At 36.9% G+C, this 64,684-nt stretch overlaps 7 protein-coding genes across 8 annotated transcripts; 3 read left to right on the top strand and 4 right to left on the bottom strand.

Annotated features, from left to right (window-relative positions):
• Positions 1-3,707: 3,707 nt before the first annotated feature.
• Positions 3,708-4,688, bottom strand: hamp (hepcidin antimicrobial peptide). The gene is made up of 3 exons (XM_005808557.3): positions 4,416-4,688; positions 4,238-4,315; positions 3,708-4,074 (listed from the first exon to the last, which is right to left on the bottom strand). The coding sequence occupies exons 1-3, from the start codon at positions 4,500-4,502 to the stop codon at positions 3,970-3,972; spliced, it is 270 nt and encodes an 89-aa protein (XP_005808614.1). The 5' UTR covers positions 4,503-4,688; the 3' UTR covers positions 3,708-3,969.
• Positions 4,689-14,435: 9,747 nt separating this feature from the next.
• Positions 14,436-34,452, bottom strand: LOC102230736 (upstream stimulatory factor 2). Of its 2 annotated transcripts, XM_014472338.2 has the most exons (11): positions 34,236-34,452; positions 33,735-33,775; positions 32,100-32,206; positions 29,435-29,554; positions 27,083-27,236; positions 24,418-24,505; positions 22,445-22,483; positions 20,063-20,121; positions 19,635-19,729; positions 19,408-19,536; positions 14,436-16,609 (listed from the first exon to the last, which is right to left on the bottom strand). In XM_014472338.2, the coding sequence occupies exons 1-11, from the start codon at positions 34,268-34,270 to the stop codon at positions 16,520-16,522; spliced, it is 957 nt and encodes a 318-aa protein (XP_014327824.1). In that variant the 5' UTR covers positions 34,271-34,452; the 3' UTR covers positions 14,436-16,519. The 2 variants fall into 2 exon arrangements, with proteins under 2 accessions (XP_014327824.1, XP_023186762.1); XM_023330994.1 differs by lacking the exon at positions 22,445-22,483.
• A 1,158-nt stretch (positions 34,453-35,610) lies between these two features.
• On the top strand, positions 35,611-40,817 carry etfb (electron transfer flavoprotein beta subunit). Its single transcript, XM_005808559.2, has 7 exons — positions 35,611-35,742; positions 37,227-37,385; positions 38,526-38,684; positions 38,792-38,854; positions 39,457-39,615; positions 39,961-40,168; positions 40,253-40,817. Exons 1-6 carry the CDS (start codon positions 35,689-35,691, stop codon positions 40,129-40,131), a joined length of 765 nt encoding a protein of 254 aa, XP_005808616.1. The 5' UTR covers positions 35,611-35,688; the 3' UTR covers positions 40,132-40,168; positions 40,253-40,817.
• Positions 40,818-40,893: 76 nt separating this feature from the next.
• vsig10l (V-set and immunoglobulin domain containing 10 like) lies at positions 40,894-48,288 on the top strand. The gene is made up of 12 exons (XM_023329560.1): positions 40,894-42,526; positions 42,723-43,052; positions 43,641-43,913; positions 44,001-44,267; positions 44,444-44,686; positions 44,807-45,088; positions 46,008-46,100; positions 46,486-46,710; positions 46,794-46,913; positions 47,281-47,312; positions 47,907-47,993; positions 48,078-48,288. The coding sequence occupies exons 1-12, from the start codon at positions 42,454-42,456 to the stop codon at positions 48,150-48,152; spliced, it is 2,100 nt and encodes a 699-aa protein (XP_023185328.1). The 5' UTR covers positions 40,894-42,453; the 3' UTR covers positions 48,153-48,288.
• Positions 48,289-50,419: 2,131 nt separating this feature from the next.
• On the top strand, positions 50,420-55,234 carry LOC102231259 (lens fiber membrane intrinsic protein-like). The gene is made up of 5 exons (XM_005808560.3): positions 50,420-50,638; positions 52,628-52,840; positions 53,840-53,989; positions 54,192-54,326; positions 54,974-55,234. Exons 2-5 carry the CDS (start codon positions 52,663-52,665, stop codon positions 55,033-55,035), a joined length of 525 nt encoding a protein of 174 aa, XP_005808617.2. The 5' UTR covers positions 50,420-50,638; positions 52,628-52,662; the 3' UTR covers positions 55,036-55,234.
• Positions 55,235-56,430: 1,196 nt separating this feature from the next.
• Positions 56,431-57,571, bottom strand: LOC111608186 (free fatty acid receptor 2-like). Its single transcript, XM_023331470.1, has one exon. The coding sequence runs from the start codon at positions 57,554-57,556 to the stop codon at positions 56,654-56,656; it is 903 nt and encodes a 300-aa protein (XP_023187238.1). The 5' UTR covers positions 57,557-57,571; the 3' UTR covers positions 56,431-56,653.
• Positions 57,572-59,305: 1,734 nt separating this feature from the next.
• Positions 59,306-61,305, bottom strand: LOC111608162 (free fatty acid receptor 2-like). Its single transcript, XM_023331366.1, has 2 exons — positions 61,153-61,305; positions 59,306-60,749 (listed from the first exon to the last, which is right to left on the bottom strand). Exon 2 carries the CDS (start codon positions 60,740-60,742, stop codon positions 59,831-59,833), a length of 912 nt encoding a protein of 303 aa, XP_023187134.1. The 5' UTR covers positions 60,743-60,749; positions 61,153-61,305; the 3' UTR covers positions 59,306-59,830.
• Positions 61,306-64,684: the final 3,379 nt, after the last annotated feature.

Here is a 64,684-nt window from a genome sequence, read left to right as displayed (position 1 = left end):
TACAGTTACTCCTGTGTAAAACAAAATATCACTATTATTTTCCCATTTTGTTGAAATTTATTCAAATAAAATATACCCTTACAACAATTCATCTTCTGTATTCTATATATGTCACATAGAGACTTAGAGAAGACATAGAGCAGGCATGTCCAAAGTCCGGCCCGAGGGCCAATTACGGCCCGCGGTCAGATTTCATACGGCCCGCAGCTTCGGTCTTATAATGTATTATTTATGGCCCGCCTCCACTGTCAAACAGAATAAATAAATCATAAAACTTGAAACTGTAATTCCTCCTTTCACCAAATGGTGGCAGCACCACTTTAATACTATCAGTCTCTGCCTCCGTGCAGCGAACCGCTCTCCACTCATTTCTGCCATGGCCACTGCAAAGAAAACGAGGAAAGTTTACAGTGAGGGCTGCCGCTTTCAAGAGAGATGGGAATTATAATACTTCTTCACTGAAAATCAAGCCAATTGTGCTTGTCTAATTTGTAATGAGACGGTTGCCTTGTTTAAGGATTTCAACGTAAAGAGACACTACCAGACTAAACATGCTAACACATACAACAAGCTAACAGGAAGTGACCGTGCTGAAAAACTGAAGCAGCTCCAAGCTGGACTGGCATCACAACAGCGATTCTTCGCGCGGGCCTGTGAGTCAAAAGAAAATACCACCAAAGCAAGCTACGAAGTGGCCATGTTAATTGCTAAACATGGCAAACCTTTTACTGGAGGTACATTTATCAAAACTGTGTTATGAAAATGGTGGAGAACATTTTGCCCTGAGAAGAAGCAAGAATTTGAGAAAAATGTTTGCCCGGCAGTAACAGTGTGGCACTGAGAGTTGAGGACATGAAACTGAGTGTTTTGAACGGTAACGTCTGTCACTATCAGCAGTGAAGAGCGAATCGAACATTTATGCACCTGGATTTATGGCACTTATTTTTATTAAACTCTTGAGTAAGATTTGGTTATTACTGTTGATGTTATGAACCTGTAGATGTGACAAACTATTACTTTCTGAAAGATATTGTAAATGACGAGCAAAATTCACTTGTTTTAAGATTTAATAATAATAGACAACTTTGCATTACTTATTACTCCTGTTTAAAATGTTCTTGAGGCAAAGATATTTTTAAACTCATGTAAATTTAAGGTATTTCATACAGTTTGTTAAATGTTATCTGACTCTCCAGATATGAATGAAAGGCAGAATTTGGGTTTTTAGAGTTATTCTCATCTGCCTGAGTGGCTTATATTTGGTTATTTTGTCATTTGAAAAATAAAGATAATTGTGACAATGAAAATTGTTTTATAACGGTGTGTATTTGCATGAAACTTTTGTAGTTAAAAAATGTCCAAACAAACTATTGGCCCCCGGGCATCTTCACTTTATCAAATCTGGCCCTCATTGCAAAAAGTTTGGACACCCCTGACATAGAGTAATAAGAATATTTAGTTTCCTCAAGTATGACAATTTATGCTTTTCTGTGTTTTTATTCACATTAGTTCTCCACGAGAGTTTACTTAAATTTTATATGAGTTGTGTTGGAGATCACTGCATTTTCAGATATTATGGCAACAAAAACACATTGAGGCAGTTTGGGCTGGATTGGTGGACCGGAATGACAACCATCATGGCTGCTTTGTTTCCAGTATAACTCTGGAATAGTCCACAAGAATATGAATAGGTGTTTGATGCAGACGAAGCTGCCTTGTCGGTACAGAGTTCTGATACTAAACCAGCGTAGCCACACTTTCTCGTCAAACAACAGTGACTGAACTCATAAATGCTCTTTTAAAAGAATAGTCAAATATTCCCATAAACGCATCATTCAATTCTGTAAACGGGCTTCTCAGAAGAATTTAAGCTGTTGCAGCTGCAACTGGAGGACCAATAACACTTTAAAGCCCATTAAAAAGAGATTAAAAGGGGCGTGCTGTGGTGGCGTAGGGGATAGCGCGACCCACGTTTGGAGGCCTTGAGTCCTCGTTGCGGGTTCGATTCCCGGACCCGGCGACATTTGCCGCATGTCTTCCCTCCTTTCCTGCCAGACTATTTTCATATAAGGGACACTAGAGCCCACAAAAGACCCCCTGGAGGGGAGAGAAAAAAACCCAAAACATTAAAGGCAACTAACCCAAAACGTTTGCCTATAACAGTGTATAAGACTGAAGCCCTTGCAACTGATATCTTACACCATCTTCAGAGAAAATGCATAGTGCTTACTAAAGTCAACAGATGTCCTTGAAACTCACTTCCTGTCACATGGAATAAGAGTCACGTGTCGACTCCTGTTATTTAGAGCTATTCTAGCTGTCTAGTCTCAGTCCTTGAGACAAAGATATCAAAGAGTGTGTTCTTTTGATATCTGTTATCCTGGTGTTCATTGTGTTAGAATAATAGTTTTACCTTCCACAAATTTAAAAAAATATTTTGCACTTTTTTGAAAACCTGCATTGAAGTAAATTTTTTTATATATATTACTGTTTTATATTAAACAGTTTTTGTTATCTATTTATTAGAGGACATGCTCTGCTTGTCATTTACTTTAATGCTGTGTTATTATATTGCTTCTAGTTTTCTGTACTAAAGATTTTCAAAGAGTGTTCTTTGTAGACAGTTGTTGACTACTCACTAATACTAATGGTCAAAATGACAAAACAATTAAATACGTTTTTGATGTGCTTAGAAAAATAGCTGTTATAAAAATTAGAAAGAAAAAAACCCTCATGTGCATGAGAATTAATTACAAACAGGAAACAGAATGTTTTCTTCACTACTTATTCTTTTCAAAGAAGATCAGACAGCCCAATTGAGTAAATCTTTATTTATATCACCAATTTCTGGCTCAAAGCAACATAATGGTCTTTTCATACCAAACGATTCTAACACTGTAAAAAAGTCCGAAAAGGAAAGATACAAAATGTGTGCCTCACACCAAAACTGGAACAGAGTTCAGTCATTCAGTCATGGAGAGGAAGGAAGGACGGCTTTTTGTGGGAATCTCTTTCATACGACCCTTTCCAGGATGTTGGCTAACTACTTCCCAGCCATCAGAATGTATAAATACATCGTCTGTGCATTAGAACAGTCAATAAAGAAACCATAAACATCAAGGCATGTGAGCACAGCAGACTGATCAAAGAGGTCCCAGCAATACGCTTCAAGCTGAAATTGAAAGGTGTTGAAGCCCCAAGGTGTGAATGGCCCTGATATCAGATAAAAGCTAGGCAGGAGATCCAGTGATCAATGCCTTCTCTCTCTTTCGAAAGCTACATACATTAAATTCCCCTCATACTGTTTCTGTTTTAAAGCTCTTTTAAGAGAGTCTTTGCTCAAACATGTCACGTCCAATGTCTGACAACAGACTTTTTTTCCTGGTCTTTGGTTTGACATGATCATAGTTACAAAGACTTAGATAGCATTGAAGATGTGCAGACTCTCATAGATGTATCTCAGATTAAAATAAATTTTACGGTTGCAAAACAGTGTGCTTTATAATCATGTGACGTGTGTGTGTGAGCTGTCTTCAAGCTTCCAACTCTAATTACATCTGTTCACTTGTGTACCTATGACAACTCTCTTTTTATAGCTTTTGGTTTCTCCAGCACTTTGGAGATGTCAGACTGACATTATTTATTTAAAGCGCATTTATCAAAGATATGTTTCTGTTGCTTGACTCAATATAAATGACATAAAACTCTTTTATCAGCTGATTCAGATGTATTTTATTCAACACAAACAATAATTTTCAGTAAGGAAAAGATCAATATGTGTGAGAAATGTGTCTTCTTTAAAAAGTTAAAAAGTTGAAGTATACAAAATAAATAGAAAAAAAAATACTTTGTCTGTGCTGCTCCAGGAATAATTTTGCTTAAAAAACGTAGTTTGTAAAATGCAATGAAAGGAGGGGTCTTGAAAAATAAAACAATAAATTAGAAAGTGGTGGTCGTCACACATGACCCTCAGAACCTGCAGCAGAAACCGCAGCCTTTGTTCTTGCAGCAGTTGCAGCAGTAGCGACACAAGGAAAGGTGACTCTGGCGCTTTTCCCTGACATGTTTTGGCATCTGTGTGAAAGACAAGAGACATGAACAAAGTGTCACCAACAGCACTTCCTCCTCCATCTGTGTTTGAAAGAGGACAAGGCTGCTCTGTGGGGAAAACAGCATCCACTTAAACTTTAATTTGCTCGTGGTAATTGGCTTAATTCATTCAGTCAATTGAACATACCATCCACGATTCCATTGACACCTCTTGATGTGCCTCAACTGGAGTGTCATTGCCCCCTGCCTCCTCCAGCTCTCCAACCTGTTAATGAATTATGCACATTTAAGAGTCACATCTATTCTTCCTGACAAAACATTTGGAGCTGACAAGTAAGAGAGGTGAGTTTGAGTTGAATTCTTACCCCAGTGAACGGGACGGCAGAGCTCTGCACAACGCAAATAAAGGCGAGCACGAGTGTCACTGCAACTGCAATGCTGAATGCCTTCATTTTGGGTGAGGTTATAAATCCTTTGAAGATTAGAGCTGATGGGTCTTCTTTCACATGGGTGTCAGGCCAGCGCAGAGCACCACTGCGTCCTGAATTATTGCTTTGCTTCAGAGACAGATGCCGATTCTCAACTGGATTTCTTCAGATCTTTGGCCGATCTTATCAGCTCTTCTCGCATCTGCGAGTTGAATATGCAGAGAGCGTAGGTATTTATACACTCATGGCCCCGGTGTTGCCTCATCTCCGCTGGAGGCCCTGCCCATTCCTGGCAGCTGTTACCTAACTCCACTGGGGAAGTTTTGACCTCCTCATTCCTCTTCATCCTTCTGCACTTCTGCAATACTAGGGGGGATTTCTCCAAGCTATCTCTTTTTTTAATGTCTGTCTTTTCTCTGTCTGAGACAGCGTGTAATTCCACACTTGAACAATACTTTTTTTTTACAATGATACACATATATGTGCAATATGTATTCAGTAACAGAGGCTATTGATAGAGAAGATCTTACCGAAGCAGTGGAGATTTCCCAGCAAAAGGCTGACACTGCACAGGTCATTCTATTGCATGGATGACTGAGCCGTGCTCATTTCGACCCGGGATATCCGTCATGCCAGTGAACCAGCCGCTATGGAATATCCATAGCTCACTCTAAAGGATGTAATTACAACCTCTCAAATGGACTAATTAGCCCTGATTTTCGACATGTTCAGTTTTTGCATAATGTGTGGGAACCTGTAGTTGAACCAAATTAAATCCTTTCGAGAGCAGTGACTGGTAGTCAGGATTAAAAAGCTCCGTTTGGGAGTCAAGGTGTTTTAATATGTATTAGTTAAAGATGAGGAAAGTAATACAATTACGCATATTCTGTTCAAGCAGCAGAAAATTAGGATTGTTTGAGCTGTTTTACTGTAAAATTTTAATGCCAGTGCATTTTAAAAAATCACATCAGTGTTTTGTTTTGTTTTTTTTAACTGAGACCAGATTTCAAAGCTAAAGGCTCCAGACATAAAAGATGAGTCCTTGTAAAAGCTTCACAGAATCAAAATTTTGCCTTTGGCATTATTAACACCTATACCACATTTAAAACAAGTAGTTTTCATTTCTGAATATTTTTATTAATATTCCGCACTGTTAATCAAAAACGAATAAGGATCACAAAAAAGTCCATAAATCCCAAAGAAATGCCAGGACATACCAATCAAAACTTTGTTGTGATTTTGAGGTAAAATATCCATGTGGGAAAAAAGTGTCTGTATTCTTGTTTATTATGTAGTTAAAAATTGATACAGAGCTAATTAAAAAAAATTCTAAAAGGTGTTTTCAGATTGGCTATTCAAAAGCTATTTAAATTTTCTGATTTTTTTTCATATATATATTATAGAAATGATAATGTAGAAGAAGCAGTAAAGAACATAGTAGAACTGATGGTACACATTCCTGCTTCCTTGAAGACAAAGGAAGCAAGGATAGATTAAAATATTGCCTTATCAGGGAAAATATTGATAAAATAATCGTCATCTGCAGCCCTGCAGGAGAGGCCTGTTTAATAACCATGGAATCGTGATAATAATAGCCAACGTTCTGAATTCATCACAATTATTTTGACTCATATTTGAAAGGCAGTGACAAACAACTAGAGATTAATTGACCTTTCAGGGAAAGAAATCTCCTCCCCATCAACATCAGGTTGTGAATTAATGCAAAATCAATGCAGCTAAAAATGATAACGGTAAAATACGAATGTGCAAACTGATAAACGGTGGGCCGTGCTTGCTGATAATAATCAGAGACCATTTGAATTCTCATTATATCTTCAAAGTCTTTTCCAAACCGCCTCTGCCGACTCAATTAAGGAACAACATGTTGCAGGATTTCTGCGCCAGCCTGTCTCGTTTGCTGATAACCCTGCTGGCCCATGAGCTTGCTTTGGGTGACCACATCGTCAGTGTCAACAAATACAATCAGGGATGGCTCCATGTCTGTTGGAATCTGTCCATCATTTTGCAGCATTCAGTGAGAATCAACATGTCACCACTGTCAGAGATTTATATTGTTTCTGTGGAACAGAGAGGGTTCTGCTTCACTGTTTACACTTAAGCATAACGTCCACTTATGTGAAACATTTAAATGACATGATTCATAGTGCATGACTGAACTCATGTGATGTGATTGTGACCCTTTTTAACCGCAGCAAGGCAAAAAAATATATATGTATATCAAGGGAGTCTTAAGTGTGGTAAACTAGAAAAAGCAAGAAATGGATATACTATTAACTTTCACAGGAAAGTCCAGCTTCTCTGATGAGGCTATCTTCAGCGACCTGCTGGCCAAACACAACCAGGCACCAGAATGGCAGACAGATTCACCTCAGCAGGCGCCACTCCGCCTTTTCTCTCCCGATCGAGGGCATTGCCCCCGTCTGTCCTTGCTTCATCTACGTCCTCTATTCATGTCCCTGTCCGCCGCCCCTCCTCTATGTACCAGCCACTGTTACACATGTTTATCTTTACAGCACATAAACACATCACTAACACCTGAATCCCAGAACAAACAAAACACGTTATTTTCCCCACATGCAATTGTGATGTTTTTTCCCCCCAGCAACATTAAAGAAGTAATGACGCATTCTAAACCCAGGGGGCAGCATAGAGTTCACGAGTTTGCTAATCATAGCTGGAATTTCCCCACATGTAGTTGAACAAATGTTGCAGTGTCTTGACAGGAATTTCCAAAATACAACAGAGCGTGAAGAATGGGAAGAGAATCCTTCAGAACGTATAGCTGCATAAAAATATCTACATAGGAAGTAAAAGGATATCATAAACTCAGATACATGTGAAATATGCATTCAAATCAAAAGCAGGCTTAAAGATTATGAGCTGAGTGTGATTTTATAAAACTTTAAGTTAGTTCTCGCTTTCTTTTACATTTTTACATTTGATTATAAAGTTTAAATCCATCAATGGTTTGATGACTAATAAAAAAGGTATTTATGTCTCTCTTTTTCTTTCTTCTTTCCTTCCTTTTTTCAAGCTTGAAAGTACATCATAATTGCAGACTGCTGCCAATAAAAGTCTGAATGACTTTTTCAAGATCTTTCAGCCTCATGAACAACCACAGCATGACATTATGTTAGAGTGGCGAGACCGCTGCTATTCTACTCAACCTCTGGATGTATGATTTAACACTAGAATCCCTGTCTAATGCAGCCTTTTAGTGTGTTAAAATGTAAAATGCTTTACTTATATATTTTTTTATTATTCCGGTCAGCTGTCATTTTATTCAAACTAGGCAGATGAATCTTATAATTTACTTCTTATAGAGCAGTTAAAGCATTTTGATTATACTGGTTCGTGCAGAGGGTGGTACTTAAGAGTTTTAAGCCCCAAGGTAAATCATAAAAATATAAAAACATTAGAAATTGAGGGGTTTTTTATCAGTAAGTATTCTAAAATTACAAACAACTTTCAAGCACCTTACGGTAAGTCTTTAAAGAAAAAGAAAAGCTTGTCTGGTATGTTTTTTAAGGCATTTGTCTTCATTTTCTCTAATTTTCCTTGTGTCTCAGACATTATATATATATATATATATATATATATATATATATATATATATATATATATATATATATATATATATATATATATATATATATATATATATATATATATATATATATATATTTGAAATTGAGAAATATGAAAAAGTTGAAAACATAAAAGTACCCAAAGGGTGACAATGTCATGCCAGGAATACTAAACTCAGGCATTACAACATGAACAGAAACAATAGTTTGGAGAACGCATAAACTAAAACCTAACCCAGGGATTCAAAATCAGTTTATGTTTTACTCATTAATGGTTTGACAGCACAACAGTAACAAAGTTGCTGCAATATGATTCAAAAGTCACTGTTGGTCTCAGTGCTCAAACTATATATCTGTCTAGGGTTAGATTTTCTACAGCAGCCAGCTCAAGTTAATGCTACACATCAGGTGTGGAAGAGAAGTAAAAATATACAGATACAGTCAAATGGCTTCAGCAGACAAGTAGTCACTGCTGCAGCTAATAATCAAGAATAACATGAAACAGAAATACTCATACACAGTGGTTAATAGATTGAAAAAAGAAAGAAAGAAAACATGATAAAACAAACAAACAAAAAAACATTTTATTACCTGGGGAACTAAAAACAATCTCATCAGTTGTCTTTACGGTTTGTCTGACCTTTTTTTTTTTCTATAATTTGCATTTAACTATATTTTCTGCATAGAATATATTTGGATAATGAAGATGACTCACTCCATCTGTTTCTGTGTTTCCAGTAAGGAGATACCATTCTTATACCATATTCCTGTTAGATAGGTTTTTTTGTCAAGAAAACAATTGCAGTTACCGATAGCACATCATCTATATATAGTAGTTCGGCTACCATTTTGTAGCAGAGGCCCTTTAAGTGTTTTCCTTTTCTTTACTTGCTGAAGAGGGCTTTTTGTAGATCATTATAGACACTAAATTAAGATATGCTCGTTTGCTCAAAATCAGAATTTAAGCTGAGATTTCTGCAACCGCTGTGGAGATCATGAGTTCCGATACACTTTGGCTCCATGACATTTTCAATTTTTATCCCTTTGATATCAGATCAAAAGGGTGAGATATGAATCGTATGTTCTTAAGCTTCAAATTGGAGTCAAACATGTCTTTTAACATGTGCTAACAGTTTTCTCTGCCATTTTGATCAGGGCTCAAGATCAAACACAAGTCTCTGGTGGATCAGTAAAAAAAATGAAACAGCTCTCTATCCTACTCGCAAGTTCTAACACAGCTGAAAAAAAAAATAGCTTTGGAAAAAAGTTAGAACAAGTCTTACTGTTCTGTTTGATCACCAAATATCTTAACTGCTAGTGAGAATAGATGAAAAATAATAAACAAATTATGGTAAAACTAAGCAGGCACCACGTTCCGGAAGATTGTATAACTATCCAGTATCAACAGTTTCAAGTCGTCTGGATGACCTTGATTCGTTTTTAAAGTCGTTTCTCTTATATTTGATGGTGTGCTGGGATCATTGGACTATTGACCCAATTTATTCCAGGCTTCAGCTGTCAGACAGATGGCCTCACTGTCTCTAGACTCCAGAATAATTCGGGATACAGATGAGTCCAAGATCAGTTCAATGACAACAAGGTACATCATGTCCTGTGGCTCCAAAAAAGCTCAACTTAGTGCTTTAAGTAGGACATGTTTGTGTGGATTTGCTATCTTTGGTTCCTCCTAAGTCTCAGGTCTAATACACTAAGTGGCCCTTTTATTAGGTATTGGGACAGTTCCATCAGAATTGCCTCAATTCTTAGTGGCATAGATTTATTAAGGTGTAAAGAGATTCTTCTTAGGTTTTTGGTCCAGGCTGGCATGATGCCTTTGCACAGTTGGTTCATATTTGTCACCTGCACATCCAGGATGAGAAAATCCTTCATTCATCATATCCAATAGATTTTCTAATGCAGTGTTGCTCAACCCTGGTTCTCCATTCAGATCTTTTAGGTGTTTGCCTGCTTTAACAAGCTTGCTTTCTATTGATGATTAAGGTTTTTTTTTGCTGAACTGCAATCATATAAATCAGGTGTGTTAGCCAGGAAAAATCTATACCATGCAGAGTGAATCAAACATTTGTTCAGATTCCAGTTTAACATTAGTCTACAATGCATTCAGAAAGTGGAACAGATATCGTAATAGAAATTGAGCAAACTATGCAGAATAAGTAAGATGGGACTGATGATTCACTTTTTATAGGTACCAGCATATTATGGTGTTAAAGGGAATTAAATGACAGAAAGGGCTCCAAAGAGGCCACTGGAAACACATTATCGGATTTAGTTATCAGCTTTAGTAAAAAGAAATAGAAATTTTAATAAAACAGAACATGAATGAGAAATAGCAAAAGTAATGGGAAAAAGAAAGGAAACCAGGTTGTTTCTAAAAAAAATCTAATAAAAAAAAAATTGGAGAAATGAGAAGCACGGCGAGGAGGAAGAGAAAAGAGACAATAATATCTGCTCTCAGATTTAGGCATGTTAGGCTAAGTAGCACTCTTTTTAATTTGGTGAGACACTGCAATGGTAAGTGTGAATACTGTGGAGTTGATGAGACAGTAGAGCATGTTATGTTACACTGTCAAAATTACAAAGGTAAGACTGAATGAACCAGAGTCTAAGTTTCATCTTCTTAGCTGACAAAAGTGGCACCCAGTGTGGTTTTCTGCTGCTGTAGTGCAGATGTTTCAAGGATCAATTAGTTATGCTTTTAGTCCAGAGATGTTCTGCATACCCTGATTGTAACATATGTTTATTCCAGCTATTTTTGCCATTCCATCAATTCAAACCAGTCTGCCCATGTTCTTCTACAAAACTGGGTATTTTCTCTGTTTTGGAAATGGCTGACTTTGAAAATCCCAATGGATGAGCTTTTTCTTAAATACTCATAGCAGACCCTCTGGCACCAAAAGTCAAAGTCAGTTAAATCTGCTTTCCTCTCCATTCACAGTTTAAACCTAAGTCTTCTTCACTTATATGGATGCCTGAATGCATCGGGCTGCTGCGCTGTGAATGTGAAAGTAAAGCTAGGAACAAGTATTGCAGATTACTTTTGCAATAGTTTTTGAAGCCCATATTTGTTTACCCACAACACTTGTTGCTATAATAAATAAACTAATAAATGAACTTATTGGCAGTTGAAGAAATAGGTATACCTAATACAGTGGCAACTAAGTTTGTCATTTCCACTTTGATTTTACCTGCTGTTTGGACGTTGCTTTGGAAATCCTCTGGATTTTTAAGTTTCTTGTTTTAGGGCAATGTTCTCTCACAGCAAAACACTTTTACATTTGCTGTCTTTTTTGTGAGGCTACTGTGATTATCTTTAACATTTAGCTTCCAGATTTCAAATCAGTAAACTTTGAAAAAAAACATGTTAATGTAGAGGTGATTTGAAATACTGATGATCAGTTTGTGAAATTCTTCTGATCAAAATAATCTGTCTAATAAAAGGCCAGATTCTTTATTTCGAAACATTCACGTGGTTTGTGCATTTTGGCACATATTTTGTAAAATGCATATTGACATTTATTTAAAACCCTCAAAAACGGAGGAGTTTTCACATCCCATTTGTTTTGCTGCTGATGCTAATGATATAAATTCAAGGTGAAGTAAAAAGAAAATAAATGTGTACAAGACTTGATTGAAAAGGATTTGTGGCCTTTTCCAGAAAAATTACTTCTGAGAGAAAGAAATGTGAACGAGTTTGAGGCAGCAGTCAGTACGTCCCTCTCGACAGCACGCTCCTGTTGCTAAGGAAGCACAAAGGTAAGAAAAAGCCTGCAGGGCATAAAATTGTGCCTTATACAGTAAAATATTTTGGCCAGTATGACTTCAATAGAAATCAGTCAGCCATGCACTTGGAAAGATATGATTTTATACAAACACATATAGACCTTCACAGAGCATTCTCTGCAATAGTTTTGCTTCACCACTTATCACCACTGACCTCTGCATTAAATCCAATTAAAATTAATTTCAGCAATAACAATTCATAGCTCAAAGCTTTCCTCTTTCAATTAATATGTCAATTAATTGTAAGTGCATTATCAGAACCAAGGGGTGAAGGTCACATTCTCTATTACTTGCCTTATATTATTTTTTGGGAAATAACGCTGTTCGCATGGCATTTAATTTAACATTCCCAACCAAGTTTTTTCAAAGTCATCTTTTTTTTATTTTTTAGTTTGCGGTGAAAGACGAGAGTCAGCGAGACGGAGCGCACGCATGTCCCAATCAGGGAGGCACATAGGATCAGAGATCATCCACTTCAAACAGACCTGGCGACACACAGACGCCTGCCTGGTTGGCTGTGTATGTTTAAAGGTACTGGGAAAAAAAAGACGAAATATGGAGCAGGAAAAAAGATGTACATTCAACAGTGGTTAACCCTAAAAAATACTTAAGAAAAAAGTCAAGCCACTGCTGCTCTCAATGAGAAACAGAAATGTTTCATATCTCAGTAGCATGGAGAAATGAAATCTGACTTCAGTCAATTTTTCATTGACTGGTCTCTAAATTATGTGACAGTTTATTTTGCGTTGAACAGTTTAACAGGAGGAGCCCACATTCTTTTAGAAAACGGTGTCCAAAAATATCACATTTGTTACTCTAGATTTGATTTACAAATCTTGAATAATTCACACATTTAACCAGTGATTAGTTAACTTAAACTACTTTATGTCCTCAAACAAAAACTATACTGAAAATTCTTAGCAATGGTTCAAATCCAATGACTACACTGAAAACTCTGGTAATGTGTTGGTTAAATAAAATTAGTCTGAAAGGCAATCTTTCTCCCGAGGGGGAAAAAAAAACAAAAGGATGCTTTTTTGAAGGCATCATATGTCAAAATGCCTGCAATATGGATATGCTTTCATTGTTTTATATTAGTATTTATACCTTTTGAGCTTTTTCCCCATGTTGCCATATCACAACTGCAAGTTTCAATGTTCTACAAACATGTTTAAACGTGAGACTTTGGAGGAATAGGTTTTGATCCAAGCATTGTATATTTTTAGGTCAAAACTTATTCATATGTTTGGGGCGTGCCGTGATGGCGTAGCGGTTAGCGCGACCCATATTTGGAGGCCTTGACGCGGCCGTCGCGGGTTCGACTCCAAGACCCCACGACATTTGCCGCCTGTCTTCCCTCCTCTCCTTCCCCATTCCTGTCAGCCTACTTTCGTAAAAGGGACACTAGAGCCCACAAAAAGGCCCCGTGGAGGGACAAAAAAAACAAACTTATTCATATGTTCAAAGATGGTCTCTATTAAATTCAGAAGCATGTGCAAAGTTAATTCATACTCAGAATAACTTACAGATGCAACTGGAATAAAAGATGGTTCTACGGACTTACACTTCCAAAATTTTAAAATAAATGTCAGAATTGAACTCTTAACTGGACTGCACTCAAAAACTGGTCTCCACTTCATACCTTGTACATGTACATAGCTAAATAACTTCTATTTTACTGTCATTCCTGCACTTTATATATTATATTTACATTTATATTTTATATTGTATTTTATTTTATTCTGGAGTAACCTCATAACATTGGAATCTCAAACATTGTTCTGAGCCGTATGCAGCGAAATTTTGTTCTGTATACACCCTGTGCATGCAAAATGACAATAAAGTCAGTCTAAGTCAGTAGGTTTATCCTTCAATGATCACTGATGGCTATAAAATCCCAGTAATTCTTATTTGTTTTTATAAAATGTGATAAAGTTCAATGGTTATGAAAACTCGTGCAAGAAATTGCAACTGAGCTTTGCAGAGGGTAAACCCAATTTTTCAGTGGATGACCAATTACTCAGTCTATAAATTCTAATAGATTTTGGAGAAGTTACAGAACTGTTACAGCTGCAGTAAATGTCCCAGAGGCCATTAAGAAATCCCTGTGGTCTTTAAATTAGGGCTTAATATGAAAGCCATTGAGATCACATTTTTAAATGATCCCATTGATGGATAAAGTTTCATCTCACGGGGAGATGGAAGACATAAAAGTGCATGAACATATTTTTTTTTAACAGCTGATTTGTCGAAACAAATCAGAATACAGCTTTAAGCTATTTTAATTATAATTCACTTTATTCAGCACCACCCTTGAGACTAAATTTGAATAAATAAAATTTCTAAAGTCTTGCAGTTGAAGAGTTGTGAGGAAATTAATTAAATTTTCTCCTCCTAACCCACCCAAAATATAACACGTTTTCATCGTGGCGCTAATTAACAGCCTGGCACATAAGAAAGTCAACCTCAGATTCACAACAGAAATAACACATTTTAATCGGTCCCTCTAAAGGCTGAGCAAGGACAATGAACCACAACCAGTCAAGGCTATCAGCAAGTGAAAGTTTTATTTTTCACCATTTTATTTAGAAAAGATGTCTCTAACCTGAGAACAGTGAGGCTGCTACACAAAGGGAGCTTTCTTTCTTTTGTTTTTTCGTCTCAAAGAAAACATAAAGAACAACAAAGAAAAATCAAAAGGAATCGCACACAAATGACCTCTCATTTGTGGAGATCAACCTTCTAAAACAAATATTTAGCTCTTTACATTCTCCGCTCTCCTCTGACTGAGGTGTAAAAATAAAGGACGTAAAAAGAAAAAAAAAAATTCCTACTGCACATCAGTCACTCGACTTTGGCTGAGAGACCCGCTTCTTAGATGAGCCACCTGCACCAGATCTATTAGATTTGAATATAGTAGTTGTAGCAGAACAGCACTGTCGGATCTCAAGCTGTTAACTTACAGTCTTGTAGATATTTAAATGTGATAGCCTTCATAATTTTGCCAAAGGTTTCAGTATTGGTTTTGCTTTGCTAAATCCTGAGATGTTAACAGGGGAGAAGCGACCGAGCTTTAATGAGCCGCTCCAACTCTTAGCTTTGTTCCCCCATTTTTATTCCTACCACCGCAAGCAATAAAAAATAAAAATAAAAACACATCATGTATATTCATTAAAAGAAAAATAAAATAAAATAAAAAAACTTGTCAACAGTGTTAATATTGACTTGAATCACTGGTATAACCAGTTCGATTTTCTTATAGTTCAGAAAATGGGAGTTTCCATCTGAATTGTTCTCGGTTTTCCTGGAGAACAAATTGTGCTCGGCTAAAAAAAGTGTAACACGATTTCTCTGCATGCTTTCTTCGTAGTAAGCAGAGTCTTTGAGCGCTGCTCTCCAGGGTGCTTCACTCTCTGCACGTGGAGCTCCATCTGAAGATTTGCACCACCAAAATAGGTGCAAACATCTTGCAATAAAGCAAATGGGGAGACATTCCTGCACATTTTGAGATGCAGCTTAATCAGATGTGAATAAAAAGTAAAAATAAACCCACGGTACCTGAATATGGTTTGGCAAAGGCTTGTACTGCATTGCTCTCCAGCTAACAGTCCAAAGTGCTCAGCTGGAAATCGTCTGCTTGTTCTGCTCTTGTATGTTTTTACTTAAATACAATTTAAATAATCGGAACTTTACAAGTGATTTGTTTTGACTTTCTTCAATCAAGCAAATGCCCAACATTTCAAGTATACCCCGCTCTTTTTTTTTTTTTTTTAAACCTCAAATCAAGCTTCAAGATTGCACACACTTCATGGTAATAAGTATGACGGAGGGCCAGCATGGAGTTAATGAGTTATTGATTGTTGACTCCCAGAAATAATCCGCTCTAACATTCTATAACATCTGTATTAAAACATGAGAAGTCGTATTTTACATGAATCTGCCCGGAGGCATCGGCTCGTTTGTCTTTGGATGTAGGTAAAATATGTGTGTCACATTATTTTCGTCTCTCAGAATCCTGTTTTGCAAACTTTTGACGTTCTCTCGCTTTTAAAATTCAGCCCGCTCCGCTGGGGGGGTCGTGCATGATTTTCACCGTAACTGGTCTCCGTCAAGTCTTCTGTCAGCAAGCAGACTAATAAATTATATGAGCTAAAAACAACTTATTAATACAGAACTAAAAACCACAAACAGGATAAAAGCAGGAAATATGAAAAAATTAAGAATGGCGAGAAACGGGAACTCACAAGAAACAAACTTAGATAACAAAACCCATAGTCCATTAGTGAGGCTACATAAATATGAATCACAGGATAAGTTCAGCAGAGGTTCTGTTTCATAGCTAGTGCTGGTACAGCACTCCGACGGAGGTGAGAGGACATGTTTTCTTGGAGTACACTTCTACTGAGCTGCAACGGGTGGTTATCTCGATAGGACTAGAACAGTCAAGTGCAGCCACAAATGGCTGGTGAAGGGTTCGTGACCCGGAAGCTGGAGAAGGAGGGAATCACTAAAGACAAAGTGATTCTCCAACAAGTCTTTTTCCAATCGTCGTGTCTGCTTTTTCTCTCCTCACCTACAGCATCAGTGACACGTTTAAGTGGTCGGTGCTCCTGACTGTTGCTTTCGTCTCCGTTATTGCGGCGGCGTCTCTCCGACAGTCTCGATGCCATGCTGCTGGAGCTGCGCCCGGAGCAACGCGTTCTCGTTCTTCAGCTCCTCAATCTTAAAAACAGAGGAATTTAGACCGTCAACAAAACAACAAAAAGTTGTTGTACTTCAGGAATTTGATCAAACTGAAATTCTACAGGAAACAGATCCATTACACCCATCAGTGTAATGGATCTTAAGTGCTTATTTCAGTTAATTTTAGTGACTCAACTCTAAACTCAGTTTCTCTGAAACCAAGAATATTAAATTAAACACATAAAATGTCATAAATATTACATTATGGGCTATGAAACCATAGGGAAAAATCAGCACAGTCACTGTGCTCAGAAATATCAATGGAAGTTGAGCAAAACGAAAATCTGTTGTACAAAAAAAAAATGAAATAAAGGAGATAACAGCTATCAAGAGTTAGATTGAACATCACAAAGCATGATCTATGCCTGAAATGCTTAAAGCTACAAGCTTGTGAACAGCCACACCTCAATCATGGAATTTATCAGAAGTGCAGCTGAAATGATTAAATGATGATTCCATTACTGAAATAATCGTTAACTAATTAATTGAGAATAATTGTTAATGCTTATTTTCTTATTTACAAAGGTAATTGAATTATTTTCTTGCTTATATCCTTTAATGTATTTCTAATCATAATGAAATACATTATTTCATTAATGTAATGAAAAATCGATAGAATATTTGACAACTAAAATAATAGCTAGTTGCCCTCCTAATCAGAGTGGTGCTGCAGGAATAAGAACAAAACCTGTGGGTCTTATTTTAAAAATTCAGTTGAAAATATTTTTTTTTCTATTTCATCTGGGAATCAAAGTCCCACAGCCTGGTGAGAGAGTGTAGAGGTATAAATTTTGCAATGTGAAGTTTCTACAGTCAGCGATGAATAAGGAAGTCCATGTCGTCCAGTTCCATCAAGTCCAAAGAATAACCGGACATTTAGAGCACTTCATTTATGCTGCTAGCAAGCTTTATGGAGCTGCTGGATTCATTTTCCAACAAGATTTGACATCTGAACAGACTGCCAAAAGTACCAACACCAGGCTTAATGACTATGATGTCACTGTGCTTAATCGGTCAGTGAACTTGAACTGACCAAAACCCAATAGAGAATCTATGGAGCATTATCAAGAGCAGGGGTGTACAACCAACGGATGCAGAGCCACAAGTGCCTCTTTGACCCTTCCATATGGCTCTTAATAACACAGGCTAAAAATTAAAACGAACCAGTTGATATTTTTACATTTACATATAATAACAAATGCAGTTTTTAAACAGTTTCCCAGTATATTCCTGCAATACTTGCATTGAATTTTCACAAAGAATAATACAAAGTATTAGTAATATGTTTTTAGATCTGATTTTCTTGTTAGGTTGGTATCTATGTGCTTTTTTTATTTTATTTATTTATTTTTTTTACATATTTTTCTGTTCCACAGAATAAAAAAGAAGAACCGTCCATTTTGCTAAATCCCATGTATATCTTTATTTTAAATTCTAAACAGAAATACAATTGTGGTTCTTTAAAAATGACAAATTTTCTATAGTTATTTATCTAAAATCTTAGGTTACACTTTTTTCTTTTTTGGTAAGTCATGCGACATTTGTGGTTCTAAATAAGTTTTATTTGGTTTAGCAGAGTAGAAATGTCTCTTTAGGTTGCAAAGGTTGCAGACACTGGGTCAAGAGGAAGATGAGAAGCACCGGAACCAGACAAGCTGGAAGGCAGTGAAAGCAAGCTGAGCCTCTTCCTGACCCAGCAGAGCCACTGGCTGATCATGTCTATATGCTGCACTGATGGGAGTAATTCATACAAAAAAAAGCCCAAAATATTGAGAGCATTTACTGTACAGAACATGAATCTAGTTTTCAGTTGGGTGAAGTTCTTTTATTTTCTGAAAAGCAAAATTTTGGATCTTCATTAGCTGCAAGTTGTAATAATCAAAATTAACTGAAATGACTACCTGATGTAGAACACTTTTTCAATATAGAAGCTTCACTTTTTCAATTGAACTACTGATATAATCTTCTTCATGCTAATCTACATTACTGCGGCCCATCTGTAAATGCAGCTCGCGGTTTACAGCAGCTAACATTTTTTTTTTCTATTTGCACAGGTAAACTGGCTTATGCTAATGGGAGTGCAGCTTTGTGGAATACCTGGGATTAGGGGAAATTCATGCAGACCTTTTCAAAGACACCCCCTGTCCAAAACCCACCATTCTGACTCTGTAGCTTCCTCAGCACATGACTGAGCAGAGGATACGAGGCTTTGAGCAGTGGAATAAAAATATATTGACAAACACCTTGCAGGCCTTGGATTCAAGGGGAGACGGGCGGCAAAATAAAGAGCTCCAGAATTTCAGAATACTTTCAATGCATTAGGATGCACTTAGTTCTCACACAGCCCCCGAGTATATCATCCCCACTGCCTCTGAAAGCACTGATGTCAGGTAACACTTCTCATTATAAGAGTGCAAAGTCTTTGATCCTCTTTGTCAGCCCGTGATGATTAGCTACACAGCCTGGAATCCCAGGGGGTTTGTTTTGGAAAAATGAAGATGCACATGGGGCTGGGCTGGATTTCATGCTTCTGAGACTTTCTTGCTGAATGCAGCACCAAACCAATCTATTCAGAGCAGCAGCAATCTTCACAGCCACATATCCAGCCCGCTGCCGTTGACTGTTTGTGCGCAAATTTATTTATCTGTTACACCCTACCACCTCAAAAGAAGGTTTTGAATCATCATTTATAGGTCTTTTTTTATGCATTCTTGAGCTCATTGAGACTTCACTTGAAGCCACGTTTGCAGGCTCGAAGCAAGGCCCGATATCAGTACCTGCTGCCTGCACAACTCATTGTCCACTTGTATCCTCTCCACTTCCTTCAGACTCTCCTGCAGTCGCTGGTTGCTTTGCCGCAGGTCACGGATGTAGTCACAAGCTTTAGAGAGGATGCCTCCTTTGCTCTGAGGGGGACACAACTGCAGTCACAAGGCTGAAAGGCAGAAATTTAAAATGGCTGCACAAAAAGAAAAAAAAAAATGTCAAGAGCGAAACGGCTTACTGCTCCGGTCTTGGTGCTGTCCATAGTGCAGTCGGGTATCATCTTGGAAAGCGTGACGATCCAGTTATTGATTTTGTCTCGTCGTCGTCTTTCGACTAATTAAAGGGAACAAGGAGCAGAAAATTTAAAACAGCATAAGCTCTACATTTATTTTCTACTGAAGGTAATTTTTGCCTGGAGGAACCAGATTTTTCTTTTTTCTTGGATCTTTTAGATTTCAAGCAAACTGACCAAGTTCAACAGCTCAGCATTACCCTCTAGTGGCCATTTAAAAAAAAGTATATCTGCTCTTATAATAACATATTATGACAGGGTTTGGTGAAGTATTTTCAACAGAAAATGCTCCATTAGGCCCCTCAACACTCCCAGCTGCATTGTGCTGGACCATCAGACGAAATCAAAAGCCACAATCATCGCTAATTACCCACCTTCATTATGTTGCGCTCGTCTTCTTTCATCTCGTGGCGTTCGGGGTCCGTCCATTTTCCTGCACATAAAATGGAAATAAAAACACTTTTCAAACGCTGCCGCATCCCTCATCTCTGAGCACCACACAATCAGGTAGAAATCCAATCATATCCCCCAAATCCAGCTATGCCTTACCCTATTATATGCAGCATTCTTCAATGTTATCTTGCAATTCAAAACTAATGTAGGAGCTATTTTTACCAGGCCTCTGAAGTTGCTTGTGGTTGAAAAACTTCAGGATGCACGGCCATGTGAGGCTATGTGTGCAGCTGTGACGCACCCGCCCGTAGCCTCGAGCCACTTAACTGGAAAACTGAGACTGGGCCAAACTTCTGCTGCCTGTTCTGTTCCCAGGTGAGGCCCAAAGGGAGGACACTGATCTATTAGTGCTTAAAATGACTAACAGAGCTGCTTTCTGCTGAAGTTTGGGTGTTTGGAGACCAACATAACGACCTCGTGTCTCTATATCCTGCCTCGGGACTCTGCTTAACGAACTCACAGAGACATCACTGCCAAAGCTTTCCAATTTGCCTTTACGGTATAAAAGGGCCAAAAACAGACATTATCATATGTGTTATTTTATAGAGTGTCTTTTCATTTGACTTGATGTTGGCTGCAGGCGAAGGTTGGCTTTGTGTGTGGTGAGATTTTTCTGTGTCGTTGCTTATACGTTTAAGATCACTATTCTGTTAAAGATTTGAGAGAAAGTTAGGCCCAGGGCGTTACGTATCCTCCACCATACTTAACAGTGGGAATAAAGGGCTTTTTCACAGTCATGTTTTAATTTACACCAATTCCGTATGGAGTTTTTGTTTTCAAACAGATCAAACTGATCAAAGCACACCCCAATAATGTTTAGCAAACTTTATTTATATTTAAATATTTTTTATATTTGTGATGACAAGTCAGAAATGGCTTTCTCTGGAATGCCTCCAAACAACTGCTTAAAGTTATTGACCCAAAATACCCTCTTTACTGCAGCTCATGGTTTTTTTGTACCTCTTTAGCATCCTGCTTATTGTGTGTGACGGTGAGATAAATATGTGTCTTCCCCAGTGGCTAAAAGAAATGAGCATCTGTGTCGCATTATGTTTATGCCCCAGAGAAACAGAAAGTTGTGATTTACAAATTAGTAGTTCGTATAAATTCTTAAGACAAAAGCTTCAGTTACAATTATCTTTAGATTGTTAGACTTATCAATAACTGTCCCCGCAGTGACTTGGTCAAAATTTCCTTCATTGAATAAATGTACTCAAATTAGGTGGGAATTTTCTTAAAATTTCATTGCGATTTTTGATTTCTGAATATAAAGATGAATTATTATCAGGAATGCCAACAAAATGGTTTCTGTTCTATATTAATAGGATTTAGCTGAAAACTGGATTTAGCTCAATGGTTCATTTAAAACAAAGGGGAGAATACTGTGTGAATAACTAAGTGTGCAGGCCCAGAGAAATAACAATTTCCCCTTTTTTTCTACACTATAGAGCCACACATCTTCTTAATATCCCTGATGTATTGTTTCCACTCAAATAAAGACAATAAGAAGAAACACAGCCTCAGTGCTGAATCGGTTTTTCCAAATTATTAGTAAAAACAAGTTTGTACAGCTGTGCACATTGGTCAAAGATATTCATTTTTAATTCTCCTGCACCACTGCTCCTTTCTTAACCAAGCAACGGCCTTGACAGTAAGACAATAAATCATAAAATGAGACTCTACGGACAGCAGCTTGGACTTTAATGATTGCAATGGATGATTTAGGGGATCAGCTTTAAGCCCTTGGCAGTCACCAGTGGTCAGTAATATGTGAGGTATTGCAGAAATTCCAAATAATATATTTTACCTAACATAATTTATGAAACTAATACAGTTGGGTCAATGAAATAAAGTTTTTCCAACAGTGTTTAAGAAAGAAACATCAAATACTCTCCATGTATTTCTCCCACCAACTTCAAAAACTGGGTTAAATGAGAACAAAACTGCACTACAACAAAGGAGCACTTAGAAACGACACTAAAATAGTGTGGATCGAGCATTTGTTTCCAGATGGAAAACAATGACCCAGTTTCTAGGTCCTAATGGAAAAATTTATTTGCCACAAGCACAACTAGCAACAATGGATCAGGGTCGGCATCGAACAAATTATCTGTGTCTCGTACATCAAGAGCTCGGAGAATCACCGGGGACTTATGGATGAGAGGGTGGGGGGAGGGGGGCAGAGACTGAGAGACTTTGAGCTGCTTATTTCCTTGTGATCTTATTTGATTAGTTCATTTGCTGTTTAAAAAAAAAAAGAAAAAAAAAAAGGAGTGCGGGAGAAATGTGGAAACTGTCCTCACCAGTTTAAACCTTCATGTTGCAGCAGCTCGTTTTCATCTCTGCGAACGGCAAATAGGGTGGGAGGTTTTCATTCACTTTGTTCACATGTCAATCATACTGTTGGTTAGTTAGCACAAATATATCTGTTACACTTTAAATGGGTTACAGTTATTACTTAGGAGGGAATAAATAGGAACATACATGTTACAAACAGGAATCTAAAGGGGGAAATAAAATATTCTACAGTTTATTTACATAAACTCCAGCATGGTTAGTTCTTTAATCTTGGCAGTAAAGCAGCGTGTTGACGCAGCAACATAAAGCAGAACTGCTGTCAGGGTAACAAACTGCTCAGCCCTTAAAGATGCTCATCAAAAAAAAAAAATGTACATCTTCAAAACATCTAGAGTTCTTTGAAATGACTGAAACACATAAATATTTATTTTTATTTCATTACACACATACTGACAAGATACTTTTGACAGGAAATTGCAAGTATTCATACCCTTTGAGCTGGATTTGAGACCTCCATGTATGAATTTTATGCGACAGACCAACATAAAGTACTACACGGGTAGGGAAAGAACACATGGCTTTTAAACTGATCTAATTTCACCCAATTAATTTAAAAAGTAAAAAGGAAAGATGGCCAAAGCTAAACACAGCACAATGTTTGGGGAGGCGACCCCTTACATGATGCAAAAGACTGGGGTGTGGTGGAAGTTTCTTCTAGTTGGTCAAAAGATCGAAACATACCACCAATGGTATAATGGTTTGAATAAACACTCATGTGTTAGGATGGCCCAGTCAAAGTTCAGATTTAAAACCTAAGTATGTTCAAAGCTTGTAGAGACATAACCAAAAAGACTTGTAATGCAAACGTGGTTGTAGTGACTCAAGGGGTTTAAACGAGAAGCAAAATAAGAAAAGTGTGCATCTATTTGGTTCTGCTTAACAATTGTGTGTTATTTTGTGTTTGACCATCATATAAAATCCCAATAAAATGTACTGAAGTTGATGGTTATAGTGTGACTGCATGTGAAACAGCTCAAGGGGTATGGATATTGTACTAGCCAACTGCAAATATTGGCAAAAGAAATCCTACATGAAACTTCTTTGCTTCAGATCTTCAAAAAGACTAACCCAAATTTTAAAGTCGGCTAGAACATAACATATTCAGACAAGAATATTCATTTAGCTCAAAGCAAATCCGGTTTGATAAAGAGTCATGTGTTCAGTTTGTGACCAAGAAAGCTAATGACTGAATTGGCTTTTACCAAACAGAAAAATCAAGCTACTTGAGATTCAATAATCTTTCAATTCTCAGCACTTATTAACCAGTGCCAATGTGTTTTTGGCAGAAAGTGAAGCCTCGTCTTTTAAGTAAGCATCTAAATTAAGCCAGAAGCAGCCTGGTGTCATTTAATTAACACGACAGACGCTGTTTGAGTGACCCTGCTTATAATCCTAGTGACTACAAATACCAGCGTGTGTCTAACAGTGGAAGATCTTCTGAGATGAATCTCGTTTGATGTCTGATTATTGTAAAGTGCGATGCTTTCAGAGACAGACAAGCAGTATGGGCCAAAACTGAGAAAAGCAGATAAGGAACTCAGACTAAATCATGGCGTTCAGCAAAAATTTAGTAATACCTCTACTATCCATTACATCTCTGATGCTGAGAAATTTCAACTCTACCTCTACAGCCTCCTCCTGCATTAGAATTTGGATTACTTGATTTAGGCCTCTTTGTTTATTTGATGTGATCACATCCTTTGATGATACGCATCTTAGACTGATGGATAGAGGCTGTTGATTTACAAAGAAGCCTGAATCAAGGCCTGCAGATTCACTATAGGGCTTAAGGAAAACAATCTAAATAATTCCAATCTCAAATGGTTGAAGTCAAACTGAAGCCTACTTTGATCAGGGCATTTCTTTAAAGGAAGAAAAAGTTCTGATGTGATATTACTGAATGAGAGGAGATACTTACGCAGGGTAAGGCTGCGTGCGTGGGGCGATGGTTCGTTGTGTGCCTGTCTGAATGACATCAGGGGGCGTCATCATCACATAAAACTGACCTGCAGGAATTATACGAGGATTTTTTAAGTGAGTAATCAGCTTCAAATCAATATACACGTTAGAATTTCTTGAAACAGGACATTTTCTGTTAAAAACAAGAAGAACAAACCAAAGTCTTTCAGGTAAATTTAAACTTGTGGCACCAAATCTCACGACAAAGGATTGAATTTTCTAATCTAAATGAAGCCTGTGTGACAAAGCGCTTTCTAGTTGTCAACAGCTTGTTACTTGATCTAGTGAAGCAAATTTAAGCTGATATGAGTAATGTTGGATATGAAGGTGGATGCTTTCAGTTTGACAACCTGCTATATTTGAGTGTGATTGATCTGAAGCAAGAACGGCAGTAGTTGTCGAGTTGTCCTGTGTGTGGACAAAGTTTACTAATATAGACTGTTCCTCAGGATGGCTGACAACACCCACACACACCAGCAATAAGAGGGCTGTGTGTGGCACCGTTTTGGTACCCAGAGGAAGAAAAACAGAGTGATGTACAAGAGTTAGAATCTTAAAGGCTGTAAGAAAATATGGTCATCCACTAAATCTGGATAACGACAGTGAACTTGACATGACTTAAAGGCACAAAACTAAAAGGGCCGTTTCAGTCTTTAAAGAATCTAGGTCACATTTGAAGATCTAAAATACTTAGATCAAAACAATACTTAGATTCTTTAGAGACACAGTCTGAGATTTACGAAGGCTTTACTCTAATAGTTAAAACATGAAAAGGGAGAACTTTCAATGTTTGTTTTCTTTTTGCCATTTGGACCATGATGAAATTAGGCAAACATCAAATCTATTATTTATGGACTAATCTGGATTATTCTACACAGACTTTTTAAAACCTATTTTTTGATTAACATGTTTTCTACTCTGAAAAAACAAAACAAAGATTCAGTTTTCTCAAAAGTATTCCTCTTATGTTAAACCCCTGATAATACACCAAGCTTAGTAAAACATTTCTAAACATAAGCTAACAGTGGATTGTTTTTCTTTTCACCAACTGTCTTCAAATTCTTCTTATTCTTACTCCAGCTATAAAGCTGAACCTCTTGAGTAACAAACAGCAGAGGAACCTCGACTTGTATAGAACCTTGGTAGTTTGAGTTCTAGCTCTGTAGAATGCTGCAATACACAGTCTGATTAATAAAATAAAATCAGTTTATGTATATGCTGCATGACTTTGACATAATACATCATCAACTGCTTATGGATAAAATGAATCAAATATGTTTAATAACTCAAGGCACGTTTCAATATGTTGCAACCTGTTAGAAAGTGAATTTTTTCAATATTTATATAGTTAAAAATCCAAACCGAGGCACTATTAGTTAGCATTACTGCATTAAAAATATATATAAAATATTAAAATCTTTATCAAGATTATTATTTAATTTAGTTAACCCTACAGCATAATGGTGGCAAAAATGTCCAAATTACAGGCTGAATTTACCAGAACTAGTTCATCTATGCACATCTTACTATACTGTTGTAGTGAGCAAAAGCATTTTCATATTAAATACCTCTCAACTTAACAACAGCATATATTTGTTACCATCCATTTAAGGATGAAATAAACAATTAAAATTAGTTGCACAAACTAAAAGTGGGCAGAATGCCTGGATTTATTAGGCACAAATCGTTTTGGATCTGAGTTTGGGTGTTTATAGAATAAAACAATCCACAGTCCAATGCATTAAAAACAAATAAGAATTTTCGGAATAAAAACAAACAGAGTTACAATCACCATAAATTACATAAAAAATATTTTTTTTTTTAAAAAAGCAACCAGTCAGTTATTCCTCAATAACAGCCCACAGGATCTAAACCTGGCTGATTTGCACACAATAAATAGATTTGTTGCACATAATGGAGCTGAGCTACTAATGTCACCCAGCTACTAATGTTCTGAACAGCTTCAAAGCAAAGAACAGGAACCCATATCAACAGATTTCCTCATAAGAATCATCAGCAGAAGCACATTAAAACCACACAACGAGGTAATACAGCAGGACAACAACATGTGACCGTGTGGATGAGGCCGTATGGTAGCATGTGACAAACAAGCGGTGACTAAATTGCAATGGAGACTTGCACATCTGACAAGTGGTGTCCATCCGTAAGAGGACACCACTTGTGGTTTGTATATTGCCTTAATTTGCCATTTATGAAATTATCTGATTCTAAAATGATGCGCCTCCTGGAGACACATGGGATCACATTAAAGCTGGAGGAGCCGTGGCAGGACGCCTGAGCCTGACCAAAACATGCTTTTCAAACACTTTCTGAATAATAGATGAAGCATCTTTTCGACTCTCACCTTGACTGCAAATAAAGCTATATTTACCGTCACATGCAACAAATGTGATGGTAGAATTTGCATCTACAGCATCCTGCTGTATTTTAAATTAGCCAGAGCTTTAGAGATAATGGCTTATTTAGATCTACTAAGAGACAGGATGTTATTCTAGCTTTAGGGTACTCATAACGAGCGGCTTTTGTAAAAATAATGGCTTAATTAGCCGTATAACTCTGATGTGCTTCGGCCCAGTGCAGACTGAGAGTGAGAAGTGACTCACCCCCCGCCTGTGTGAGGGTTGGGTCTGCAGCGGCCTGCACTGACACGGTCCCGTCGCTCACAGCGGTTGCGGGGAAGTAAGCGAAGCGGGTCTCCCCTCCCACTGCCTCTCCTGCTGGGCTTCCTCCATTACTGAAAGGGTTTTGGATCACAGCCTGTGACAGAAAAGAGAGGAACAGAGGGAAAGGCATGAGCAAGTGGCAATGGAGCAGTCACAGCAGGTAAACGCACACCTCGTTCTCTGTCAGACTCAATACCGGTGTCCCTCCTGCGGGCCCCCAAGGAAGAGACAGAGCGGTGTGACGGCAGGGATAAAGAGCAGAGAGGAAGTGGCACAGATCTCGTTAGTGGTGATAACAACAAGGTCAGAGGAGCCGCTGGTGTACTGCAACTGAGATCAAGTTAGGAATATTCTGGTTGGAAAAGCCCCAATGATTGTTAGAAATGTTGCTGCGATTGACATCTTATTCTGATTTTAACATAAACCTCTGTCAAATAAGTGAATAATGGCCCACTAATCTCTTGAATATGACAACTATAGAAGAAACGATCGCAGTTGAAGCAATTAATCGGATTAATTGTCATGAATTAATTTCTGTAATTTTATCATTAAATTATTAACTAATTTAGTGATTGATTAATTGTTAAAATTAGTATACAGATTCAATAAGAGGCCCATTTGCTAAAACAACACACCCAGAGCAGTAGTTAAGCCAAAACTGCACACAAAACATATACTTTGTTACATTTCAGATAAAGAAAAAAAAAAAAAACATTCTGTGAATATTTTCCACCCAGTACTCAAGTGGCATAGTTTTAGCTTTACCTGGTTCAGGTTCTGATGAAATAAATCTCATTTTAAGCCCCTATTGTTCACTTATTATAAATCAACCCTACACTGCCAATTTTTTAATCCGGTTAATCGTCAGAATAATAGGTTACTAAAATACTCTTTAGTTGCAGCCCTAAAAAAATAGTTCACAATGACTATTGGTTCTGAATTATTGCTCTGATTATACTTGTATGACTTGCAACTATATAGAGATTTTAATTTGTAGAATTACTTGCCGATACCGATTTCTGATTTTCTTTAAAGTCGACTTATTTCACATGTTTGTTTAAACAAAGGAATAAAATACAAAAACAAAAATATCTTGCAGGTTTGTTGATGGAGACAGTAGTTTATGATTCCAACAGAAGATAAATTAAACACATTAATTAGTCCCTAAAATTAAAGATAACATTGCTTCCTATTCTGTCAAGTTGCCTCTGTTTGTAGTTTGCTCGAAACAATAATTATTTGGTAAAACAAGCCTTGTTGTAATGTGTAAAGCGCACCAGCTGTGGATAAGCAAGGGTCAGCGGGTTAATTGAGGAGGGAATGGAAACCCCTTGTTCTGCTACTCTACATGCAGCTCAGTCAACAGGTAGCAGACAGTCCCTGTACTGTAATGCCCACAGGTGGAAATTGTTGAACAAAAGCAAAGCAAGAACTGCTGTGAGCGACTTGGATAAAATCTGCTTTATTAAAGGAACTGGTTTCAGGTGAGTTCGATAGTCTACAGTGATTTAGATTAAGGAAATTCAATGCATTTTTTTCTGTCTTCAAATATAATAAAGTCAGCAGTAAATGTGAAAAAAATGTGGATATAAAAAAAAGCCCTTTCTGAGACAGTCATCTAAGGTGTACCATTCCTATAAAAAAAAAAATAAAAAAATACAAGTTTCCGTTTTCATTAACATCTCACAGTGGAGCGCCCAGAGCAGACCCAGAACTTGCTGGAAGGACTACATATCCCTTGTAGCCTGGGAAAACCTTGTGTTCCCAACATAAACAAAAGTGAGGCTGCGAAAAGGGGCGTCTTTGTTTTCTTCATGGACCTGTTACCCTAGCAACCCTATGATGATGGTCTGATGGATTCTCAATCACTTGTTTTTAATTTTATGATAATTCCAAATATTTGTCACTGTCTCTGAATACATGACAAACAGGATGTGAACATTTCAGTACAAGGAAAAACATGTTGAAAACTGTCCAGTCTGAATATTAATATTTCCACCTCACAGTTCCTCTGATTAAGAGCCAGTCTTGGAGATTTATTTCACCAAACCTTTGTCAAAATTTCTTTTCTTATTTGCCTGATTCCAATAGATCAGAGACTCCAACAACACACTGATAGTGTATAGATAGACGAAATGAAGAGGAAGGATAGTTTTGCATTAGTTTTAGTCTCTTACTGAAATGCTAAAACAGAACATTTTCTATAATGAAGACAAAGGATACAGCTTTTCTTTTAAGGCCCTACATAGTATCAATTTGTTCTGTTCAGGAAAAAAATAATGGTTGTGTTACCTGAGCCACAGCCTGAGGAGCCCCAGCAAAAGCAGCTGTTGAAACGACGCTCACTGCTCCTCCTGCATCCTCTCTTCCATCAACGTGTTGGTCGGTCACCTGGACAACACGATACGTCACCTTTGGTACAGAGACACAAATTAGTAAAGTTGAGCAATTAGAGCAGACATTTATCATATTTTTTTGCATTTTAGGTGTTCTGAACACAGATAGAAACCTCACCTGGCTAGCTGCTTTGTTTATCATTTCTGTTTCTGTAGGTTAGCCAAAGCCAGTATCTGAAATTGCTGCTCAAACCTCAGCAATGCACGAATCTCATCATCCCGCACAATATGCTTACGCCTCAGAATGTGCCTGATTTAATTTTTAAGGAAGCTGTGAAGAAAATGAGCCTGTTTGTCTCAAGAATCGCTATTTGTATTCCTCCATCATGTGACTGTCCTGCTGACTGACATGTGACATTTCCCCCATGCCAATCCCAGACCAGACTGGAATCACATGGCTGCTCATGCTAGACCTGTTAATGCCAAATGAGCCACATGGATCACTGACTTAATTCCCTCCAGTGCAAAAAAAAAAAAAACATAGATATCACCCAAAATATGAAAAAGCCCTCTTCGATGTCATGGTATGTTTTTCCAAAACATATTCACCATTTACAGATGCATCATTAACGAGTAAAGAGATGCAGATAAGTGGATAGGCGAAAAAAAATTGATAACAGTCACATTGGACTTCTGGGAGCCAGAGAAAGAAAAACACATTTATCTTTGTTTCAGGCAAATTAGTCTACAACCCACCTGACTCAGAAATATGGGACATGAACAGCAGATACTTGCTGATCTAACCGGCTTGTCGTGAAAGATTTTCATGATATTTCCAACCGTCCGGAAATTTCTTGGCGCAGTGGATGCTGCAACCAAAATGACATCTCTAGGAGAGAAATTACGCTCGAATAACCTTTAAATATACAGTGCCTGGTTCCTTTTGTTAAGCTTGTGTAGTGATTCTTTAGCTTAACCAGGTCTTTTGTTCTATTTTTACACTAAAGAATGATTTGGAGTACCAGGTCAAGAGAATCCTCAGAAACTTGTCACGGTTTGGCATTTCAAAGTTCCAACTTTAATGTAGCCATTAGTTAAAGCTCAATCAGTGAAGATTGATTTTATGGTAAACAGATGTGTAGTAATTACATTTGTATTCTGTCCATTCATGTTTTCTAAAGCTCTGTAGTCATGTGGAGGTGTAAGAAAGGTTTTATCCAACAATAGGAATTTATCAAGAACCTAAACTTCTCAACCATTGTGTTTTTAAAATATTTCTCTCTCCTGATTGGTTTGGTGTTCTTAAAATGCTCCTCCAGGTTTTATCGCAGATTCTCTAATAAATTTAAGTCTTGATTTTAACTAGGTCATTGTAACACATTAATAAACCATTCCATTTAAGAAACTGCAGTATACTTAGACTTGCTAATATGCTCAAAACTTTTGCTTCAACAATTTTTCTTCTAAGAATACAATGTATGTTTTTAGCTCCATCTAACTTCCCATCAACTCTGATCCTGAAGATGAAAAACGTCCCCGAAGCACAATGTTGCCACCAGGATGTTTCAAGGTGAGAAGAGTATGTTTGAGTCAACGTGCAGTTTTGGTTTTGCCACACATAGCGTTTTGTATGCAAGCCAAACAGTTTAATTTGGCTTCATCTGACCTAAGGAACCTTCATCCACATGTTTCCTGTTACCCTTTATATCTTTTGACAAACTGCAAACACAATTTTTAATGGCTCTCTTTCAACAACGGCTTTCTTCTTGTTGCTCTTCAGTAAAACTCTTCCACCGGATCTGCGGAACGCTGACCTTTTTCTCAGAATAACACTCTCCTTACCCATCTAGCAAGATTACACGGAGAACCATGTGTAGGACTGCATCAGGAGTCTGTAACTCCAGTCCTCGAGAACCGGTATCCTGCAACTTTTAGATGTGTCTCTGCTCAAATAATCAGGTCATTAACAGGACTCTGGAGAACCTGACTGTATACAAAGGAGGTAATTTAATTGAGGTGCCAGGATACTGGCCCTTGAGGACTGGAGTTGCAGACCGCTGGCCTACATGATGCAGCTTGTCCACTAATGCCCTTTTGAAAATCTCTGAGGCCGACATTAAATTACACAAAACTGGAGTCAATTATACACTATGAAACTTTTAAAGACGGTTCCAAATAAATTTATTGAAGGGTAACAGAGTAAAGTGAAAACAACAAACTCACTCCACGCTTGCAGTAAACCATGCATCGCTTTCCTAAAACTTTACAATTTTTACAACTTTATATTTGTCCATCACATGAAATCCCAATAAAACACCTCGGGGTGGTAATGTGAACATTTACTTCACAGGTATGAATACGTTCACACTTTGTTTAGGACACAATGCTTCTGATCAAGTCCTTTCCACCACCTTCATCAAAATGCTGCAAACTACTAGGCACCAGAGACAGACATGTGAAATTACTAGAGAGTCAAATTGTGCCTCTCTCTGGAACAGAGGCTTTTTCTGCTCGTAACACCAAGACGTGTTTGCCATCAAGCGCACTTTAAGACTTTCTGAAACTCCCATTGAAAGGCAGAAGTCACCTCAGTGTCACTGATTGATCCATAAGGTACCTACCTGCCCCGCCTCCGTGCGAAACTGATATTGGATGTTGTGGTCTCCAAATCCTGCAGCCTGCTGAACACTGGCTATTGTGACAGCCGTCTGCTCTTCCCCTGTTGCGTCTTACAGTGAGAAAAGAAAACGCAAACAGCCAATGGTTATTATAAGAAGAGCAAACAGAACTACAGAGAAGAAAGAGAGATTAGTGAAGCTGTAGAAAAAATTCTGTCTTTTACATAAAGCAAAGAGATATACAGTTGAAACCAGACATTAAAGAAGACGCATAACCATGTAGTTTTTCACTCTCCTTTCAATCTAAACTTTATTGTTTAGATTATTTGGTAATCCTAGCCCAGCAAGGATTACCCAAATTACATATATTTAATGAATACCTGGGAAATTATAGACATATATTTTTAACAATATAGATTTTAGAATTTTCTTTAAATTTAAAAGTTTACACATATTAATATCAATAAGATTTTTATCAATTTAGGAATGCCAAAATGATGATGGTATAGCTTTGTAAGTTTCTGATAGGTTAATTAGAGAAGACATGCATCCTCACTGAATGTACTTTAAGGCAACACCTCAAAAACACCCTTCCTTGTGTAACAGTGTAGGGGAAAGAAACAAAAGAAATCTGCCAAAATGTGAGGGAAAAAGAAAACTAACTGTGGGCCTCCACAAGTCTGGGTCATCCTTGGGTACAATTTTCAGATTCCTCAATGTGCCACATTCATCCAAACAACTATATGCAACTATAAACAGTATTGGAATATCCAGCATACTGTTCAGGAATATGTGTTCTGTGTCCCAGACATGAATGTCCTTTGGTACGAGCGAGTCAAGCCCTGAAAGGGAATGTCGTTTTTCAGAGTCAAACAAGTCCAGAGAAACAAACTGCGCTCAAAGTCCATTTAGAGATGAACGCCAAGCCTGAGAACACCATAACAACAGGGAAGTGCAGGGATGGAAGCAGCATGTTGTGTGAGTGCTTAGCAGGGAGAAGGACGAGAGCACTTCACAAAACAGATGGCATCATGAAGAAAGATTATTATGTGAAAATATTCCAGCAAAACATTTAGAGAACAGCCAGGAAAGTAAAGGTTGGGTACAAATGGTTTTTCAAATGGGCAGTAACCCTAAGCATAGTACATTGTGATTACAAACAGGCTGAAGAACAATAAAGTCAATGTTTTGGAGTGGTTATCAGAAACTCCTGATCTCAATTTTATAGAAAATTAGTGGGGAAAGGTGAAAAAAAGTGACGGCCTACTAACTTCCCTTAGTTACATTAGTTCTGTTTGGAGGAATGAGCAAAAATTCCAGCAAATTATTTTGAGTTGCCTGTGGAAAGGTAAAATATTTGATCCAAGTCCTGAAGTTTTCAAAGCATTTCCATCAAACATAGTACTAAGGAAATTTATGTAAACTTCTGAATTTGGAGCTAATAAAAAGCAAAGTATTTCACAAATAAAAATAGCTTTAAGTAATGACCTTAGTTTGTTCACCGTGAGAAAAAAAAATGCATCAACTGGTTTCGAATTCGTAAGCAATAGTTTGGACTAAAATATAATTTTTTTCTTTTTAAAATTGCTTTGATATTTGACACACATCACTGCCACTGCAAGCCAAACAAAAGCTCACCCTCAGATGCCTGGACAACCTCTTCTTCTTGCTTTTCTTGGCTGCAAATCGAATGCAAACAACTCAGTTTTCAGAAACTACGAAGTAGTTAAAATGTTTCAACGATCAAATAAACATAATACATCACCCTCAACTTCTCCTATTCCAAACCCAGGCAAGAGTCCCGCAAACCAACAATGTAATTTTATAGAAAAATCGAACCTTGCTGTGGTTTCTGTTTCCCTTAACGGCTGAGAACAATATTCAGTGTTTTAGTTAGCTTAGGCTGAAATGTTATTGCCTAATTATTATGTTTTCTTGTAATACACCACTTGCTTCTTTGAGTACCACATGTCAGAAGGTCCTCCGCCTTAGTTGCTAACTTAAGAGCAGTTCTCACATTAAACTGTTTTAACAGCAGTTTTTTAGGGTCAGGCCTAGCTAAGCGTCCTAAACTAGCGCTGTCTAATAGCATGTAGTTGCTAGCCTGTCTCTGTTAGCCATTTTGAGTGTCCCGCTCACCTTGCAGTGTCCAGACTCTGTTCGAGCATATCCATCAGGGTGAAAATAAAAAGTGATATTCGGTGTCACAGACGGAGATGGGAGTGCTGATCACGGGAACAAACACTGGGTCATGTGAGAGAGACAGCCCAGGACACGTGAGGTACAACTCGGTGTCGGAGTTAAAATGGAGGCCGCTGCTGCTGAGGGTGAGATCCCGGAGGCACCGGGCGCTTATATCCGCCCTCTGACTCCGCCGGGCGGATATAAGCGGCTTTCTAAGTCAAGGCTCTTTAAGCGCTGCTTTTGTTTTCATTTATTGGTATTTTTCAAACGTTAGCCTGTATTGATAAAATATAAAACTATTAGGAGTTCAATAAAAAAATAAAACAACTCTTTTGTTATTAAAAAAACTGTATCATAGTTATTAAGTATATTTTATAATTCCAATATTTTCATCAGTTCTAATTTCTAACAATTAAAGCCAGTTTTACCTAATTTTCTGTCTTAATCGGAGATTTCATACACTCTCCCATTAACAACACTTAATTTCCCCTTTGGATCAATGAAATAATTTAGAATTTTAATTTTAGAAATTTAAAAGTAACTTAAAATATAAATGCTAGACAAATACTTTAAGAAATAAAATGCTCTGTCTTTAGGTACACTTAGAAATACTTCTGCTGGGCTTTACTCAATTCTGTTGTTTAGAAATCTGCTATTGTCAGATTTGTTCTAAATTATATTCACAAAGTATGTATTTTATTGATTCTATACAACAAAATAAAAATCCAACCAATTTGTAAAACGATATGGGCTATTCTGTTTTAGATTGGCGCTATATTAAAATAGTTTTGATTTTGTACACTTTTTCCGACTCGTTTCCTTCTTGAAAATTTAGAATGAAGCACGCAGCACACATTTCAAAATTAAAAAACAGATACACATCTGACTCATACACAGCTATTATTCAGTAAGTAATTAAGTACGAACTGTGTCTATTTGGCTTGTATTACAGTAAAGTCTAAAACCACTATAAACCGTGAACTTTGCCCCACATAAACCGGAACCTTTCTTCTTTTGATTTTCTATACGACCTTTGATATATGAGCACTGCAATAAAACGTTCTGCTTGAAATAGTTTCCGTAGTTTTAAAAGGTGGGGAACTCTGAGTATTTTTTTTTTATTTCTGAGCAAATTTAGATCGGGATTATCCACCACCCAAAGTGAAAAAACTGTTTTTTTAACAGCCGAACATTAAATCGTAACACTAACCCGATGAATTCAGTAACACTAGTAACCGTTTCGTAGCCAATCAGCACTCAGAAAGTTGCCAGAGAGTTGCGTATGATTGGCGGAAATGGTAGGCGGTTCTGTGGTATCACCGTGAAATAATTCCGGGTTGTCCTCCTTGAGTGAAGGTTCACAGCGGTGACTCTGTGACGGTCTCTGATTGTTAATTGTTTTTGCACTATGTCGGGCCGTGTTCTTGTTGGAGTAAAGCGTGTCATTGACTATGCAGTTAAGGTAAACAGTCTTTTACTTTTCCACCTGATATAATTTCCCTTTAACAGTATTTTTAAGTGCTTTAGTCATTGACTCTGAAAGCTAATGTTAGCCTACCAATGTCTATTAATTTTACTATGTGTGTTTACTATGACCTGCTGCAAAGATTATATGCTCAAATTGCAAGACTGGAGAATAGTTTACATTGATTATAGACGCAGACATGCTCCCTGTCATGTTCATGTCTTACAGTTGTGTAATCTGTACCTGACTGCATAGTTTGTTTTCCCAGGAAGCAATTTTTGAGTATTATTATTCTATTAAAATATAAGTTTTTTTTTTTTTTTCATTTGTTATTCTCTGTGAGTTGGAGCACAGGAGAACCAAAAAACATGAACAGCCACATGAAGTCTATGCAACAGTAATAATTCTCCTGTTCCAGCTGCCCCCAGCTGGATCTCTGCTGTGTAGTTGCAGGTGCATCGGTACTAGATCTGTGCAGAAGATCACACAACAGAAGCAGTTTAGAAAATGTACTTTAGTTTAACTTTGTGTTTTACAAAGTAATACAATGAACTGCTAGATTACATCAGTTAAAGTCATTGGTATATTGATCTTTGATCATATAATGAAAATCTCATTCATGCTGTGAACTGACAAACAGGCAGAAAACTGTCTGCAGTTTTGTTTTCTTTGAAAGATTTTTCCTGTTTCAGGTCAGTCTGTTTCCAATCCTGTTTGGTGGGACAGTACTTCACTTGTGAACATGAATTACTGATCTCAGCAACACCAAAAGTTTTGGTCTTAATACAAATGTGAACTGTAAAAAATGACTGCAATTGGTACTTTGTTTATAGATAGATGGATAGTTTATTATTTATCAGAGCGAAGTTATTGTATCCTTGCATATAGCATACATTTCTGCAAGACCACCCATCCATCCATTATCTTTGCAGACACAGCAGCCTAAGCAAAGAAACTCAGACTTCCCTCTCCCCGGCCACTTAGCCCAGCTCCTGTGGGGGGAATCTTAAAGTGTTCTCAGGCCAACCAAGAACTATTATGCGTTGAGCTTGTCCTGGGTCTTCTTCTGGGTTTCCTCTTGGCGCCTGGAACACCTTACCTGGGAGACATCCTAACCAGATGTCTGAGCCACCTTAACAGGCTCCTCTTGATATGAAGGATCAGCAGCCCTACTCTGAGATCTTAAAATATAGAAGTGCTCCACATCTCAACATGTTAATTTTTTTTCTCTGCAACATTCATCTAAAAATAAATAAATGTTCATTTTAATAGTTGAGGAGGCGAAACTATTCGTAGTGATATTGAATTGTTGTAGCAATACTTGATTAAACTAGTATCACCGAAGTTGCAAATGTGATTTTAATTTTTTTTTCCTCTTTGTCTGAGAGAATGAAATGTGTGCTTTCTCGATCAGATTTGGTGGATTACTCCTACAGTGTGGAAGCTCTTCAATGTCTCTCTCCTGTTATGTTTCTCTTCAGATTCGCGTAAAGGCAGACAACACTGGCGTTGTGACGGATGGCGTGAAACACTCAATGAATCCCTTCTGTGAGATCGCTGTGGAGGAGGCCGTCAAACTGAAGGAGAAGAAGCTTGTTAAGGAGGTTGTGGCTGTCAGCTGTGGGCCACAGCAATCACAGGTGGGAGAGATGTGGTTAAATTTTGCCCTTGCTTTTCTAAACAATCAATGAATTTGGTGGGGGTTTATTTACTTACATTTTGGTCAAATTCTTTTTTGTTCAAAAACTGTGCCATTTTTTGAAGTTTAGGCCTTGTCTGGAAAAGAGCTGCCATAATTGAATGTGAAATGGTGAAGATCTCCAACTTTTCACATTTCACCACATTACAACCCCCACTACTTCTCTGTATTTTATTAGGATTTTAAGTGATAGACCAACAGAAAGTTGTGCACATTTCGGAAATCAAAGGGAAATGATGCACGGCTTTGAAAGCGTTTTGCAAATAAACATTTTAAAAATGCCTATTAAGTTCCCTTAGTAAAAACTTTGTAGAACCATATTTTACTGCCATGAGAGGCATGTGTTTTAGGGTTAGTCTAGAAAATGACATTTTTCCCCCATTCTTTTTTGGAAAATGTTTCTGGCTCAGTCAGATTAAAGGAAGAGCTTCTAATAGCAATTTCTTCTTGCCACAGGTTCTCAGTCTGATTAAGATCTGAACTTTGACTGGGCCATTTTAATACATGAATGCGCTTTAATGAACACCTTTTTTTTTAAACTCCAGCTTTATGTGTAGGATTGTATTATCTTTCCATCAACTCTTACCAGTTTCAGTTAATGTCTGAAAAAAGACATTTCCACAGGATGGTGCTGCCATCACCATGCTTCACAATTAACATGGTGTGTGCATTGCTATTTGTCTTTCACACATATAATTTTGTATGCAGGTAAAAAAGTTTAATTTCGTTTCATCTCACCAGAGGACCTTGTTCCACATATTTGCTAGTCCCCATACATGACTTGTGATGAATTAAAAGCAGAGATTCTTATGGCTTTCTTTCAATAATGGCAGTCATTTTGTCACATTTCCATAAAGGGTGGGATTTTTGCACAGTTCTCACTAATACTAGTTTTTTGAGCTTGCTGAATCTAATTGCTAAATTCCTGTGTTTTTGATCAAATGTGTTTAAACAGGGGTTACTTCAAACTGGCAACATAATTAGACTTTTAAGCTTGGATAGTAATAACAAGCAAATGTTAAGTCATCTGGAAGAAATTAGCATAGGCATATTGAAAAGTAATTATGTCTCCTTGGTACAGGAAACCATTCGTACTGCTCTTGCCATGGGAGCTGACCGGGGCATTCATGTGGAAGTGAGTGGGAAAGATTATGAAACCCTAGGACCTCTGCAGGTTTCTAAAATCATGGCTGCTTTGGCCAAGAAGGAGGATGCTCAACTCATCATCCTTGGAAAGCAGGTCAAAGTCGCAAATTAATATCCTACATATTTTTTTATAAATCGCTTTTTTAACATGCATATATAATAGATGGTTTGTCACTTATGTAATCTTTGTTTCTTTCTTAGGCCATTGATGATGACTGTAATCAGACTGGTCAGATGACAGCCGCCTTACTGGACTGGCCTCAGGTAAGTGGCAAATGAAATACATTTTTAACAAATCCGTCTCTCATTTTTATTTGTGAGATTAAAATAATTCAAGTGTTTCGTGTCAGCGCTGAGAAGCCGGTTGGCTTTTTGTTCTCAGAACCTTATCAGGTTGAGCAGAGACTGGCTCTGGTCAGTTAGTGCTACAGTGTTCCCTCTCAGATCAACACAGCTGGTCAAAGGCTGATTAGGTGCAACATTCAGCTTGTTGTCCAATGATGATTTATTTTTTCTTATTAAGTCACAACTTGCTACTTTTATTACCGTAGTGCTTTGACAATAAACAAATCTGATGATTGAATGAGATTATTTACAGCTATTTAGAAATCTGTGTGTGGGAGTAAATGCTTATTTATTTTTTTTTATCACTTTATAGTTTATGCCCCAAAGAAGAGATAAGTAGGTTTGTACAAGTAGCTTTGTAGTTCCACCTATGCACCAGCAGATGGTGTATAGTAACAACCAATTGACAGCTTCAGTTTTCACAGCACCTTTGTGTTGAAAGGCAGGTGTTTCTGTTTTTTGATGGACTAATTTTTAGCAGGGTTGTTTCAGTGAATATGTGCTGTCTTCTCCTTCTCCAGGGTACCTTTGCATCAGAGGTTACACTGGATGGAGATAAAATTAAGGTGGTCCGAGAAATCGATGGTGGGCTGGAAACAATAAAGATCAACACACCAGCAGTGTTGACTGCAGACCTTCGACTCAACACCCCCAGATATGCCACGTTGCCTAATATTATGGTGGGTAGCAGGAAGTTATGGTCATAAAGATGAAAAAAAATACAAACATTGTTTCAACCATTTTCAGTAAAGTTAGATAATGTTGCTGAATGTTCTCTGTATTTCATTTTATAGATCAGTTAAAGTAAAATATGATTATATAAAGTACTCTCTCTGGAGAACTCGCACCACACTGTTCAGATTTTTTTTTGTAAAAACCAGGTGTCATTCTTCTTTTACTTTATAGTTATTCACACTTTGTCTTGGTTTATCAAATTGAATATATAAATTTTCTCTAGTTTAAATCTTTTAATGCTAAGCATCACTTGTTTCTTACCTGTATTATCCAACTTTTCTTTCTTTCAGAAAGCAAAGAAGAAGAAGATTGCTAATGTGAAGCCTGCAGACTTGGGTGTGAACCTTACATCAAGACTGGAGGTGCTGAAGGTTGAGGACCCCCCACAGAGGCAAGCAGGTATGAAGGTGGAGACAGTGGAAGACCTGGTGGGAAAACTAAAGGAAGCAGGAAAGGTATAGAGGCTTCAAGAGGACAGGGGCACACATCCCAACAGTGGTAAGTTTTAGCCTGTTTTTTCAAAGTAACAAGGAATTGGTGAAATATTAATTGCTGTTCCTGTCTTCCTTATTCTCATTGCAGGACTCTGATGAATTAGGACTGTACCACATGCACAGGAACTGAATGAGTTTATGTATCAGTCTTGTCCTTCTTGTTTGCAGCTGTTGTTCCTGAGCATGTGCAGTTGGTACTAACAGAAAAAAATGAATACTGAGACTCACTGTCCTTCAGTCATACGATCTCGAAAATATATTTTTTATCTGTATTTTAGCAAAAATAAGTGGTAAAATTCTAAGGAAACAGACGTTATGCAATGAATTAAACTAGACTAAATGTAAGAACTGTAGGATGCATCTGAAAGCGACTCAACATTAGCTTTTCATAATGTAGCCACACATGCTCAGAAATGGTATTTTGTAAATATGGACCCATACATGTAGATGTCATTTTTTTCAAGATTATTCTCACTGCTGTCACTAATCTGTGCAAGTAATGTATCTATAACTTGTTTTGGGACTGACTGGACAGTGTGTGTCAGCATATTCAGACGGAGATAATAAATCAGAATTTTTACCGCAAGCGCCTCAATTCTCTGTTGATTGTACAGAATATCTCCATGACAATAAAGCAGCCAGTTTTTTTCATATTCAATGTGGTGTTTTTTTTTCTTGTATTCATTTTTAGTTGGAAATCTAACAATGTTCAGTCTTGTAACTTAATCCAATCACAAATTTGATTCTGAAATTTGATGTTTTTTTTTGTTTTTTTTACCAATGTTATATCTCTGATCATAAGCACATCATGTTAAAAAAAAATAAGAATGTTCAAAAATGTCAATGCTTTCACAAAGGATATATTTTTAATTTGGATTTTAAATAGTGAGGTTAATTGAGTTTGTACGTCAGATTTTGTATTTGTGTTTACCACTAGAGGGAGTTGGCGAACCACTGGAGATTGTTGCACAACAATTTAATAGCCCTCAACAAGATATTTAAGACACATAACCACACAGTTCTAATGTTGAGCATCTTTGGGAAATTATCAGTGCAGTAGTTGAGGCCTGCTACATTATTTTGTGTTTTTGGAGAATCTCCACTTAGTGGTCAGGTAGATGAACAGTCAAGAAGTAATGATAGGGGAGAAAACAACTGAATAGATCACAGGGTAAATATATAGGCTATGCATCAGAGGCAGTACCCAAAAATTGTACCCAAGAGTTGCATTGCTTTAACATATTTTTATTCAAGTAAAAGTAAAAAATAGTTGAAGAAATTACTTGAGTAAAAGGGTACAGTACCAACTGCATAATCTGAATAAATATTTGAAATAATGTAATCAGACAGAATTTGAAAGTTATGTTCCAATTCTAGCATTTTAAACAGTAAAATGAAAAAAAACATACACAAATATAATTATAAAATAAATTCAGGCAGAAGAAACATTACAAAATAATTTTTTATATAAAATGTATAAAACTAATATTCACAGTAGGTTTTATATAGCCTATTTGTGTGTGTGTATTTTAGCCCTTGGTAAAGTTTTTCCACTGACAATGTTTACTATTTACCTTTATTTGCCCCCCAAGTGAACAGGCCCAGAAGATAAACATTGGAACAAAGCTGGCAAATAAACAAGAAATCTCACTTTAATATATGTTTCATCCATTTTGGCTGTTCTTTATGCATACAATTGAATCTTCATAATTTTAAATTGAGAAGTTGTTTATTCCAGTAATTTCATCCTAAAAGTTAAACTCCTATATTGATTCACAGCAAGTGTTTATTTCTGATCATTTTGATTATTATTTTTTCTTCATTTTGGCTGAATATGAAGAATAAAGTCAATATAAGTTGGTCCAACTTTTTCCCATCCAGATGAGAAATGCCTAGGTAACAAACAACTAATTTGTAATATCAAATTCTGGTTAACTTTATGACGATTATATGCTCATGGCATCAGTCTTGAAGAAACAGAGTCATAGAAAGCAAATTGCAAAAAAATTGTAGCACAACATGCTCCTGTTATCCCCCTGAAATAAGAGAGAAATAAGGCTCCTGTTTTTTGCATTAAAGGGGCGTGGCTTCGTAACAATCAAGGCTTTGACTCTGCACAGGTGAACTCCTCACAGGGCACAGCTCGAGTTTACAGGAACAGTCGTGCAAGTCAGTCTGAGGCAAGGAGGTTTTTTTGTTTGTTTTTTTTCCCATGTTGGATTTTACAGAAACGTAATTAAGTTTTCTCTACTTTGTTGATGAGCTCCTAGATTCTTCTGTTTACCTGAGATGATGTGGTTGGAAGGGATTCAGAAATTGAGGCCAGTGCTTATGTCTGTTTTGTTTATCCTAACATCTCAAGGTGAGCCTCGGTGTTTTTCAGTTTTTACAGGAAAAAATATTACTGCACTTTATATGTTGTTGTTTTTTTACTGAGGGTTTGTTGAGAAGCAATATTTTAAAAAAAATAATAACAATAAAAAACTTGCAGGGCTTTCTATTGAGTTTAGAGACTGAAAAAAAAATGTAATTCTTGAACTCATCTCTCATCCTGGCAGGTGCTAACTGCCGACTGGTGGTGTCTCCTGTTGGTTCCACCCTGGTGAATGCTTTAGCTGGTACCAACGTGACTCTGGCTGTGTCCTATAGTGGTGCCTCTGATCCAGTGGTTACCTGGTTTAAGGGAACTCTGCCTGTGGGGACGTGGACTATAAACACCAACTTTCCTCCAGACATAGCCAATGACAGCCGGAGTGTGCTCGAAATTGAAAAGGATGGATCTCTTACCTTTAAAGATGTGCCACAGCACTTTACTGGAAGTTATACTGTTGAACTAACAAAGTCTGGGCACGGAACAGTTTCAGTGACATTCAATCTAAATATTTATGGTGAGTTAAGGGAATGTGGGGGATGTTGTGTTAAATATACAGCTGACCTGGCTGCATATGTAACCTTAGTGGAACTTTTCACATTGGTCATATAAAGCTGAATAAAGTCAAGCAAATCTGAGCATTCTGAAGTTTGCAGAGATTCAAAAGGTTTTATAGGACTTGCATCTGTGGGTGGTGGCTCTTAAAGCGCTGACTCCATCCACAGTTGTGCCTCTCCCTAAAACCTTTGGATGGGTTTTATTTCAAAATCCTATCTAATTGGTGACTCTTCTTTGTGTGTTTTTCTCCAATTGTTTTTCATCCTACTTTATTTTCCAGTAATGTACTGGATTCAACTGTCTGCGGAAAGTCATCTTCTTTAGCAACGTCCTTTTGAGGGTTATTCAGTGACTGAGAATCAGAATTTTTGTCTTCAATAATAATAAAAATGGAAAGAAATGAATGCTTGAAATGTGTAATGAAGCTATCCCACATGGACAACTTTTTAGTATAGCTTATTGAGATGCACCTGTAAATAACTAGAGTTCTGATAATATGAATCCAGTTTGCAAAGTTCATTGTATCCATTAACATTTTTGTTTACAGAAATTATCCAGAATGTGACTCTGATCACAGCACCTCAATTTGCCCAAGAGGGAGCTGAGCGGTTCACATTACAATATAACATGCTTCAAGGTGTTGTTGAACAAGAAATATGGCGCTTCAATGGAAGAGACCTGCAAAACAGCACACACTATTTGATGGAGGGAACCAGCCTTGTAATTTTTGGACCTAACCGGACAGACAAGGGATCATATTCTGTGACATTGAGGAACCCCTTCAGCAGCATGACCATGCATAAGAATGTGACTGTTCTTTGTAAGATGAATCCTCTTCTGCTCTGAATGTTTCTTAAAAGCTGTGTGTGCATCCTTCTATGTTTTATTTAAATTTGTTTTGCTGCAGACGGGCCGGATGAGCCCATTGTGGAGGCACTGCCAATTCAACCTTTCTACAAAGCAGGGGACTCTCTGATTTTGTCCTGCCGAGCTGAAGGATTCCCACTGTCAATTCCTCAGTGGATCTTTGGGGGTAAAATTCTTTCAGATTTTCACCAAGGAGTCCTAAATCTGACAAATGTGCAGACCAGTCAAGGAGGCTCTTACACGTGCTCTGTGCTCAATGAGATGACTAAGGAGAAGCGTGAGAAGAATGTGACTTTAAAGGTCTACGGTATGTCAAAAGCACTTCTAATTTTGTTTAAATGTACATTGTTTAAATTGGATCTCTTGGCAGTGGCTTGAAGTATCTGAACATAGAGCTTTTATATGAAGTGTGTGCATGAATATTTACCCCTGTTGTCTGATTAAGACTTATAATCATTTAGGTTGTTTTTTTTCTGGTAACAGACAGGCCGCTGGGTAGTCCAATATGCTCTGTGGTGTCTGTGAACAATTCTGACCTGCAGTATCAGTGCAAGTGGGCAGGAGGAACGCCAGAGGCCCAGTTGTCTTTCCCAGCACTAAGTAATATAAGCAGTGGAGCTGGAACCTTCAGCCTCACTGTTACTTCCTCCGCTAACCTCCGTGACATAACTATCACTTGCTTAGCAGAGCATCCAATTGAACAAAACACCTGCAACATTACCGCAAGTAATATTTTATTGTTATCCCTCTTATGTTTTATTGAATTTATATGAAAATCTGTCTTTCAATCAAAACTGTGCTTTGGCCTCAAGAACAACCCTTACCAAGATTCCGTTTGCTCCACAGAAAGTCCCAGAAATTTTCTTCCAACTGTGAAAACCTCTGTTGATTCAGATGGAAAAATTGCAGTAACCATCCGCTGTGTCAGTGAGGCATCCCCTCAGGCTGTGGTTTCATGGTCGCAGGGAAATGAGTCTGTCATCACTGGGTCAACGTACCAGATCAGCAGTGACACTACACAGCTGAAGATTCGCAGTCACAATATCAGCACTTTCCTGCTTGCGCCAAACTATACCTGTACATGTCGCAATCCACTGGGCAATCAGAGAAAGCTGCTTCAGCTGCAAGGTAAAGTCAAAATCAGACATGGATTGTACCACTTACTAAATTTGGCAAAACGTAGCAATTATTTTGAATGAAAGGTCACTTAATCTGTTCTTGTTGCTTAATTTAGAAAAAGAATTTCTAGATCAAAAGTAGAAAATGGTTGACCCTTCAAGATGAGCAAAAGAATTTAAAGGGTGTTTTATTAAAACAGCATATCAAACCTCTTTGTCTCTACAATGACTTGCATATCACCTCGACATTTTATTTATTTACTTTTCATATATAAAGCACTTTGAACAGCTTTGTTGCTGAAATGTTCTATGCAAATGAGTTCCACAAAAACCCTGAAATATGTTTATTGGACATCAAAAATGTTTTAAGATCTAAGTCTGGTGTTTTATTTTGCAATAATAACTGGTAGGCCTGTAATAAGTCCAAAATGACCTGTAAACTTTTCATAGCTATGTATCGGTCTGAAATTTCTTAAATTGCACTTTACATTTTGAGGTGAGCTGTTCGCTTTATTAGCTTTGGGCAATTTTAACATTTAAAGACACTTATATCAGAGAAAACACAGGCGAGTAGGTGCAGTTAAAGAGACCCAACATAACGGTAGCAGAAAAAGATCAAAATGGTAGCATTAAATCCAACTTCCTGGAGTTGATTTGAGGCAGTTTTTAAAAATTTCTGCACAAGATGCTTTTTATTTTATGACCTTACAAACAGCCAATACTTCTGTTGACATGCAACGGTTTGAGGGATTCTGTTCCATGTACCTCTTTTTGCTCTATGACTTGCATTTCTAGGACAAAAACACACAATGGGCTCTTAGTTGGGAGCTAAGTAATGCCTCAGAGTGCTCTTTCCCTTTAAACAAAGCTCTCCAGTCTTTACATGCCATCAACTCCCCTTCTCTCTATCTGTCAAAATCTCTCTCCAGGACCGACTATCTCAGATTCCAGTTTGTTCCCTAATCAAGATGGAACCATCATCACATTAACCTGGGAAGTCCCACCTACATCTGTGGTTACAGGTAAAGCAGAAATGACTTGAGGAAAGCAACTGAGTAAGCTCTAAGCTGATTTATCGTCACAGAAAGATCTCTTAGGGAAATGTTACTTTCCACCGTTCCTTTTCTTTATTTGTTGCCTAAACAGAAGTGTTTTGGGGAAAATACTGACTAAATGTTGAATATAGAAACTTCTCACAAAATATAGGGGTATAAACACTAAGCTACGTGTGAAGTTTTCAGCTGAGCAAGACTGTATTTTTGGGAAAACATTTAAGAACAGAACTACAAGGAAAAGCATATGTCAGTTTGTTTACAATGTTGAAATTATCAACTAATTTTGTCAATTTAAAAAAGAAATGACTGAAATACGGAGTTGAACAAAATGTAACTTTTTGTTTTCCCAAAGGTTTTGACATCCAAATGAAAGGACCTGATCTTCTGAGCCATGGTGGTGATTATTCTGTTCCCAAGAGAAGTTCAAAAGAATACCGCATCATTCAGCAGAAACCTGGGTATGCTAGGAGTACGGATGTCTTTTTGCTTGATCCTGACATGACATACAGGTTTCGAATCATTCCCAAAGCTCGGCTAACAGATGGAGAGCCATCTGAGGTTCACAGAATTGGCCCAGGTATGGCAACCTGTTTTGTCAAATAATTCAGATTGGTTTGTATCATGCCAACTACTGACGGCTGCCTGACTTGCTGACTTTAGGTGATGGTTTGAGTGGGTCTGCCATTGCTGGCATTGCAGCTGGAATCCCATGCAGCATTCTCACCCTGACCCTATTAATTGGCCTTATTTTCCTAATTTTCTACCACCACAAGAAAAAAAGTAAGTGAAGTTATGAAGAATTCACATTTTTGTATCAATATTCTTGTGTTAAATTTTACTTCCAAATGCAATCTGGTTACAAGCTTTGTACTTCAATAAGTCACAAAAATGGGATTTTCAGCCTCCCACTCCTCCAGTTGAATCACCTGATTTGTCTGTGTATAGCAAACTGGGGGTGGTGAATAACTTTGTTCATATCAGGAACTATGTCTTGCAATGCAATTTACAGAACAAAGTGCATTGATTCATTTTTAGAGTACAACTAAATATAAATGATCTTTGCATGCAATTCTCTGGGAGAATTAGAATGTTTGATGTCTTTAGTTATGTTTGAAAGATTTTAATACTTTTGTTTTTGTTTGTGTAGGCAACAAGACAAGATATCCAGTCTCCAGAGCAGTTGAGTGATTCATTTATTACATGCCTACATAAACATGTGAATCAGATTAGCAAATATTCATGTATTCTAACAATTGGTAGGCTGTAAAATGGGTGGCACACCAAACTTAGATTATTTTCCTGAAAGTTTATCAATTTTCAGTATTCCAGATGCTTGTCAATTCAGGCAATAGGACCTTTCAAACATTTGTTGTTGTTTTTTATTTTTCTTCAGTAAGCTTTAGTAAACATGGACATCCCAAACTGACAATTCTTTAACAGTGTATGTAGCAAGTAAAGATTTTCCTCACCACCCATTCACAATTCTTCCTATAGATATACTAGAGCCTAATGGGCAAAGGGGGAACTAAACCTCCACTACCTTACAAACACAGTGCACATAAACTAAATCCTGAGAAATCATAACTTGGAATGGTGTTAATGTTTTTAGTAATTTTAAATGACTACCTTGTACAAGCCTTGAATTCGATGAGGCTGCAGCTTTATGAAAATAGTTTAGCCACCCTATGATGATTTTATCTAACTGTTTTGGAACTCGCATCTGTTCCCAGAGATAAATATATTTCAGAAGTTTTCATCATCTCTGTTTTCTAGGTGAAAACCACCCAGCCTAAGGCAGCTTCACACAACATTTTGAATGGAGGGCTTAGGCCTCCTCCTGACTACAACAGTTTGCACCAGGTAGATTTTCTACAAAGGAAGAACATATTGAAAATTGTTAATCCTAATCAAATTAACTTTTTTCTATTGTATTCTTTATTCCAGACTCCGTCTGAAAGATCTGTGACGCTACCCATGTTTGTCCCACCTGCCCCAGTCAGAGTTGCAACAACAGTTTAAATGAGTAAATCGATGTGTATATTTTTGCAAAACTAACTTTTATTTATATATATACACAGTATATTACTGAAAAGTTTTATATATTTAATTTTAACTGTAATAACTATTGATATAATAAAAACATTCCTTAGACTTCAGTGCGTGTGTTGGCTAATAATGTAATACCATATAGTCAGTTTTTCTATTCACGTAGTAATTAAAAATTTTTTGCAGATATTTAATGCAGAATTAGACGTTCAAGAAGGTAAAGAGCTGTAAAAGTGGCCAATTATTTAAGAAAGAAGAAAGTTTTTTCTGTCAAAACATCAGATGTTGGTCAACAGCAACTATTTTTGAATAAAAATCTTAAAATGGAAAAAATAACATTTTATTGTTGTCCAGAAACTCTGGAGACAGTTCATCCTCTGGTCAAAATAACTAAGGACTAATGTTTTGCTTTTTTAATTTGTTTTATTTTTAAATGTCTTGGGTTGCACTGAAAAATCTGCATTTGTTGCATTTACTGTAAAGAAAATTTTTCTCCTGAAATAATTTGACATAAATGTAAATCCAGGCTATTGTTTTTTAAAATGCTTGAAAATACATTTAAAGGTAAACAGAAAATCAGATATTATTTTACTAATTTGTAAGTTTTTGTGCTGAAGTTGAATAATCTGTTAATCTTTGCACAAAGTATATCAATCAGGAATGGAGGGCGTCAAAATCTTGCTTGCAGAAACATACATCGTTTGTATGTTTCTGTTTAAAGTTTAAAGCTTCAGGAGAATCTCTGCTAAAAAAATAAATAATTAAACACAATTTTAAACATACATTGTTTCATACATGAAACAATGTATGTTTCATACATTTGCGCAGCAGGTGGTGCTGTGGATTAATGAATTACATGAATTCATCTGAATGTCCAGTCAGTTAGAACTGAATATACCTTCAACAAACATGAAGTGGTGATACTTGTCTTCATTAATGTGCTTTATATTCATTTTTCTTGTTGAAAAGTATTAAAAATCTAAATCATACAATATCTATCAGGCATTGTTTTAGAAACCAATGACCATTAACTCAGTCAGTAAAACTGGTTAAATTACAGAAACAAACTAAATTCAGTTTTAGATAAATAAGGCGAGTTAATCTCAAATCCGACCAAATGGATTAGTTGTCCCGTAGCTTCTTTAATTTTATAAACATTTTTCAGCATGTTTAAAAATGAGTTCTTTTGAAAAATAAAGACAGATTACAAAGAGCAGCATTGGCAGGGGAGGAACAGCTTATGCAGAACCAGATCTAAGAGAATGTGACATTTTCTTTAGACCATTGAGTGTGAGAGAATATGACAGAAACATGTACATAAAAGGAGAGCAAAATATTTTATAATCTTTACCAGTTTAGGAGATTTACTTGGTCTATCATGAGACACAAATAAGGTCAACTGCATCTTAAAATATAAATATAACTTGCTATCATATGAGACACGTAGACTGACCTGTTGCTCACTTCCTGTGGAAACTGATGATGGGTGGGTCTCGCCGTCAGAGATGGGTAAGAGAAAATGTGACTACCCTCTTTTTCCCAGAAGAGAAAGTCATGTTTACGAGTTCAACTTTATTTTTTTCTAATCATTTATAATCAGTACTAGACGCTGCATAATCTCCCTCCCCTTGTCATGCTTCTAGTGCAACGTCCTTACTGGCTACATGTAAAACTGTGTTATCAGATCAGAGCTGAAATCCTGCACCGGGCCTTCATTTTTTTTTATTTATTTTTTTTTACTAAAACTGCCAGAAAAATGTCTGCCTTTACTGTTTTTTGACGTTGTTAAATGGTCCCTGGGTCGTATTTTTACTTACAACTCCACATGACATTTCTGCTAAGACAGTAAAGATGGATGAATAGTCCGTAATATTTCTGCCTTCTTACTCTGTGCGTCATTACAAAGTGTCAACATGTTTAACACTTTTTGCATGCAGTGTGTAATTTTATCAGCAAGTTGGTCATGCGTCTGTTGCAAGCGTGCATGTGTCTCTGTGACCACACCCCAGCTACACTAAAAGAAACTGGGCACTTCAGCATATTCCATTGACCACAGCAGTACTGCAAGCATTTGCACATCCACAGTTCCAGAATGACTGATAGAACAACAGACAAGGACTGTAGAGCAGTGGCCTCGTATCCCAGAGCCTCCCCCGTGTCCACACCATCACCCCTCCCCACCCATCATTCCCTCACCCCTCTCCCCAAAAGACTCCCATGTAGTTCAATGTAAATATGTCACGTGGCTTGTGGCCCACCAGCTCAAGTGCATTTGTTCTGTGCTGATTGTTTTAAAGGATTTTGCCTCCATCAACAGAAAGTTGGGGTGATAACCTTTTGGAATTCAGCCTACAGCTTCCTCTTTGACGATTTGCTCACTCCTGGTTTGCACTCTCTCTCACTCTCTCCCTGAGGAAGGGCTGATTCTTAAGAGGGTTCATATATCCTGAGGAATTCAGGTAGGTTGATGTGGGGTGGTCTTCCTTTTTACAATGGCTGACTCCACTCAAGCCAACAGGTGCATGTCTTACGTGTGGGCCATAAAGGCCTTCAGAAGCTTTTGAGAGTTTAGCTGGAAGTCTTTGCATCTCTTCTGTCAGTTTTGTATAATTCTTGGTGAAAAATGTAGCACATGCAGAGATAATAAGAAGTCTACAATGAAAATATACATGTGTATCTAAATATTAGGAAATGATGTTAATTTATTGTGGAGCTTTGTGTGGTGTTAGAGATGAAACTCACAAGTCAGCCTCATGTGTTTCCACTTCAGTCACATCTCAACATGCATGTTTAGAATAGAGACTACAGTCAGGACCACCAAGACCAGAATTAAAGTCCAAGTTCTAAACTTTGCTTCTGCTCTGCCTATTTGGTTTTGGTTTTACCTTTGAATAACACAACTGATTTGCAGAACTGGGACAAAGCTGCTTGGTACTTACAAGTTGGTCGAGCCTTGAGTCAAATCCCAAATAAAAGCATAAATTCCCAAGTTGAGTCCACAGTCAAGGCATTCAAATCCAGGGTTATGTCCCGAGTTCTACACTTTGTGTTTTATTCTTATACAAGTAAGTTAGCAAAATTTCAAATGTTACAACAGTCTAACAAAATTGACCAAAAATTGATTACTTTTGATACTTAATTGATACTTTTCTTACACAAAATTATATGGCTCATGCATTTGAGTAACTTTCTTAAAATGTTTTATTTTTGTTTGTTTTTTATCAGCAACTGTTAACATTTGCTGTGTTTCATTGTATTTTCTTTTTTTTTTTCTTTGTCAAGTCTGAATAATGCTAAATCTTGTACCTCAAGTTAAAAATATCATTTTATTCAAGTTTTAGGGCACAAATGGATAACTACGAGGATATTTTATACTATTTTTAGGTTGTTGGTTTTTCAAACAACTTACTTCATGTCTATAATATCACTTCCTGGACCCATAATTTATTTTTCAATCAAGAACATTTACTTAGCTGGAAAGCTGACATATATTAAATATTATTCCCTTAAACTGTAAAAACTGAGAGCATTTTTCAACACATGAAATATTTTCATGTTTATTACTGTATGTTGAATCACATAATTACTTCTCTTGTATTGGCAAAGACTTCCCAGGAGTTCTGCACCAGAATTTCGCACGAAGTATGAAACGTAATGACCAGAACAAACTTGTTCTAAGTATGCATGAGTTCTTTATATATTACATTTTGGTCATATGCTGTTCTGTGTTTTTAAAATAAAAGGAAATAACCCACATGTGTTGGTTAATAGGGAACTCCAAAGCTGATGCAAGGTTTTGCTAGTAACAGTGCATCGACTGCTACCTATCTTGTGTGCCTCTTTGTCTTCTTTCTACCGGTTGCCCAAAATATTGTCTTGGAGAGAATTTGCGTGTTTTAAAGGCTTTTGAATTTGACATTTGACAGTCAGATCAAAAATGATGGAGATACCACTCAAGAATTACAATATTTCTTGCACAACAATGGGTTTTCATCATTTAAAGCAGGAATCAAACCTAAAACACTTGGTTTCATATCGGGTGCATCATTTTAGCTTTTAGAAGACCATTTCACTTCAAAAAGAACAATTGTGGTGTGTCAATTTTGTGAAATCCAGTGACACACAATCTTGCCTCTCTCCTAGTTGCCAGTGTAAACCTACTGATGACTAATTATGTTAATATTTAATTCAGGAAATATATAATCAGCCTTTGCTTAAAATAACATACTTTGTTTAGCTTGTGATAACACCCGAGTTCCACTGAAACAACTCATATTCAAGTGAAATGATGTCAATGTACTAAGGTCCGAATCAACTTCCCAGTCTTATGATTTTATCAACAACCCAAGTATAAGGTCTTTAAATAAGTGACCTGCATCTGACTTAAGTTCATACATTTGCTAGGTTCACATTTATCAATAACTTCCATACTTTTACTGTTTTTGCAGTGCACTAAGCCTTTGCCGGCACCTTAGTGTCACTCATGATGTACAGCTTCATGGGAGGGGGCCTGTTTTGTGCCATTGTGGGAAACATCTTGCTGGTGGTCTCGACAGCAACAGACTACTGGATGCAGTACCGCCTGTCGGGCAGCTTTGCCCATCAGGGCCTGTGGAGGTACTGCATGTCTGGCAAATGTTACATGCAGACTGACAGCATTGGTGAGTTGGATGTTGTAAGTGCATTCCCTGAAATGCTTGTATCCATTGTCCTTTCTTTTAACGTGTGATGCAATAATTTCCCAACTATTTTATAATAAAATAAAGTTCTTCAAGTTGTAAGAAAAATGGAACCTCAGAAGTGCAATGAGTAAGGACAGCCACATCCTCATCTAGTCTATGTGATATCTGCTTTCCTGTTGACATGTTATTAACAAGCAGCTTCGATGAGTCACATCACTAAGCCGTGCTTCTTTGAATGTTATCTGTTTTCCACCTATGAACTCAGTTTCATAAAGGACATTTTTGATGTTTAAAATCCAAAACATCTGCACAATGAGCATTAGAATTTATTCATTTTAATAATTGTTTCTTAGTTTGTGCATCACATTAAAACTGCAAATAGTAAAGCTGCAAGAAATTTTCATTTAAACCACAACAGCTTTCATGACCCTAATTGTGAAAATACATATTCTCTTCTCAGTGATAAACATTTAAAAGGTCTTGATTTTGAAGGAAAAAAAATTCCCAAGAGAGAAAGTCTAACTTTCCAAATCTCTTAAACCTCTTAGTTGACGGTTTGAAATACAAACTGTGACTGTTTTTAGTTTGTTTACTAATTTGTTACCATGTTGACTAAAGTGGTAATAATTTTAAAGTTGTTTTTCCTACACAAACCAGAAAATTCACAAAATTAATCATTCAGAACACTGTTTCCACACAAAATACACATTGCAGACATTAATCAATAATTAATTGAGCACACTCTATTTCAAAACTAGGATCAATTGAAATGTATATGTGATTGAAATGAAATTATTTTTGTAAAGTTCTTTGAGATGACCTTTGTTGTGAATTAACCGTATCCATATAAACTGAGTTGAATTGGATCAATTTTAGATTCAACTACATTTAAAGATCTTACAAGAATAGGATTAATTAAAAACGATTCAAACTGCATGTACTGCCTAGTCAAATTAATTAAATTCCTCTCTTACTAAGCTTACTGGAATGCCACTCGAGCTTTCATGATCCTTTCCGCCATGACCTGCTTTGCTGGCATCATCGCGGGAATCCTCTCCTTTGCTCACTTCTCCGCTTTTGAGAGGTTCAATCGCTCATTTGCTGCAGGCATCATGTTCTTTGTTTCAAGTAAGTCATAGATTCAATAACAAAAATGCAACCCCCATTTTTTTTGTTGTTTGTTGCTACATTTATCAAAGGATTGTTTAGAATGGAAATCATAGAGAACATTGACATCTGTTTGTCTAATAGTTGCCAGGTAACAGTCAATTGAAGGGACTGTTAATTTTAAGGATAGACATCTAATAATGAATCTTTGTCTTCACAATAGCTCTCTTTGTCCTGCTTGCAATGGCCATTTACACGGGAGTGACTGTGAACTTCCTGGGCAAGCGTTTTGGTGACTGGCGTTTCTCTTGGTCCTACATACTTGGCTGGGTGGCTCTACTCATGACCTTCTTTGCAGGTTGGTTAACACTTTCAAGATGCAAATATTTGTTGAAATATTGTGTTTTACTGATGATAAACATTCAATATTTCAAATTAAGCATGTAAATACCTTCCAAGCCATGTCTGTCAGGCGAGATGGGAATGGCGAGGAGTCAGAAATAACAAAATCCAATAAAATTTTTTTTAAAAAAAAGCTAAACCAATTCAAGTCAAAGCAAGATAAAAGAAAACATTCACAACAGGACAACAACTGTTGCCCCCTGCTATGCCCGCTGTTTTAGAGGGCTAAAGTGGAGACGGATTTCTGGTTCCTCCATGTTTTTATAGATTGAGAATACTGTGCCCGGGTGTTTCCAGCACACAACTGTTGCCCCCATCTCTTTTGTTTTTTCTTTATACAAGTGTAAAAACAAAAGTAACAACTCAAACCAAATGACATCACACCCAGAATATCCAGCGTCACTTACAAAGAACTATGAAGGTCTGCCTCCGGACCACTTCCATCTCACCCGAATGTCAAGCCAAAGGACATTTCTGCACATACTATTATTTCACTCTTGTTGTGAATGTTTTCTTTTCTCTTATCTTTACATGCATGTTTGTTGTGAAAAGTGCCCAGTGTGGTTAATAATTCTGTCTTTACAACTCATGTTTGTTTTACAGGTATATTCTACATGTGTGCCTACAGAATGCACGAGTGCAGAAGAGTGGCAGGCCCGCGTTGAAGCAAGCAGGAAATGACACTTCAAAGCAAAAAGCAACGAAGGAAACCCCCATTGATGTCATTAGAAAACTTTTTGAGGACAAATAAAATCAGGATGTTTGCAGATATCAGAAATATGTTGTTTTGTCAGAAACAACACTTCAACGTGTTGTTGACATAAACCTGAGAATGATAAATGCAAGCACCTAATCTGTTCTGTAGCCAACACTGGTAACATTTTGCTTTACATTTTATTGAATTGCTCTCTTATGTAAAAAACACAAGTTAAAGAAAAATGATATTGAACTCATACTTTTCAGCTTTCCAGTGGAATATTAAGATGTGTGCTAAGAAGCCCAGTAGTCCCTTCATTTAGGACTCTGACCCAATAAAAAACCCAGTAAACAAAATCATAGTCAGGTTATAGCTCCAACTAAGATTTTGTGTTTGAAAAATGTATCTAAAACTTTCAAGGCTGTCTCTGCAGACACTAGGCCTAGGATGCCTGGAGATTCCATTTGGATCAAACAACTTTAAAATCCAAATATATTTTTAGATTTTCAATGTTCATTTCTTATTTAAGACTTATGATATTTAATTAACTTCTGCAAGGTGGATGGGGCTAGGTTTTTGCTGTAAATATCTCCAAATTTATAAAAAAAACTTAATCCAGATTTTAATGAGTTGCTCTGCCTACTGTATTAAAATGAGTTCACATTTCATTTTCTTTGCCTGACATTCAAGTAAATCAAAATTTGAGTGAACATATTTTAAGCCTAATAGCAGGGTTCAAATGTGAGTAGCTGGAGATAGTCAGTACACGTAAATGTGCTTTCCATGGTTTATGTATTATCAATTACATCTCAGTGAAAGAAAAATATATTCAGTGAAAGGAAAAAAAAACATATTTTCAATTTTGATCTCACAATGGTTTTGTTTGAAAGCAAAACAAAACCATTGTTGGATACTGCTGCATGGGCAGCAGCCAACATCTACATTGTAATTCTGTATGAATTACATTGTGCTGGTCCAAAGATTTTACTAATGCAAAATAGGACAACATATATGTCTTTTTGTCTAGTAGTTGCCAGGCAATATCCAAATTAGGTGACCTTTAGTTTAAATCAAATAATTGTCATCATTCATCACTTTGTATCCAAAGCAGTATGAGAGCTTGCAGAGTTATAATAAAATAAATCATCTCACAACCATCAATTACTGAGAAATAAGTAAATACTGCAGTTATAAAAGAGTAAAGTACTCTCTTTGTTCTCATATGATATATAAAAACTGTAACATGCAGAAGGCCATTGTTTAAAGGATTTATTTAAAAATCAACACATTAATGTTAACAACAAACAGGCCACCTCGCATATATGAAAATGCACATTTCTAATTTTGTCTTTGTATATATTTCCTGACAGGTTAATCATTACAATTAACTTTAATTGTTTTACAAGTACTATCTTCATGTGTACTCAGAAAAAGCTGCTTGTACATGGTAGCAAACGGGAAACAACATGTCAAAGATGAGGAAGCTGTCATTGATTGCAGCCCTGGCTGGCTTCCTGGCATTTTGTATTTGATAAAATGCCACTGTCAAATACATCATGTGGGATGGAACGCACATTGATCATGAATTAGTGCCCTAAATTTGTCCCTTTTCTCCATTTGCACCAGTGCTTTCTGAAAATTGATTTTTTGCTTGTGAAGTGAAAAACAGAGGAGGAAAAATAGAATATAATTGGATCAATGCAGGTGTTCAACGTGCTGAGCAGCAAAGTGTAGTATCTCCACACTGGGCTTTGTTGCTGGAAGTAACCCAGCAAAAAAGAGAAGTTGAATGGTCCAACAGAAATGAGGAACACAGCAAAAGTTCCTAAAGCCATGCCAATAGCCTTCCTCTTCTTCATCCAGGATATCCTGGGACGGCTGTACAGAATCAAAATTAAGCGCAGGTAGCAGTAAGCAGTAATTAAAAGAGGCACAAAGCAGAACAGAAAGAAAAACTCCAAACGCACTGGGAGGAGAACCTCCAGTTGCTTCTCTGTGAAGTTTTCATAGCACATAGAAGAGTCTGAGCTGGACAAGGAGGGGTGGTGCTGGATGATAAAAGTGATGCTGCAGTGTCCCATTGAGATCACCCAAATAACAGCACTGATAATGATCGGGTACACAGGTTTCTTGAGGTGTTGGTAGATAACAGGAAATGCTGCTCCGATGTAGCGGACCACGCCGATTGCCATCAGCAGCAAGGAGCTGGTGTGGATTGTGGAGAAAAAGGTAAAGGAGGTGATAGAACACATAATGTTGGGCAGATTCCACTGCATCCCTGATGCTGCCTCGTGCATCTTGAGAGGAAGGATGATCAAGAAGAGCAGGTCGGACACAGTCAGATTCAGAAGCAGGATGTCTGTTGGAAGAGGACTGTGGTGGATTTTCATGCTAAAAGCATAGAGAGCCACCAGATTGGCAGGAAGTCCAATCAGGAAGGAAATGATGTAAAATGTCAGAATAATCTGACTTTTCACCAATGAATTCATCTTGAACCTGACGGTAGGAAAATAAAACTGTCAAAATGTATATTGTAGAGACAGTATATAGAAAACATTATTCATAAATGCCAACTGCACTGCTAGAGAGTAATTCCCAAATAATAAAACAAATATATTTGTTTGTAATTTAGTTGCCCTAAAATAAGAAAAATACTAATTAGAAAAAACCCATATATATGATAAAACATGTCCCAGTTTTAATTAGAAATATAATTTATATATCCTGTCATAGCCTCTTGTCAATATCATTTTGTTTCTGTAACAGATAATAAATTAACTTTATCAGATAAATGGGTCTTCTCTGGCACCAATTTGCTCAAATCTAAACAGAAAATATTGAATTTTAGAAGCAAAAAAACCCTACATTTATTAATTTACAAGATAAAGATATGTACTTGCCTAATGCAGCAGTCAACATCCAACGTTTTTATTGTCTTTGAGAGCAGTGAAAATTAGATGCCTTTTGACTTCAATGATGAGTTGGTATTAAATGAACAGGAAACAGCTCTTCACACTAAAGACTTTAGTGACTCATACCTCACTTCTCATTTCTTAACACCTTCAAGTTGCTATTTATTTCAATTCAAAACTGCACTACTGTACCTTGTGCCCTGCTGTACCCTGTCTACAGTAGAGTACGGAATTAAACCAAGCTTTGGGTTGCTTTTTGTATGTTGTGTGGACTTTTAGTAGGTACTTGGTCATTTTTTGCTGAGCTTTTGTCTGCTTTTGTTGCTTTTGACTTCAGAGCCTACTGTGCTTTATTTTAGTATGTTTGTCTGATTTATATCTCTGCTCACTTTTGTGTTTACTCTAATATTGCTTAGTTGATGTTTTCCTGTCCTCTGTTTTCCCCCTCGTGTTCATTCAGTCATTCTCTGTACCCAACCTCCCTCAGCTGTTTCGATCCACTTTCCTCCAAGTTGCTTCTTCTCAGTTTATAAGTCTATATAATATAAGTTTATATATAAGTTTATAAGTCAGTGATCATGTAAAAATCTGTGTTGATTTCCCTCTGATCCCCCTGATGTGTGATGTCAGGTTTTGTTTCAGCACCACAATCTCTGACTAGGAAGGTCATTCTTTGACAAACACAGATGTGGTTGTGATTTCCTTTTTCAATACTCCCTAAAGGAGTCTACCCAGTCAGTTTATTTTTTTCCTGTAGGCTTTTAAACTCTTCTATTGTTATAGGTTTTGAGTTACCGCAACTTGAGGCATGGAATACACAATGTTAAACAAAACAAAAAAACCTAAAGCTTTTTAGCTTTAGGTTAAAAGGCAGCATTTATTAAAGCTGCCTTGTGGCTATAACTGCACTGAAATATGTAAGTTAAATAACTAGAACATAGGATTATCATGATATTATCCTTCTAGTCTTATTTTCTTTCCAGCTGAATCTAGAATTTAACATCAGTCCATTGTGATTACATGAACTTCAGTGAGGGTTATGTAATCACCTTCAGCAGCCTCCACAACAGCTCTCTGTATAACAATGGCCAAATATGTTTTACAACTGTTTTAGCGTGTTTTAGTGATGTTTCTCTTTGTACAAGGATTGGACAGCAACAACCATTTCCTCTCTGAAGGTTATTTAACACATACAAAATTATTTTTATGATATTACATATTACTGGAGGAATTTATTCAGTTTGCTAAAATTCACGAGACAGTGTAAAATGGTGTGCCTTTTTCATTCAGAAAGAAATCCCACATTTGCTGCAGTCATGAGTTGGTATTTAAAACTTTATTTCTTTAAATCAATACATTTTTAAAGCTCTTAGGATATTGAAACTAATCACATGGTAATCTAGCTTCAAACCCAACCACATATAAAAATACATATTTTAATTACAGTTTATTTGTTTAATTTGAATATTCTTTCCATACATGTTATCTTGTTTTTGATCTATGTGCAAATGAAGACAAATGAGTTTCTTTTTACTTTTCATACTTTTCCTTACTCATTAATTCTATACATGTATCTACTGAAAGCATTAGTGCAGAGTATCTCACCTACTCTAAAGGAGATGAAGTAATAGGCCAACCATAATAAATTAATCTACGAAATTAAAGCTGACATCTTCCTCGTGACTTATAAATTTGCGAAGCCTTCTAAAAAGATTAACCAAGGTTTTGGGTTAAGATACAGCTAATAATAAACAGCAGTAGGTCATTTCAACAGAACTGAGTTGAAAACAACTGAATAAAGAAACCATAGAGTGCTACTTTAAAAACAAATAGTAGGATTAAAATTCAGATTCAGGTTGAACATGTGCCCCTTGTTTCCAGTTTTACATCATTAACACGATGCTTTCTGAAAATAGATTTTTTGCTAGTGCAGTGGAAGATTGAGGAGGAGAAATAAAATATGATGGGATCGATGCAGGTGTTTAATGTGCTGAGAAGCAAAGTGTAGTACCTCCATTCAGGGCTCTGACCCTGGAAGAAACCCAATAAATGAGAGAAATTGTATGGCAGAACACAAATGAGGAACATAGCAAGAGTCCCCAATGCCATGCCAATAGCCTTCCTTTTCTGCATCCAGGATATCCTGGGACGGCTGTACAGAATCAAAATCAAGCGCAGGTAGCAGAAAATGGAAATTATAAGAGGTACAAGGCAGACCACAAAGAAAAACTCCAAACGCACGGGGAGGAGAATCTTCAGTTGCTTGGGTGTAAAATTCTCATAGCAGATAGAGGAGTTTATGCTGGAGAGAGATGGGTGGTGTTGGATGATGAAAGTGATGCTGCAGTGTCCCATTGAGATCAGCCACATAACAGCACTGATGATGATCGGATACAAAGGTTTTTGCAATCGCTGATAGGCAATAGGAAAGGCCACTCCTAAGTAGCGGACCACGGCAACGGCCATCAGCAGTAAGGAGCTGGTGTATATTGTGGAGAAAAAGGTAAAAGAGGTGATAGAACACATAATGTTGGGCAGATTCCACTGCATCCCTGATGCTGCCTCGTGCATCTTGAGAGGAAGGATGATCAAGAAGAGCAGGTCGGACACAGTCAGATTCAAAAGCAGGATGTCTGTTGGGAGTGGCTTGCAGTGGATCTTGACACTGAAGGCATAGAGAGCCACCAGATTGGCTGGAAGGCCAATCAGGAAAGAAATGATGTAAAATGTCAGAATAATCTCACTTTTCACCACTGACTCCATTATGGACCTTAAACAAAGGAAGATACAAAACATTTAAAATGCCTGTTAGAGTCACTGGCAATGGCCAATTTCACGAATGTATAACAATTATTTTGACTCATATAACAAAAACAAATTAAATCCCTGAATTGCTTCATTTTCTTCAGTTTTGAACATTATGTCAATTATCTTGTGCTTAAATTTTTAAAAATGCACTGCTGTGTTTATAGGCAACACAGCAGAAATCCTCTGTTAAAGATTTCCACTGAGTCAGAAAAAGCCTTACATGAGACTTTTTCTGACACTACTCGCATTTCAGATCTAAGACAAACAAACAGAAGTTATACCTCCTCTTAGCTGTAATACAAATTACAGCTAACAATATATTTTAGTAAGAATTTTCTTTGATAAGAGAAACAAAGCTTGCTTACCTGAGGGCATGTAAAATGCTAATAAATCACAAGTCTTTGCGTGCTGACTTCAGTTAAGCATATCTTTGTTCTATGTGTCTCAGTTTAAAGATGACTTGATATAAAATGATGCAACCCGGAAACACGTCCTGTAGTCACACTGACACATGACAGAGCCTTATTCATCCTAAGCTGAGCAATGACCATTCACCTTCCAGTTAATATTAACTAATATGCAAAATTTAATTTCCTTTAAATTTTCCATATTAATAAGGGCCTGCTTTCTTTTTGAGTGAACTTTGAACTAAACAGAAAACATAGCTTTCCTGAGGCTGAATGTTGTGCATCAACATTCAGCTCGTGAGAACCTCAGAGCCTTGGTGACTGTTTTAGAATATTTATATACCCAAAGTGGTAGCAGAGTCTTCATTGGGGTTTTCATAGCAGAGTCCTTTTGAAGTGGCTCATGCTTGCATTTCCTTTTGGCTAAATATAATCATAGCAATCTGTATGCTAAAAAATATCACTTGATATTTTGAACAATGACAGCAAATATAAATATCTACACACTTACATTGTTATTTATTTGCACAAAGAACTGTGCTTAAGACAACATAGATACAAACAACTATGGCTGCTTTAAATATGTTTTGGAAGAAGAGGAACTGCAATGGAACCTACCGTGTCATAATGAGTTTTCTCAATGCAGTCATCATCTATGTTGCTGTATACACCCTGTAGAAATGAATGCCTGAGATAAATACTTTCAAACATTCAGTGAAAATTAAGTTTTGAATATTTTTCGAAGTGAGAAAAGCATATTGGTTTAACTTTATTTAAACAAAAGGAGCTAAATGGAGAATATGATCACTTTCCAGGGATTATCTTTTAATCTGCATGAGAACCAGTATGTTGTAAATCAATGATTTACCTTTCCATAAATGAGTTTTGAGACTGGCTCTATCTCATGTTCTTTGTCACAAAATGCATTTTTCTGTTGCTGCTGAAGTCCCATTGAAGTCGTCATGTCTTCCAAAAAGTCATTGTCATAAACACAAGACCAAATGTTTTCCTCAAGGTTACTTTCAGGTGTCTGTTGGTTTGTGTCTGAGTCTTTTAATCTAATAAAAAGCAAAAGAGGAAAGTTAACACAGAACCAGAAGTGATGGTTGGACTAATATCATATGTTTTTCTTTCATGTGTTTCAGTTATTGTCTTAGATTAAATTGTGGTTCATTGTTTTAATTTTGTAAAGCATAAAAGCAATTCTCTCTACCTTAGTGGTATGTAGTACCGTTCTTCCGGTTGGACAATTGTTGGAGACTGTTGGGGCCTTCAGAAAAAAGCAAAGGTATAATTTTGATGTTGCAAATTAAATTAAATTTCTCATAGCAAAAATAAAAAACAAAAAAGATTACAATCTAAGACCTGTCAATTAGTTGTAATGTAAACTTTTTAAAAGACAAGGAGTAAAGACAACCAACCTGCTCATGTTCAATTTTCGCTTAATACAAAATGTGAATCCCAGAATCAAAATACATCCCATAAACATCAACCATAACCACATAAGCGATGAAGCTGCAGAAAAGAAGACATAAGTTCAGATAGGACATAGACAAAAGCAGTCATCACCAAGAATTTAACTTACATGTTTCTGACGTAATGTTTAAAATCAGCAGCTTGGTGTCACTGCCAAATTCATTCCAGGCTTTGCACTTTACATTGTCCTGGTTTAATATTGGCAAATTAATTTCCCCTGACACTACATTTGCCCTGATTGTATAGTTGGTGGAGACTGATGAAATAAGAGAGTCATTTTCAGCAATATCCCAGGATATGGAAGCAAAAGGGAAAGCCTCCACGTGGCAAAAGCACCTCAGAAGATCTTCCATCAAGCTGCATGACGACTCGGGAAGTATGGTTGGAGGATCTAGAAAGATGGAATAAATTATTTACTTTTATTACAAACTGAAATCTCTTGACTTATATGTTTTAAAATGGTAGCAACAAAGCCAATGCTTCAGAGAAATCACTACGAAGCATTGATTTGTGGACAGGGCTGAAAATGTTTCATATGAACACAGCCTGTAGCTATGAAAGTTACACAAATTCTGTCAGAAGAAATGGGTCAAAATTCCAACAATCATATGGAAAAAGGGATACAGCATAAAAAGTGATTCTACTAAATACTAAGGAAATGTATATCTATACACGTCTAAATTTTAACAAAGTAAAAAAAGGTTGAGCATTATCTATCATTGATTATTCTGACATTTAGGAAAGACATCATGAGGCCATTGTTGTATATTAAATCAAAAACCTGTTAAGAATGACTATATCTGGTCAATACTACATTGTCAGATTTCGCTGTAAAATTTTTTGATGCTTTTATCCACTAATAATTACATTTAAAAAAAATTAATAATTTCCGTACACTGAACAAGTAGAGCCATCCAGTCTGATTGTCCCACTCCAATGTCATTGTAAGCCATGCAGGACAGAGAAGTATTTCTAGTAATGTTGTGAAAGGACATTATTCTCGTAGTTGAATTTATTTTGCTGTTAATACCCATCTGCCTTATAATCCATGAGTATGTGTGGGGTTTAGGGTTACTATTAACAGTGCAATTTGCAGTAATACTGCCTCCTTCTATTATCATGGGTTTTTCCAGTTTTATCTTTACATTGGCAGGTTTATCTGTAGATACAACAAATTAAACACAAATCTTTAATGATAAAATTCATAGGTAAATAAATGTTTGTGTTGTTGTTCATTTGAACTTACAATATAACTTTCACTTACCAAAAACATTGAGGGATATTTGAGGACTTGTTGTGGTCAAAGTCCTGAACTGAGCAGAACATCTAATTTGGGTTTTATGCATGTCTTGAGTAGCTATTCCCCGCAGTGTTTCTCTGTAGAGCCATAGGTTTCCTCTTTTTGAACTGAATGTCACTGAAGTGAAGTTCTGTAGAAACTGGCTTCTGTACCAGTGAATTAAAGGAGGGGAGTATGGACAGGAGTGCTCTATGCTGCAGTCGACCTCGAAAATACTTCCTTCCAGGATTACACTCTGTACCGATATCATGGGGTCTCTTTTCTCTAAAAATCAAAGTGAGAGAGTAAATCAAATTGTAAAATACATGATATATTTTTATTTTATTCTTTTAGGTATGGTTAGAATAAACTACAGATTGATCATGCACTGCTACAGAGAAAAACAATTTTAAAATTTCAAACAATTAAAATGATTTAATATTAAATATAATCAGAGTAAGAACAAAAAACTTTCTTGAGCAGTTTTTAATTGGAATCAATCCTTGATGTGAAAATATCATTGCCCTCTTTTTTAATAAACTGTTGGGTGTGATTTTTCAAATTTTTTGGTTCAGTTTTACAAGTCAACAAAATACCAGCGTATTGACTAGTCTGTCAATTCAAGTTACTTTGTAAATAGAACTTGTTTCACAACATGAGGTAGGTAAAAAAAAAAAAAGCAACACATTATGCCCTGATCTACAGAAATTCAACAACAAATTATAAACAAAGTTC

Source organism: Xiphophorus maculatus, chromosome 3, assembly GCF_002775205.1.
Source record: "Xiphophorus maculatus strain JP 163 A chromosome 3, X_maculatus-5.0-male, whole genome shotgun sequence".
Taxonomy (NCBI): Eukaryota; Metazoa; Chordata; class Actinopteri; order Cyprinodontiformes; family Poeciliidae; genus Xiphophorus; species Xiphophorus maculatus.
The sequence above is the reverse complement of the archived record's forward strand: the minus strand, read 5'-3'. Positions and strand labels throughout refer to the sequence as shown.

Excerpts from the sequence above, each read along its gene's own strand:
- LOC102231259 (XM_005808560.3), top strand. The coding sequence starts at position 52,663 with ATGATGTACAGCTTCATGGGAGGGGGCCTGTTTTGTGCCATTGTGGGA. Across the intron at positions 52,841-53,839 it reads CATGCAGACTGACAGCATTG|CTTACTGGAATGCCACTCGA; the intron begins GTGAGTTGGATG and ends TCTCTTACTAAG. Across the intron at positions 54,327-54,973 it reads ACTCATGACCTTCTTTGCAG|GTATATTCTACATGTGTGCC; the intron begins GTTGGTTAACAC and ends TTTGTTTTACAG.
- LOC111608186 (XM_023331470.1), bottom strand. The coding sequence starts at position 57,556 with ATGAATTCATTGGTGAAAAGTCAGATTATTCTGACATTTTACATCATT.
- LOC111608162 (XM_023331366.1), bottom strand. The coding sequence starts at position 60,742 with ATGGAGTCAGTGGTGAAAAGTGAGATTATTCTGACATTTTACATCATT.
- LOC102230736 (XM_014472338.2), bottom strand. The coding sequence starts at position 34,270 with ATGGATATGCTCGAACAGAGTCTGGACACTGCAAG. Across the intron at positions 22,484-24,417 it reads CGCACGCAGCCTTACCCTGC|AGATGAAAACGAGCTGCTGC; the intron begins GTAAGTATCTCC and ends TGCCGTTCGCAG. Across the intron at positions 19,730-20,062 it reads ACGAGCGCAACATAATGAAG|TCGAAAGACGACGACGAGAC; the intron begins GTGGGTAATTAG and ends CCCTTTAATTAG.
- etfb (XM_005808559.2), top strand. The coding sequence starts at position 35,689 with ATGTCGGGCCGTGTTCTTGTTGGAGTAAAGCGTGTCATTGACTATGCA. Across the intron at positions 38,685-38,791 it reads TCATCATCCTTGGAAAGCAG|GCCATTGATGATGACTGTAA; the intron begins GTCAAAGTCGCA and ends TTTCTTTCTTAG. Across the intron at positions 38,855-39,456 it reads CCTTACTGGACTGGCCTCAG|GGTACCTTTGCATCAGAGGT; the intron begins GTAAGTGGCAAA and ends CTCCTTCTCCAG.
- vsig10l (XM_023329560.1), top strand. The coding sequence starts at position 42,454 with ATGATGTGGTTGGAAGGGATTCAGAAATTGAGGCCAGTGCTTATGTCT. Across the intron at positions 45,089-46,007 it reads AAAGCTGCTTCAGCTGCAAG|GACCGACTATCTCAGATTCC; the intron begins GTAAAGTCAAAA and ends ATCTCTCTCCAG. Across the intron at positions 47,313-47,906 it reads GATATCCAGTCTCCAGAGCA|GTGAAAACCACCCAGCCTAA; the intron begins GTTGAGTGATTC and ends TCTGTTTTCTAG.
- hamp (XM_005808557.3), bottom strand. The coding sequence starts at position 4,502 with ATGAAGGCATTCAGCATTGCAGTTGCAGTGACACTCGTGCTCGCCTTT. Across the intron at positions 4,316-4,415 it reads CTGCCGTCCCGTTCACTGGG|GTTGGAGAGCTGGAGGAGGC; the intron begins GTAAGAATTCAA and ends ATTCATTAACAG. Across the intron at positions 4,075-4,237 it reads TGTCAATGGAATCGTGGATG|ATGCCAAAACATGTCAGGGA; the intron begins GTATGTTCAATT and ends TCTTTCACACAG.